The sequence below is a fragment of the Pelodiscus sinensis genome, chromosome 9 (genome assembly GCF_052426305.1).
Source record: "Pelodiscus sinensis isolate ZL-2025 chromosome 9, ASM5242630v1, whole genome shotgun sequence".
Lineage (NCBI taxonomy): Eukaryota > Metazoa > Chordata > Testudines > Trionychidae > Pelodiscus > Pelodiscus sinensis.
The window spans coordinates 54,854,941-54,927,029 of record NC_143060.1 but is presented as its reverse complement, the minus strand read 5'-3'; positions in this window follow the sequence as shown (position 1 = coordinate 54,927,029).

Sequence of the window (72,089 nt, the reverse complement as noted above, 5' to 3'; positions counted from 1 at the left end):
TTAAGAAGTTCTTGAGCTGCAGTTCTGAACTTTATTTATTTTTACTTGTAATTCACAAACTTTGACCTGGCCCATTTCCTTGAGCTAGCCAAATGATGCAGTATCTCTGATTTAGTAGAGATCAAGAAATATCAACAATGCCAAGAAACAATCTTTGTGTTAATAAATGTTATCAGACCACCGTTCTCTTTCCTTGTCTATCATACATTACTCACATGGTATTATTCTTCTTGATCACTGGTCATTGACTATCTGTCTGAAAGGAACAACTGATTGGACTAATGGCATATTTCATGTAAAAATCCCTTCAGTTGTTATATCTCTGATATAACTTTGGAGCGCCTCATGTGCTTTTCTACCATTACTGAGTTGTTTTTATTGATTTGATCAAGATAGTTTGAAGATTTCTCCGTTCTGTTGGGTTTGTCTGTGAGTGTTAAGAGCATCTTTTCTTTTCATTGTGACAGTCCATTGCAATGAATTCTAAGCTTCCCTCACAAACCTAATGAATGTATTAAAATAATTCACAAATGTTTTTCTTGGGGTTTTGATTGTTCCATTGAAGAGATAATATTTTAAAATAATTGTTCACTTTCTGTTTGAATGCAATCCAAAAGACACTGACATGAAAATAGAATAGTGTTTTTCTGTGAGTCATTAATCATGACAACTTTAGAAAACAAATTATGGCTGAATTATATCTTTGGATATGTACATTAATTAATTTAGCAAAATTTGTTAATATGAATCCTAAGTGTTCAGTGAAGTTCCAATTGTTGCCAAGTGAAATCTTCATTCCTTTATGTTAGTCTTGTTTATTATTAGATAACTTAATTATTGTTCAGTCATAAGACTATTACACAACTCATGCTCATTTGGAATAAAATATGGCTATGATTTGATTTACTTTCTAATTTACCTTTAACTGTCTTAACTAGTCATTCTTTGTCATCTGCGATGGGAGGTATAATCCCAGGAAGGCCTATAAAGAAGCTTGCAAGCCCACCTTATTGCACTTGGAGCACATGCATGTTTAGTTTAGAAAGACCCAGCTGAGTGGTTGTCGTAAGGTTCTCAGAACAACACTGAGGGTATGTCTACACTCCCACCCTAGTTCGAACTAGGGTGGTAATGTAGGCAACCGGAGTTGCAAATAAAGCCCGGGATTTGAATTTCCCAGGCTTCATTTGCATAAAGCCGGGCGCCACCATTTTTAAATGTCTACTAGTGCGGACTCCGTGCCGCGCGGCTACACGCGGTACGGACTAGGTAGTTCGGACTAGGCTTCCTAGTCCGAACTATCGTTACTCCTCGTGACGCACTAGCGGACATTTAAAAATGGCGGCGCCTGGCTTTATGCAAATGAAGCCCGGGAAATTCAAATCCCGGGCTTCATTTGCAACTCCGGTTGCCTACATTAACCACCCTAGTTCAAACTAGGGTGGTAGTGTAGACATACCCTGAGAGAAGACCCAGCTCTATGAGGGTGAAGTGGTCCTATGTTCTCCTCTGAGAAGGTCTAGGGAAGAGGCAAAATGGAAATCCTTTCCTTGCTCGAGAGTCTGAAACTCCAGACATTGGGGATGGGGGAACTAAGCCTCAAGGTTCAGCTTTAGGATGGGCTGTTATGGGGAGGCATTCAAGCTAAATAGCTATATGGATTCATGTCCTGAAGTCGAACAGAAGGCACAGGGAACTGGGAAATAGACTGAAATTTCAAACTGGTAGGGGTCTGAATGAGTTGTTGGTGGTAGTCTGTTTCCAATTATTCAAAGAGATTGGAAAGTCATGAGATCTCGTGTGTGGGGGGGAGAGACACTTGTTGTTTTGCTACATGTGTTTTAGTACTAGTGAAGGGTACTAAAAGGTATCAGTGAAGGGAATTTATGACACTGATACATGGCCCCACACTCAGGACCTTCCGAAGCCATGAAATCCCACTACTTGAGAAGGATATAAGGAGAGACGGAGGGATTTGGGTTTGTTTAGTCTGCAGAAGAGAAAAGTGAGGGGGGATTTGATAACAGGCTTCAACTTCCTGAAGGGAAGTTCCAAAGGGGATGGAGAAAGGCTGTTCTCAGTAGTGACAGATGGCAGAACAAGGAACAATGGTCTCAAGTTACAGTGGGGGAGGTCTAGGTTGGATATTAGGAAAAACTATTTCACTGGGAGGGTGGTGAAGCACTGGAATGGGTTACCTAGGGAGGTGGTGGAATCTCCATTCCTAGAGGTTTTTAAGTCTCAGCTTGACAAAGCCCTGGCTGGGTTGATTTACTTGGGATTGGTCCTGCCTTGGGCAGGGAGCTGTACTTGATGACCTCCTGAGGTCTCTTCCAGCCCTAGGATTCTATGATCTAGGACAATATGATGTAAATATCATAATTGGCTGCCCTGAGACAGTGAGGATGATTACATAAACCTTTTCTTTATTTGACAATGATATAATATCATGAGCTTTGTAATACTACCTTACACTTTTACAGTGCCTCACATCTGTTGTTCTCAAAATGTTCTATGAATTTAGACTCATAGTATTATGATACGCAAGCTTTATTAGCCCCATTTTACAGCTGGGGAAACGTTGGAACAGGGAGTCTCTCCCTACACATAACAGTGAAGACAGATTTTAGCATATGTAGGCATGTGTTAGCTTCAGTTTGTTAGCATGGGTAAAAATATCAGTGTAGATGTGGTAGCCCTTTAGCACCAGAGTGCAAGATCTCTATGGAACCTGGATACATAGTCTGGTTGCTAGCCTGTGCCACCATGTATACATGCCACACTCACCTGTGCTAGATAAATTAAGCAAACTTGTGTAATATGCCTATGCATGTAGACATATTCAAAGTGATTTGTTCAACGAACAAGAAGATTGTAGTAGAACTGGACTGGAAATAGGATCCAAAGTTCTCTATACAGTAGGAAACTAAATTATTGCTAAAAAAGTCTTCAGCAGCAGCCCCCTCTTCCCCCCCACCCCCACCCCCAAATCAGTAATAGCACAGACTGAAGGAAAACTATTTTCCATACAGTATGAGAAAACATGATGGAAACAATTCTGAGTTCGGGGGGAGCCATTCTTGATAATTAATTTTTCAGGCGTTCCCCAATTCTATTAAAAGCTCCTAAGTCTTTTGAGTCCCTCCTTGAGCCATGCTTGGAAGAAGACTCTTTTTCTCACTTTCCTTTATATCGTTCCTAGTGGCTTTGAATATTCAAGCCAAATCTTTTTTTTGTTTTTCGTCTTTGAATATATAGAAAAAAATTTACATTCTTGGCCTTTGAGTTGGAGGCTACAATCTAGAACTGGATAAAACTGTTTCCAGGGATATAGTTAATCCACTGAAAAATGTATTTATATGGCCATCAAAATTATTTGCAAATGTGGGTCCAACTAGGAGAATAGTTTAGACTGAAAAAAATAACATGGGGAGGAGGAGGAATATGTAATGTTGAAAGGAACCACTTTGACATTTTTTTAAAATGTTGATTTGAAACAATGTCTGAAACATTTCATTCCATACAAATGGTTTTTTTCTCTATTATTGTGAGGAAAAAGGAAAAAAAACCAGCCCAAAACTTTTTTCCAGTTTGGCCACCAAACTAAAAAAGTATGCCCTCGTGTCTAGTTGTACTATCTTCCTAGGGGAAACAGTTTTTCAAACTACAGTATATGGCAGTCTAAACAAAATAAACTAATAGCCACAAAATAAACTAATCAAATATTGCAGAATAGAGAGAGGAAGCTGGGTCCATGGGATGATCATTTGCTTTCAAAGTGTTTCTTGGTGGGAGTAAAAGTTGGAGACTCTTCACTCAGTTCATGGCTGTAGTCACATCGAGTTTTTTGGTGTGCCAAATACACCTGCTGTAATACACAGGCTTAATCAAACTTCCTCTCAGAATATCTTCTTTCTGAAAGAAACCCATTCATCACAGGACTCCTAATGCATTTGCACACAAGGTTGCCTAAAGAGTGCTCAGAGGATGTTACTGAACTGCCTCTCCTTATTTTTTTAACAGTGCCAGGAAAAAATGGGGATAGAAGAAAAGAGGGAGAACTTCTGTTTTACACAAGATCTCCTGGCACACCAAACCCATGTATCTTAATGCCTTCTAATTCAGCATTATAACTAGCATGTCACATCTGGTTCCTTCACTGTAATCTGTATTCTTTGCGTCTTTAAGACACAGTAATTATTTTTTAGTACACAAAGTTGAAGTTGTGTAACCTAGAGTTTCCACTTCTGAGATTTGAGATAGTTCTTGTGGGAGTGAACTCCACAATCTTGGATCAGGCATTTAGAATGCTCCATTCCCTGCTAAAGCTTTGTCCTTATTGGCGTGTCTACACAGCAGCATTATTTCAAAATAATTCTCTTTATTTTGAAATAACAAGGTGAGTGTCTACACAGCAAGCCTGTTACTTCAAAATAATTTTGAAATAATGGGTTTCTTATTCCAGAATAATAAATCCTCATTTCAAAATAGTTATTTTGAAATATGGTGTCTGTAAATAGTACAGCTGTGGTATTTTGAAACAATTGGCTTCCAGGGATTCTCACAGCTGCCCTAGTGGCCACTCTCTCCACACCTATCAGACCTCTATAATTCCCCTTCCCCAGTAGGCTTTAAAGCTGCGGCCACAGGGGAAAGGACTTGTGGCAGAAGCAAGGCCCTGCCAGCCCTATACCACACAGCACCACCCTTGAGTGCAGCAATAGCTGACCCCAGTGCTGCCACCAAGCCAGCAGACAGCTCCCAAGCCCCTGCCCAGGGGCAGAAGAGACAGTCACAATCTTAGTCTGGGGCAGAGATCCTGGATTTCATTGAGTTGGGGTTGGGGAAAAGGAGGCAAACCTCCAGGATCTCTGCACTTGGCACAGGAATGCTGATGTCTATGGCTGGATGGCTGAATGGCTGACAGCCTGAGCCAGAAGGGCCACATGTGCACACAGGAGCAGGTGTGCCTGAAAGTGAAAGAAAGAACCGAAGCAGCACGGCCAGGAAGCAGAACTCCTGCTATGTAGTTGCACCTCATGAATGTCTCTATCATGGACAGCTTCACCACATCCTTGAAGGGGATTGGTCCCTCCTCCCCCTGATGGGCTCTGGGCTGGAGACACCTATTGTCAGCCTCCCTTGGCTCTACTACTCATTCCCCAGGAAGGCTACCTGGCTGCTCTCAGGGTTGGTGGGACTTGAACCCAAGGCCGGCCCTTCCAAGGCAGATGCCCTATCCACTAGGCCACCCCCAAGCCCACCCATGATCACAGGATTTCTGGAGAGGCCTGCCTTACTCCAGACTGTATGGTGGAACACCTTCCCATCACAAGTCACCACTAAGGAGGATGGGATCATGGACACACACAGCAGTGCCACACACAGCACACCGTCATGCCCACGATCCCGAGGCAGCATCCGCTCCCAAGCAAGCACTCTAAGGCAGAGGACGCCGAGCCCCTGCCATTGGAACCTGCCAGGAAGGGGGAAGTGGAGGGGAACCCAGCAGCAATCTCCCCAGCAAGCGGCATCTGCCACTCCAACACACCTCCCCCAATACCCTCTCCCCCCCTCCAGAGGGCAGGGATCGAAGCCCTCTCTCAGTAGGACACCACCATTGCCAGAGCAGGTGTGTGCATAGCACAGAGTGAAGGTGACCCGCCCCATCACCCCACTCCTGCCTGCAAGCTCCTGGCTTGGCTGGCACCATCCCATGTCAGCTTGTCCCCGGGACGTGGGGCTCCCATGGGACATCCATGCCCCTGCAGGAAAGTGCCTGCTGTCTAGGCCACCAATGCTTGAGACCTTTCAGTGTCGGCTCAGAGATGAGAGCTAGGCTTCATGTACCGTGTCTCCTGAGATGACTGCCCTTCTCACTTTTCTTTGTAGCTGGACCAGCTACCAGTGAGGCACATCTTCCACCTCCTTTGCCATCCTCCCCATCCCACGAGACCCACAGACACCAGCAACCCTGGGAAGACCTCGAGAGGGAATACACCACCTGCCTGCATGCCTTCTGGAATAGCAGGAACAGAGGTTGGATGCTGGCCAGGAGCTGTGCCACACCACCTGGCTCTTGATCCTCCCCCCATCTCTCTGGCTTCTTCCCCTAAGCCCCTCATGGCTGCCAAGGGCCCCGCACACAAAGTAGTGGGATCACCCATGGCAGGCACCAGAGCTAGCCCCAGCCCTGAGCCCCTCCTCCCTCTTCTCTCCCTTCCAACTCCCTCCTTCCCTCTCTCAGGTTATTTCCCCAGTCCCTCCCCAGTTATATTTAGTCCAAATAAAAAAATATTCTTTCGAAACAAAAGTTGTGGTTTATTGTTTCTGTAGGGAAGTGAAGGGGGAGGGGTGTGGAAGGAAAGGCACAGAGAGGCAATGCAGAGGCCCCTTGTGGGAAGGCCCAGGGAAGTGTGTCACAAGTGTCCTTGTCTGAAGCTCCCTCGGGGCCTCCTAGATGCACCAAGCTCGCATGATGGGCCAGATGGACCAGGCGCACAGCTGATCAACTCAGCCTCTGCTTCCAACCCTGGCAGAAACGTCTACCTCTTAAGCAGATTGAGCAGAATATTCCATTCAACGTGGGTGAGGAGAAAGCAGAACCTCCCCTTCAAATGTCCAAAGGCGCCTTCCATCACGAGGGGGCCCTGCTCATTCTGCCATTGAAAAATTCCCCCGTGGGTTCCAGGTGTCCCCGTGTACAGCTTCATTAGCCGGGGAGCAAAGGGTAGGCTGAGTCCCCCTCAATGCACATCAGCATGTTCACATCCCCGACCCTGATGGTGAAGTTGGGGCAAAATGTGCCGGTGTGCATCTTCTGGAAGAGGTGGGAATTGAGGAATATGAGGGTGTCATGCGCCTTCTCCAACCCTAAAGTGTTGATATTGGTGAACTGGTCTCAATGGTACATGAGAGCCTGCAGGACTATTGAAAAGAACCCCTTCTGGTTATATAATCAGAGACCTGGTGGTTGGGGGCTCACATTGGGATGTGGGTACAATCAGTGTCCCCCTGGAGTTGGGAAAGCCCATGTCAGCAAAGCTGGCCATGATGTGGTCCACATTGCCCAGGATAATGATCCTGCACAACAGGATGGTGTTGATGGCCCTTCCACCTGAGGAAGGATACTAATGGAGAATCACAGGGGTGCCAGAGCCCTCAGGAATTCCCTGAACCCGAGTCCCGTCCCACAGCAGGAGCAAACCCCAAGTTCCCCATCCCTGGCAGAGTTTTGTGAAGTCCAGACTGGAAAACCTTCAGGGAGGGAGAGTCCACCCACCATTTCCCAAGGGTACCCCATTCCTAGGATAATCATAAGGAATTCACCACCCTCCTAGGACAATCATAAGAGAGTCAAACCTGCATGAGCACTTCCCCAATGGTCAATCGCCTCATGCCAAACTGGTTCCCAACGGAGCAGCAGTGTCCAGTGTGGCGAGCTTCCAGATGGCAATGGTGACACACTTCTGGAGGGGGATGGTGGGTCTCATGTGGTCATCCCACTGCTACACGATGATCCATTCCCACCAGTTGGAACTGGTGTCCCATTGCCAGAAGCGGTGGTGCATGGTGTGCAGGGGATGATGGGAAGGGTGCAGCATGTGGAGAGAGGTGAGGAGGTGCCCTGCAGTGAGCTGCAAGTCCTGATCCTGCAGTGCCATGTGGGCAGCCTGCAGTAATTGCACCAGGAGGTGTAGCATGAGGTCCAAGAGCTAGCAAGTGCTTTGCAACCGGTCTGGGCTCCATGGCTGGAGTGTTGTGGTGTTTGCAAGGGAAACCAGAGCACACAATGAGATGAGCTTGCTGTCCCTTGAGGTGGTAGGCAAAGGTGAAGAGCCTGAGACTCAACTGTAGAGGGTAGCTCCTTTAAGCACAAGCCTCAAGCAACTACAGGAAATAAGTGCTGTTCTGATGCCCTGCCCCTTCAAAGGGGCCTTAAAAGCGATTCGACCTCCAATCAGTGTGGATATGCGATTTCGATATAGATCTGTACTATTTCGATGGGCATTTGTAGTGTGGGCGCGCTTCTTTGAAATAGCTATTCCGGGAGTTATTATTCCAAAATAGCTTAGTTTGAAATAAGTGCATTGTGTAGGCGTACCCTAAGATACACAGTTCCGTTGTCAGAGGTTTGGAAGATGGTTCAGGGGTTTTCATTGCAATACTCCTCATGTGGCAATTAGTTATTTGGATTTAAAATGTCAAGTTTCTGTATTGAGATTTGACTTTATGAATTATTGTTTCTATGGCACAAGTAATTTAAAATAAGGAAACTGCAACAATGACTGTTTTAAAAGTTTCCAAACACTTGCAATCCATTTTTGCAGAGGGAAAGAAGGGAGGGAGGAATCTAAACAAAACAAGTTTGTCTCTGGTTCATAGTTTTGAAAACTTTTGTTCAGCTCACATATATGAGACTTGGCATGTTCCTAGAAACAATGCAGTTGTAATAGGGCACTAAAAAAGTGAGAGGAGTAGATATTTGGATAGCTGGCAGTTAATTATTTTAAGTTCAGTTAACTTTAGCACAAACCAATTGGAATGAAAAAAAATCTGTAATCCAGTTGCACTGGAGTTTAATGATAGAAAGTAATGAATTAAGCATGTGCTTCTGTAGATTATTTTGATTGCCAGACCTATTTAAAAGCACTGCAGCAAATTTCTCAAATTCTTAGTCTTTTTCACTTTTGTTTGTTGGACTAATTTTTAAAGTGAATCACTTCTTGATGTATCAGCTTAATATGATTATAGGAAAGAGTGAGTATGCTCTTGATCTGCTCCTATACTCTTCCCAATTTAGACCTGGTTAAGAAGCTATGCATGATGCCAGTTGCATGCTTCTTAATTGATTCTCCTTTGTTATTGCAGGACATGAGACATGTGTTCTTGACAGTATCACTGAATTGAAAATATCAAACATTATAGGATGTGACAGTGCTCTTGGTAAAGTTCATAACTTTATATGGCTTTTGGCCATGTCATTCCAGTTAATTTTTTTCTTCCTTATCACTTGAGGGGCATGACAGACCTATCAGTCACAGATCCTGAGTAAATCTTCAGATTGTTTTGCTTCCTGATAGTTTAAACATGATGGTCCAAATCCTCAGTTGGTGTAAATTGGCACTTCTGTGGAGCTATGTTGATTAACACCAACCAAAGAGGTGTCCCACAGACTCTTGCTCTCTTCTGCTTAAAAGCCACAGGGCATAAGAAATCCTTGAAATATTTGGACTTGACTCAAATTGCCTTTATTTCTAGGCTTCTCTGAACAACTTTTCTTGGGTTTGATTACATTCTCACTTTCAGTGCTTTAACTCCATTGACCATGGTTGAGTTGATGCTAATTTCCTAATGTCAGCATAAGTGAAATCAGTGAACAGAGAAAAAGCAATTCCCATTGACTTGAGCAAACCTTGTGCAAGTGTTGTAGATTGAAGCCCTAGAAAACAATTTACCAGATGCTACCAATTATACTTTCTCAACTGCAAAAGGTTTAGCGTCAGTTGGGAATAATTAGCTATTAACCATGCAATATGTTGTTGTTCTGAAATGAAAATCTAAACTTTAACCTTAGTATGAACAACCCAAAAAGAAAATCACAGTTGTTTAACTAGTGCAGTGCATGCTGATGTGAACTGGTTTGTGCTGCGTTCTTTTGAAAATGTGCCTATCAGTGTCACAACAGAAACTGCTGGTTGCTGAGCACATTTCAAAAGCTGACCCTTAATGTAAGCTGAGCTTTTTGAAAACCTGATCCTACTTGTGGGTGTTCAGCACCAGGAAATCTCTCCCTGAAGGACCAATGCTGCAGTTTTCTACATAGCAGCAAGGATACATTGAAGAAAATTGAGTTTTGATTGTGCAAGAGCTGTAGGATTGGGGGTCAAACAAAGTTTTCATTTCCTTGTAAATATTACCATGTTATGTAAATAAATTAATGTACTTATGAAAATTAAATGTTATGTAGTAACTAATTCATTTACAATAATTTAACAGTCATTGGATTTTACACTAATTGCCTTAGGAGATTAATGAATTTACATAGTTACTTGAGTTTCAAATTGCTTGGCAAGGCATAGTGGAAAACTTAATAAAGCCCAGCCAGAAGCTTCATTTACTATGAGATAACTGAGAAAAATGTCTGCATTGTAACAAAGAAATCCGCACAGAGAAGATGTTCAGTGAATAGCTTGTCTCAAATATAGTAAACTAGCAAAGAACTGGTAAGAAATAAAGTGGTGACTTGGGCCCTGTCCCTGCAAAGTCTTATGCATGTTCTTAATGAGTATGGCCTATATGCTTAATAGGGGTTTCAAAAGCACCTCTCTGTGTCTGTAAGTGACTGCATACCTTTCAAAAATCAGGTCCTTAGTCTCCTTTGAAATTAAGACATGGGTTCCTAAATCACTTAGACACTTTAGAAATTTTTACTTTACATCTAAATTAGGGAGATTAAATAAGGGTCAATTGGTAAAATTACTCCTATTAAGGTGAGTTAATTGAAGACAATAATATAGACATTCAAATGAACATCAATTTGATTGAGCTCCTGTGTAGTTAGACTTTGTTATTTACCTTCATATCTTTAAAGCTTCAGGGTTCAACTGAAGAGGGGTGACACATGTACACTCCATACACCTCCCTCATATGGGGGGCGGGGGTAAATGTCTAACCAATACTTCCTGCCTGACACTTTATGCCCTCTTCATTGGGCTGGGCTCCCAGGATGGACCCTCCTCTCCTGGTACCTGACACAGCACCTTCCTGGGGCAAGATGGAGACCGGCGGAATGCAGGGTCATAAGCCACCTCCTCAGATATCTGCTAGGATTCTCGCCATAAAGTGGTTGGCAGCAGTTCAGCACTGTGCAGGAAGGAAGGGATGGGGGCTGCTTCCAGCTGCAGGGTAACAGTGGCAGAGGTAGATACGTTGCAGGGCTCGGATGTGGGGGAAAAATTGACCTAGATAGATTGGAAGACTGGGCCAAAAGAAATCTGATGAGGTTCAACAAGGACAAGTGTAGAGTCCTACACTTGGGACAGAAGAATCCCAAGCATTGTTACAGGCTGGGGACCAACTGGCTAAGCAGCAGTTTGGCAGAAAAAAAGACCTGGGGATTACAGTGGATAAGAAGCTGGTTATGAGTTAAGTGTGACCTTACAGCCAAGAAGGCTATTGGCATATTGGGGTGCATAGGAGGAGCATTGACAGCAAATCTAGAAAAGTGATTTGGGTTTGTTTCAACTTGGTACTGGTGAGGCCACAGCTGGAGTACTGCGTCCAATTCTGGGCTCTCCACTACAAAAATGATATGGTTGCATTGGAGAAAGTCCAGCGAACAGCTAGTTTGGATAGGAAGCCTAATCCGAACTAGCTAGTCCGTGCCGCGTGTAGCCGCGCGGCACGGAGTCCGAACTAGCCGGCATTTAAAAATGGCGCCGGCCGGCTTCATGCAAATGAAGCCCGAGAAATTCAAATCCCGGGCTTCATTTGCAACTCCGTATGACTACATTACCCGCCCTAGTTCGAACTAGGGGGGGTAGTGTAGACATACCCTTAGGAAAAACTATTTCTCTAGGAGGGTGCTGAGGCATTGGAATGGGTTACCTAGGGAGGTGATGGAATCTCCAGCCCTAGAGGTTTTTAAGTCCAGGTTTGACAAATCCCTGGCTGGGATGATTTAGTTGGGGTTGGTCCTACTTGCGGCAGGGGGTTGAGGCCTCTTCCAGCCCTAGGATTCTGTGATTGTAAGACTGGCATCCCATCTAGAGCATATTAGAACAAATAATAGGGACTGAGGTAGTAATTGTTGTATTTCTCCTTTTCCATAATGGGGAGTGTGCTCCCTCTTTTCCCCCATGTCACCTCTGATGGGACTGGAAGCAGCTTGTCCATTTCTGCCCACGCAGTGTTAAAAAGGAGCTAAGATCTCCAGGTTGCTGCTGGCCACAAAGATAACCCAGTCACCTCCTGGCCTCTGGCGAAGGCATGTGCAGAGAGAGGTTATGCCCTAAGCATGCATTGTGCACCACAACCCAGGGCTGCAGGTGCTTCAGGGAACTCAGGCAGAGAGGTGGATCAGCAGAGGAAGGCACTTTCAGGGATGGAGCAGAACCTAGTCATAGGGGTGGGTAAAGAAGGTGCTGAGACTTTGCTCTGGGGACTGCTATGGAGTCTGTGAGTTCAGAGTGTGAACAGATTAGAAATTGCTGCCCCCATTCCTGCTACACCAGAGCTTACCAAAGGGCAAAGATTCTTCCTTGTGCCAGTGCTGTGCAGGGCTTTGCTATTCCTGGACAGTGCCCTAAACCAGAAGTTTTTGGGCTTTCCCAAGGCACTGGCCCAGCCAGAGGCAGCGGGGGAAGGGAGGAGTCTGACAGCCAGGCTGTTGGTGAGTTCAGTGCTCCACTCAGGGGCTGATTCTCCATGTAGCATTGGGAGTGGGATGTGCCCTGCCAAGGGTGGGGACTATACAGCAGCAGTAGCAGTAGCAGGGCTGGGGAGAGGGGAACATTTTCAGGGGCAAAGCAGGAAAGCAGGGAGAAGACAGTGAGAGGGGAAGCACAATGTGTTGGCAGCAGAGTGTGACGTGTAACTGGCTGCCACCTGGCACCTGTCTACACTTACCAACCACTGCAGCCAGTGTCAGCTAGAAACAGGATAGGCCCTGCTGGCTGAGAGCTGTCATGCAGCAGTGACTATGCTGATTGACCAGCAAAGCGAGCAGCTGGCCTCATGCACTGCGTTTTCACAGTAATGACTGGCTTTGCACACCAATCCCCATCACTGGCCACTGGAACTCTCCCCACTCACCCCGGTGGGCAGATGGCTGATGAGCAGGGATCCAGCCTGTAACAGGACCAATCAGTACTGATGGGTGTATACAGAAAATACGGAACAATTTTCCAATTTTTAAGAAAAAGTCAGGACACCTTTTCCTTTTCCTTTTAATTTTATATTTTTTTCACAGTTTCTTTTAGCACTGAATAAACCCTGAGGGATTTTCTCAAACTGGGTAAATGCAGTACAATATTTGTTGAATAATCCCTCCCGTATTTCCATAGTAACTCTCCCCTCCCTTCCCATTCCCACTCCCCAAGTAACTTGTCATAGTCTTCCTATGATGAGATGATGCTGAAAGAATTTTTTTAACTCTCAAAATGTCACTTCCAGTAAGTGCTTCTTTGGCAAGTAAAACATTAAACATCATCTAATTAAAGGCTATGAACGATGGCCTAAATATGTAGTATTTAGTCGCCTTTCTCCATACAATTTTGCATGCTGTTTAGGTGACTCATTCCACACTGGAAATACTTCTGTTCTTTTCTCTAGTGTTTATGAAAAGCAGCTGCTTTTCTCCTTTTTTGTATTGTTCTTGGATAGAACTGGCTGACTACTAAATTGTTTGATCTCTCTGCCATACATCCTGTTAACATTCTCCATCTCTTTAAAGAGATATTTTCATTAATTATTGACTTCCAATTTAATATTAATTTCAATACAAAGAGCTGATCAAAATCATAATAATGCAGGATTACTCATATCTCAATGCTATAGTCATATCCCCTATTGCTATGGTAACTGAAAAGAACCGAAGCTTACAGACAATTGAAAAAGTCTATACTAACTCTAGGACTTACACAATATCATGTGCATCTTTGTTTCTGTCTCTCTCCCACTCACATGGTATATTACATGCACACCACACTGGAGCACATATGTGTAATCCTTTTCATGCACAGCATGCAATGTCACTGCTTTTAACTATCCCTAGCAGTTGAAAACAACAAACACTTAAGCTGACAGTCCATAGCTGTCTGTCAGTGCACAAGCAATTTTCATTGGAAAGCCCTGCCGTGAAATCCTGCCCTGACTTCTCAAGCTAGTGACAAAACTCCTGTTGAATTCACTGGGACTGGGATTTCACCCAACGGTCTAGGACCCAGATCTTCTGACTCAGCTGTTTTTCAATCTACGGAACAGGACTGAGCAAGATGTGGGCCAGGACCTGGATCCAGCCCAACTAACACTTTTGATCCAGCCCGCGGACTGCATCTGGCCAATTTTTATCTATATCTACTGCCAGTACCAAATTTCTAGGAGGTGGCTCAGGAAACAGGACCCTATTTAAGTTATTTATGGTTCCCGATCACAGTGCTACCCTAGCAGGGACAGAGTCGTGAACCCTTTAAATGACTGCAGCAATCCCAGGCGGCTGCAAGGCAGTGCAACGGTGGCAGGGCCAGGAGCAACGGACCTTTTGCTGTGCTTTTAATTCAAAGCCTTCAGACCTAGACAACTCTGGTGGGGAGGCTAGTCCACAGTCACACCCTACCTATCGTAGGCCCCACCATTCCGGGGGTGGAGCGGCCCATAACCATGTACCAAAATTCATACAGTGCCCCCCCTGCAAAATTATTGCCCCCCCTCCCCGCTATAGATGGACAGCTGCCCTAAGACAGCTGAATTCTCCACAAGCATACAAGAATCCATGGATGAGATACGTAATGCCCTGAGGATGCATCCATGGAGGGAGGAATTGTGGCAGGGATTTGAAGTGGGGTACAAGAGCAGCATGTTCTGAGAGCAGTTGTTGAGCCCAGGATCCAGGAAGTCAATCTTGTCTCACTGGGTGTCGGGCAGAGAGTTATGTCATGCCATTAGCAAATTGGGAATCTTTTCCCCGGTAGCATGTAGCATCCACTCTGAGCATGGAAGATAATTTCTCAGGTCAAAACCAGTGTTCCCTCTAAGCTGCTGGCAGCACAGCTTCACAGGTGATTATTCAGGCCTACCCAGTCAGTCAGCTCCATGCCCTGAGCCCTGAGCCTCTGACTGGGTGGGGCTGATTAATCAATCACCTGCAAAGCTGCTCAGCTGAGAGGGAGCACTTGTCAAAAGTCTGTTACAGGCCTGTGAGGGAATATTGCTCTATTTCACCAGAATTCTGAAGAAACAGTTCACATTTGGGGAGAAGAAGGACTTTCACTAGAAGGCTGGTTGAAGTCCAAAGCTGCTAGTGTCAGAATAATTTGTGGAGAGAGGCAAAAAAGAGACACTTGTTGTTTAGATGAAAGGAAAGCCTTCTTTGTTTAAATGGCCACAGCAGTACCAAGCAGCTGCAAGGCAGTGCAGTGATGGCAGGGCACTCTGGTACATCTATCTACAAGCCTCTTTCGAAAGAGAGTGTCTAGACTACAGTCAGTATTTTCAAAACAGCGAGTCACTTTTTCGAAAGAGAGCACCCAGGCAGTCTGAATGCTCTCTTTCGAAGAAGCACACTTTGCTTTACATAGAGCCTTCTTTTGAAAGAGCACTTTCGAAAAAAGGCATTATTCCTCATAAAATGAAGTTTTCCACAGTCAAAAAAACTGCCACGTTCTTTCAATTTACTTTCAAAAGAACGTGGCAGCAGTCTAGACGCAGGGGAAGTTTATTTAAAAAAAGGCCACTTTTTTCGAAAAAACCCTGTAGTCTAGACACACCCTCTCAGTCTTCCTTTTCCTTCCCCCAGTAGTTGACTCCCCACATTCCTCACAATTGTCATTACCTTCAGAAACACACACACACACACACACACACACACACACACATATATATATATATCCTGGAATGGCTTTGCATGAAGGGCCCTCAGTCTGGTTGTCCTAATGGCATCTCTCAAAGCAGGCTGCGCTACTGTGTGCCTCATATGAGAATCCCACTTAGATTTTTATTGCTAATTTAAATTTTAAAAAAGCCATGAAATTCGTCATTAACTAAGGGTAGGATTACCAGGTGGCTTCAAAAAAAAAATACCGGACACACTTGAACTCAGATGTGGGGGCGGGGGACACTGGCCGGGAGGGGACCATGGCTGGCTGGGAGGATGGGGGGGGCGGAACCGGCTGGCAGGAAGCAGGGATGGTGGGGGAGGAGGGGTGTCAGGGGCAGCGGGGCTAGCCAGGGAAGATCGGGGGGGGAGGGGGGACTGGTCGGCGGGAAGCAGGTCTGGCCAGTAGGGGGCCGGAGGGAGCATAGCTGGCTGGGGGAGATCAGGAGGAGGAGGGGGGGAGAACCGGCTGGCGGGAAGCAGGGCTGGCTGGGGGCAGTGGGGCTGGCTGAGGGAGATTGGCTTGGGGGGGACCAGCCGACGGGAAGCAGGGCTGGCCGGGAGGGGGTCGGGGGAGCGGGGCTGGCCGGGGGGGAGGAGCAGGGGGAAAGAACTGGCTGGCAGGGAGCGGGGCAAACCTAGGCTCACACAGATCCCACGGCGCTACCTGTCCTGTGCACAGTCCTGGCAAAGCACGAGCAAGTCCGGCCCTGGGGATTCCCTCCCACCCCAGCCCCGCCCCACCCTCGCGTAGTTGTGTACTGCCTGGCTGCTAGACACTCTCATGCAGCGTGAGCGTGTCTACCAGCCAGGCAGTTCACCACTATGTACTGATACTCCTAACAATAATAAAACTTATCTAATTAGAAAATACCAGACATTTTATATGCCCGGTATTTTCTTAATTTTTTTCCTGGACAGAACCCTCAAATACCAGACTGTCTGGTTCAAAACTGAACACCTGGAAACCCTATCTAGGGGAGGGACCATAGTCTAGAGGACAGGAAATTACACTCTACTAAGGCCACTCTACACTTGGCCACTGACTTGCTGCATGACTTTAGGCAAATCACTTTACCTCTCCATCTGTTTCTCCTCTCACCCTTTATCTCTCTTGTGTACACTATAAGCTTTCCAGAGCAGGGACAGTCTCATATGTTTGTACAGCACCCAGGGCAATGGAAGATTGATCTTGGTGTGCCTTCTGAGTGTTACAATATTGCTGCTACTAACAACAAAGAATTTAGGATTTGTCTACACTGCCACCCCAGTTCGAACTAGGGTGGCTAATGTAGGCATTTGAACTTGCAAATGAAGCCCAGGATTTAAATATCCCGGGCTTCATTTGCATGTTCCCGGGCGCCACCATTTTTAAATGTCCCGTAGTTCGAACTCCCTGCCCATGGCTACACGCTGCACGGACTAGGTAGTTCTAATTAAAGCTCCTAATTTGAACTACCGTTAAACCTCCTTGCAGGAGGAATAATGGTAGTTCAAATTAGGAGCTTTAATTAGAACTACCTAGTCCGTGCCGTGGGTAGCCGCGGGCAGGTAGTTCGAACTACGGGGCATTTAAAAATGGCGGCGCCTGGGAACATGCAAATGAAGCCCAGGATATCTAAATCCCGGGCTTCATTTGCAAGTTCAAATGCCTACATTAGCCACCCTAGTTCGAACTGGGTGGCAGTGAAGACATACCCTTAGAGATTAGGTTTCTCTAGTATGTTTCGTGTTAATGTACTTCCTCAAAATCAAATGTGTCTTTGAGGATGGGGAGGGATAACTATCAGATGGAAATGAAAGGAAGTTTGTGGTGGATATGAGGAATCTGTAAAAGTATTTGCTTTGGAGAATAGTAATAGAGATCTAACCATGTTAGTCTGGTCTAGCTGAAACAAAAGACAGGACTATGCAGCATTTTAAAGACTAACAAGATGGTTTATTAGGTGATGAGTTTTTGTGGGCCAGATCCACTTCCTCAGATCAAATTGTGGAAGAAAATTGGCATGACCATATATACCAAAGGGATACAAACAAAAAAAAGTGAACACATATAAAATAGACAAATCAGATTTTAGAACAGAGGGTGAATGGGGGGGGGGGGAGGTTAATGTTTATGAGATAATGATATTAGAGGTGATAATTGGGGAAGCTATCTTTGTAATGGGTGAGATAATTAGCATCTTTGTCAAGCCCCATTCGTAAAGTGTCAAATTTAAGCATGAATGACAGTTCAGAGGCTTGGGCATTGTCTCAACGACCTTATTACCTGCATCCTGCTTCAAAGAGCCTTTAACACAAGACTTCAAAGAGAAGCCTCTGAACTGTCATTCAGTAAAAATGTATAGGTAGGGTCCTACCAAATTCGTGCTCCATTTTCATCAATTTCACCATCATAGGATTTTAAAATTTAAAAATTTCATGACTTCAGCTATTTAAACCTAACATTTCACTGTGTTGTAATTCGTAGGGGTCCTGACCCAAAGGAACTGTGTGGAGGAGTTGCCATGTTATCGTAGACTTCTGTGCTGCTGCTAGCAGCAGCATTATCTTCACAGATGCCCCACTTGGAAGTGGATGATGCTGGCAGGGAGCTCAGCTCTGAAGGCAAAGCTGCTGTCAGCAGCAGTGCAGAAGGAAAGCTGGGGTAATATGATATTGCCCCCTTACTTCTGGGCTGTTGCTTGTGGGGCACCGCTTTCAGGCCACTAGCTGCCACTCTCCAGCCACCCAGCTCTGAAAGCGCACATAAGTAAGAGTGGCCACACTACAGGCCCCCTAAAATAACCTTACAAATCCCCGGGCAATTCCTTTTTGGGTTAGGACTCCCCATTTGAGAAACACTGGTCTCCCCCATGAAGTCTGTATAGGGTAAAAGTACACAAAAGACCCGATTTTGTATTAGATGAGATTGTATTTTCATGGCTCTGAATTTGATGGGACCTTATATATAAGTAATATTAATATTTAAGGGATTTGAAGCTGTACCGACAAATTTTTTTCAGATTTGTTCCCAGATCTGTAGTCTCTCAGGCTTTGTCTACACTACAAGCTTTGCTGGAAGAGGCAATGCTAATGAAGCACGGATTAGCATTTTCTTGTGCTTCATTTGCATATTTTCTTCCAATCCATTTTTTGCACAAGGGGGTTTTGCACAAAAACAAGCAATGTGGATGTTTCCTTTTTGCTCAAAAAGCTCTTTTTGTGCAAGATCCTGACAATCTGTCTCTCTGCAGTTAGTAAGAAAGTAAGACTGTATTTTAAAATTTGAAGGCTAACCAGTGTCCCTTAAATGACTTGTCAGAAGAGGTCAGAACACTTTAATATTAGAGCTGAGTGGGTCTAATATTTATTTAAATTTTCTGTCTTTTATATAGTAATTAGATACAGGGCTCCTGTCAGCTAATTGCTCAGTTATCTGCCAAAAACCCCTACAGTTTTCCAGTACTTTAGTAGCCCTAGAAAGAGGTGATGTGTGGGTGGGTGGGTGGGGGCATGAATAGAATCAGGCCTCCCCACCCCCACAATTTGCTGCTTGGCTTTTACTGAGTATGCTCAGTAACACTGCTGAAGCCGCTATTTTCCTCATCCCCCTATGCTCTCACTCTCCCACCCTCCATAAGGTCATGCACAGGTCAGCCTGCCCTACTAAAATCTGAAATGGCACCCCTGGCTTGCAAGCAGTGCAGCTTGAAGGCATGTACCAAGGAGACTGTTGACAAAGGAAGGAGAGGGGCAGCCCTGGTAAGGGGTCCTAAGCCTACCCGACTCTACTGGGCCCGAACAGTGGTGAAGAGGTCCATCACTGGTGTATCAGGTAATCCCACCAAAACACGCCAAGCTCATTCAGTGGGAGATACCACACACACACCTTCACTGGTGGCAGGTGAATCTGTGGAGCTTTGTGGTCCTCAGGGTCCACAGTGCAAGTTGCTCCTGGGTCTCCACCAGCTTTGGAGACTCATTAATATCTCCTGGGGCCCCAGCACCCTCTGTCAAGATCTGTGGCTGGTCCACCTCTGGAGTTCCCATAGGTCTTTACTCCCTCTCCTTCTCCCCCATGAGCTGAGTTGCTTTCTTTTATAACACAGTACTTGGACCATCCCCAGGACAGCTGAGGAGGCAGGATTTCCTATGTTCTTCTGGCCCAGTGTGAGGTATGCACAAGGGTCACTAGGCACCTTACAAACTCCACTTCTACCTGAGGCAGGATTCTCTTGATGTGGTCATGGCTGTCCTTTGAGGAATTCCTGGTAAACCCTATCATACTGGGGAAATGGGGGCAGAACGGTGGGGAGCATGACTGCACCTAACAGTGCAGTTGATGTATGTCTAAGTACATGTGATAATGATTTCCCTAAAACTGCGGGCCTAACTTTAAGCATGTGAATACTCTCTGTGACTGCAGTTAGATAATTAATATGCTTAAAGTTAGATATCTGGCTGAAAAATGAAAATCCCTTCCTGGGGCATTTCAAACTAGGACACAGATGCAAATTTGGGCCCATAAAGACACCTTTTTACAGGAAAAAAAAATTGAAGATAAGCTCCATTTTGGGAGAATCACTTGTCCACTTACCAAAATGTTGGCGTGGCCCCCTCATTAAAAATTATTGCCCACCCCTGTCTATAGTCTAAACACTTCTTCTAGTCTGATTAGGAAAAAAAGGTCTTACTATAACTCAGAACATATGAATTGAGCATTCAAATGAGCTAAACATATCTAATATATGGATTTGGGATGGATGGCTTCCCTACTAGTTGGTAACTGCAACTTATTGGGCATCATTTCTCACTTAGACTGTGTCCAGACTCAGGGTTTTTTTCGAAAAAAGTAGCCTTTTTTCGAAAAAACTTCACCTGTGTCTAGACTGCAGCCATGTTCTTTCGAAATTAAATCAAAAGAACGTGGCTTTTCTTTCGATGGCGGTAAACCTAATTTCACGAGGAAGAACGCCTTTTTTCAAAAAGTGCTCTTTTGAAAAAAGGCGTTCTTGACTGCAAACAGGGCGTTTTCGAAAGAGAGCATTCAGACTGCTGGGTGCTCTCTTTCGAAAAAGCGGCTTGCTTTTTCGAAAGTTCCGCTTGCAGTCTAGACGCTCTTTTTCGAAAGAGGCTTGCAGTCTAGACATAGCCTTATTGACATCCCATATCCTTGATAGCAAAACAAGTAAAGGACAAAGTCAGTTATTGATTAGCTGTCACCTGTCTTGTGTTCCTGTGAAATGATTGAATATGCATTCAAAATGAGTTCATACTAGCCAAAGGGACTAAGGGGAATAAGAAATGCTTGCACAAATATGGTATGGGACTGTTTTTCTGTGGAAGGGGAATGCTATTAAGGAAAAGGATCTATTTAAAACATCTGAAAGCAAACTGAATCTATGGTAATTCAGAAATGATAGAATTACTGAACTATTCTCATAACTCATCCATAGAGTAATGGATACTTAAGAAGAGGAGTGTGTGTGTGTGTGTGTGTGTGTGCGCGCACACGAGAGAGAGAGAGAGAGAGAGAGACTGAGTAATAAAGTAGGAAAGGAAATAACAGTAATAAAAGGAAAAAACTGAAATATGAAAATACACAAATAACATGTTTAGATGGCATATTTCCCATCTTTGTAAGAAAAACAATATATTTTTGTAAATCAAATGCCTTCCTAACAGATTAATGTGTAGAATTTGTTGTTTGAAATACCTATTCACACTCAAATAACTATGCAATTTGGCTTAGTTGACCCTATTAATTTATTAGATTTGTGCCAAAATCAGAATTTTAAACCCAAATTCCTTTGAACTTCAAAGTTTCAAATTAAAATCTCTGAATTAAAACTCACCTCTGCAGATTTGATTCTATGCCCAATCCAAATCCAGAAGGGGCCTATTTCCAGATGCCTGTGAAGATATGGGACCAAACAAACATTCCCTAAATATATTTCCTACAAGTGAATATTCTAACTGGGTATGTCTACACTTGCCCCCTAGTTCGAACTAGGGAGGCAAATGAAGCATACCGAAGTTGCTAATGAAGAGCCGGATTTAAATACCCTGTGCTTGATTAGCATATTCGCGCCAGTTGCCATTTTAAAGAGCCGGTAGCCCGAATTAACTCGCCGCATGTAGATGCAGTAGTCTGATCCAACATCCTTCCCTTGAATTAACTGTTACTCCTCATGCAATCCGGGCTACTGGCTCATTTGTTAAATATAATGTAGCCTTTCTTTTTAAAATTTTATAGGATATCTTCACTAAAAAAATGTGGTAAATTCCACACAAATTTGCTAAATGTTTTGGATTACCCAAATCCTCATTTTTGCCTTGTCATCTTCCCATTTAAAAAAAACATTGAGAAAAAATATAGTCCAGCTGACATCTGGATATCTGAGATCTATTCTATCTCTGCTACTCCTTTGCTTTGTTAATTTGAACCATTCTCATACCCTTAGTATATTTCCAAGAGGTAACTATAACAGGACCACTTGGAAATAGTGACCATAATATAATAATATTTAACATTCCTGTGGTGGGAAGAACACCTCAGCAGCACAACACTGTGGCATTTAATTTCAAAAAGAGGAACTATGCAAAAATGAGGAGGTTAGTTAAACAGAAATTAAAAGGTACAGCGACTTAAGTAAAATTCCTGACAGCTGCATGGACACTTTTCAAAGTCACCATAATAGAGGCCCAACTTAAATGTATACCCCAAACTAAAAAACATAGTAGAAGAACTAAAAAAGAGCCACCGTGGCTTAACAACTATGTAAAAGAAGCAGTGAGAGAGAAAAAGACATCTTTTAAAAAGTGGAAGTCAAATCCTAGTGAGGTAAATAGAAAGGAGCATAAACATTGACAAATTAAGTGTAAAATTGTAATAAGAAAAGCCAAAAAGGAGTTTGAAGAACAGCTAACCAAAAACTTAAAACATAATAACAAAATGTTTTTTAAGTACATCAGAAGCAGGAAGCTGACTAAACAAGTGGGGCCTCTGGACGATCGAGATACGAAAGGAGCACTTAAAGACGATTAAGTCATTGCAGAGAAACTAAATGAATTCTTTGCTTCAGCCTTCACGGCTGAGGATGTTAGGGAGATTCCCAAACCTAACCCCTCCTTTGTAGGTGACAAATCTGAGGACTTGTCACAGATTGAAGTGTCATTAGAGGAGGCTTTGGAATTAATTGATAAACTTAACAGTAACAAGTCACAGGGACCAGATGGCATTCACCCAAGAGTTCTGAAAGAACTCAAATGTGAAATTTCAGAACTATTAACTATGGTTTGTAACCTATTCTTTAAATCAGCGTCTGTACCCAATGACTGGAAGATAGCTAATGTAACACCAATATTTAAAAAGGGCTCTAGAGGTGATCCCAGCAATTACAAACATAACGTCAGTACCGGGCAAATTAGTTGAAACAATAGTAAAGAATAAAATTGTCAGACACATAGAAGTTCATAATTTGTTGGGCAAAAGTCGACACGGTTTCTGTAAAGGGAAATCATGTCTTACTAATCAATTAGATTTCTTTGAAGGGATCAACAAATATGTGGACAAGAGGGATCCAGTAGAGATAGTGTACTTAGATTTCCAGAAAGCCTTTGACAAGGTCCCTCACCAAAGGCTCTTACGTAAATTAAGCTATCATGGGGTAAGAGGGAAGGTCCTTTCATGGACTGAGAACTGGTTAAAAGACAGGAAACAAAGGGTAGGAATAAATGGTAAATTTTCAGAATGGAGAGGGGTAACTAGTGGTGTTCCCCAATGGTCAGTCCTCGAATCAATCCTATTCAACGTATTCATAAATGATCTGGAGAAAGGGGTAAACAGTGAGGTGGCAAAGTTTGCAGATGATACTAAACTGCTCAAGGTAGTTAAGACCAAAGGAGACTGTGAGAACTTCAAAAAGATCTCACAAAATTAAGTGATTGGGCAACAAAATGGCAAATGAAATGTAATGTGGATAAATGTAAAGTTAAGGCACATTGGAAAAAATAACCCAATCCATACATATAATATGATGGGGGCTAATTTAGCTACAACTAAACAGAAAAGAGATCTTGGAGTCATCGTGGGTAGTTCTCTGAAGACGTCCACGCAGTGTGCAGCATCAGTCAAAAAAGCAAACAAGATGTTAGGAATAATTAAAAAAGGGATAGAGGATAAGACAGAGAATATCTTATTGCCCTTATTTAAATCCATGGTATGCCCACATCTTGAATACTGCCTACAGATGTGGTCTCCTCATCTCAAAAAAGATATACTGGCATTAGAAAATTTTCAGAGAAGAGCAACTAAAATGATTAGGGGTTTGGAATGGGTCCCATATGAGAAGAGATTAAAAAGACTGGGACTTTTCATCTTGGAAAAGAGGAGATTAAGGGGGGATATGATAGAGGGATATAAAATCATGAATGGTGTGGAGAAAGTGAATAAGGAAAAGTTATTTACTTGTCCCCATAACATAAGAACTAGGGGCCATCAAATGAAACTAATGGGCAGCAGGTTTAAAACAAATAAAAGGACGTTCTTCTTCACAGTGTACATAGTCAATCTGTGGAACTCCTTACCTGAGAAAGTTATGAAGGCTTGGACTGTAACTGGGTTTAAAAGAGAACTAGATAAATTCATGGAGGTTTGGTCCACAAGTGGCCATTAGCCAGTATGGGTAAGGAATGGTGTCCCTAGAATCTGTTTGTCAGAGGGTGGAGATGGATGGCAGGAGAGAGATCGCTTGATCATTACCTGTTTGATTCACTCCCTCTGGGACACCTGGCACTGGCCACTGTTGGCAGACAGGGTACTGGTCTGGATGGACCTTTGGTCTGACCCAGTATGGCCATTCTTATGTTCTCATGTTCTCATTTTACCATGTGTAAATTGTAGACATTTGCATCTACTTCACACGATAAAATTTTGTACAACACCTTATCAAATATTTTACTGGAATCTAGCTGTTACAACTATTTCAGGCCTTTTACATACCAATTCAATTACAGAAGAGAACATCTATTTTTCCTTTTAATCTTGGTCCTCAAGGGCCAAATTATTACCATTTTTAATTCTCTGTCATACCCTGTTTCATCAGTAATCATACTGATTTAATTGTGATTGTCATAGAATTAGCACTTGCTTAGTATGCATGAGAATCTGGCTCAAAAAGTGAGTGATATCCTCAGCAATTTCAAATTACTCTTTGTTTACATAACAAAAACAATGGCATTTTTACCAGGACATTTTAAAATCTGGATAAATGTGATCTTTCAAAAACATTTGTACATTTATTGCAGTCAGGGTGTGGGCTAAGCAAGTATTCTGCTTATCTGATGCAGTGAGGAAGGAAACCCGTAAAAGGATTGTTTCCATTGCAGGGAAAGGGTTATTGTTTTCCTTGGGCTAACCTTCCCCATTCATATTCATAATCCATGAAATTGGGTGTGTTTTGTAATGGGATTGCCAATATAGTGAACGGAGAGAATGGCTTTACTATCAAAATGACACCTTTTAACAGATGTGTTGCTCCTACAGCCAGAGTTGTTCAAATGACAAAATAAAAAAAAGTGTTGTCCAAAAGCACTGCAGAGATGCCATAGCTAATGGAGAGGGAGCTACATTTTCCTCCCCTTTGTATACACCTAACATAGTTGTTTCCTACATTTCAATCAAACACAGGTGTGAAGATCTGAAGAAAAGACTAGTATTGCACAAGTGTGACAGAGTTTAATTTGGGCTGTAGAATTTTTACTAGTGTTGTGCATGAGAAGGAAAGATCTCAGGCTGACTCTTGTAGTTAAGTTGAAGATTCAGGCTGTTAATGGAAGGGAACATTTTGTAAGCTGAGCACATTTCATACGGAAATCATTGAAAGGCAATCAAGGAGGAACCCTTCAAAGCTAGTTTTACAGTCTGTTTAGAGATAATAACTACACTTAGAGCTGAATCCTACTCTCACTGAGGTCAATGGGGAGCAGTTTTTGGCCTTTCAGGATGTGTCCTTGGGCCTTTATACTGGCACTCAGGCAAAAAGTCATCTTGTATATTTACATTAATTAGAAAAGACATAATGCAGGAAGATTTTTTTTTCCAGTCAGGTCTATTCATTAAGATTTTCAGGAAACTGGGAGATAACACTTTCGATGTGATTCCACTTTAATAGATTCAAACTTCATTGCTTATTCAACTATTCTCATTACGTTAAATTTTGAAAATAAGCTAAAGCTGTTAATGGATTTGGAATGGCAAGACACACAGAATCTCACAGTCTTCACTATTTCCTACTAATTACTAATTCTGTTTCCATAAGGAGGTTTAATGTTTCTGACTAAAATTAGCCATGCGTGCCTTGCAGAATTTGTATTTAAGAACTCCTGCTGGTATGTTAGAATTTTCATTTTCTGTAATTCTTGTAAACATGCAAAAATTAGCTTGAACATCTGATCCATGTAATTAAACTACTGGATTTTTCTATATAGTAAATATGATGTAAAAGGCTAAAACTGTCAGAAGTCAGTGGCAGTCGTACCACTGGATTGAATGGGCTTTAAATCAGTTTGCATGTGATGAAGGGGCATTCTGCCTCTTTACCTTTCTTAGTACTCTGTGTGCAAGCTGTGGTCACTATAGCGAAAGTTATCTGAACGATATGTGGGCAATTTGGATGCAGAGATATGGCTTGTCTAAATTGTGGGGTGGGGTAAGTGAGTGTGATTTCTAAAGTGCCCTATTTTGTCTCACATTAATTTGTCTGTACAGATCTCTTGATGTGCACTAAAAGTTCCTGCTGAACTTTAACCTATGTTGTACTACATTGAGCCGCAATAGGGAACTTTTAATAGGCATCAACAGAATCTACACAGACCAATTAATGTGCAGCATATTAGTGTACGTTATAGATCACATTCCTACAGTGAAGACTTCAAGTGTTATCTTCAAGAAATAACAGGAGGATGATAAAACAGGAGTTCCATGATAAAACAGGAGTTCCATGATAAAACACATTTCATAGCTACAGAAAAGACTCATTTTGTAGAGGGCTTGGGATGGAACAAATTTATTTTCAATTATTGTAGGTAGGGGTGTAGCCTATCAAGTTGCTTGCCTATCATGCTAATAATATGGTTGTGTTGATTTACATTAATTCATGAATATATTAATGAGTGGATTTAGTATAGAAGTAATGGTTAAGAGCTATAATGCAAGAAACCTGCTAACGGCCATTTGCAAGATCAGCAGAAGGTAAGGCTAGCAGATTTCTATGGCTGAGACAGGTCACAGCTTATTTAGAGCTTCCCTGGACTGAAAAGAGGATCTTATGTCTGGGTCCTTTTACCACATAGGAGGGTAGGGAATGTAGCCTTAGACTCAGCAGATGCATTATTATATAAAAAGTCCCAAAATAACTGGTTCAGGCTGAGCTGGAATAATCAGGACACAGGGTATGATAAATGACCACAAAGGCCCATGGTAACAAATTGACATATATGATGATAAGTTCAGAGCAAAGATATATTGACCTATAGGAAAAGGACACTTCAACACTAGAAACATCCCCCATTGAATATGCAGCAAACATGTCAGCGTCAGTGAAACATATTATAAAAGTGGGACCCCAGACTAGGGGCAATAGGGAGAAGAATATATAGTCCTTGGAAGGGCCAGCATGATGGCTCCTGGTGATGATGGGGAAGGTGAAGATAATGAGAAAGATGATTGGCTAACACCTAAGATTGTTCTAGAAGGAATGATGTAAGTATATGGTATGGAAATATGGATGTACATTCCCTGTCTTATGGAATTAGGGTGTTTGTGACTGTGCTAACTGTATTAATGAACTATACTTTTAAATATACAAGAGTTTCTGAGTGTTGCAGCTGTGCACAACAGGGTTCCCAACCATAGAATAATTGAATACTTGGCCTGATCCTGGGACAAAGAACCTGTCAACCCTAAAGGTGGTAATTAGAAATTAACATGTAATCTTAGATCAGGCAACAGGGGTTATATTGGTGCAGCAGAATTCAGACTTCAATGGTTCAGGGACCATCATTAACCAAAACAGCCACATTACTGTGACATCATTGTTTCATTTGCTGTAGTACTATATATTTGATAATTACACAATATGATGGGAAATAGTTTGGGTGCATACCTGTCTCTATACATAGAATCCTAGGACTGAAAGGAACATCTAGAAATCCTCTATTCTACCCCTCTTCACTAATAGCAGGAATAAGTATTATCTAGATCTGTGGTGTCCAACATGCTAACCACTAACCACGTATGGCTTATTTGGCCAGTTGAGTGTGGGTAGTTCACTATAGCAGTAGGCACTATAGAGGCTACTGCTTCAGAATTGGTTGGACACCACAGATCTAGACTGTCCCTGGCAGGTGTTTGTCTAACCTGCTCTGATAAATCTCCAAAGATGGAGATTCCACAACCTCCATAGGAAATTTATTACAGTGCTTAACCAGCCTGATTCAAAGGAAGGGTTTCCTAATGTCCAGCCTGAACCCACTTTGATACAATTTAAGCCCATTGTTTCTTGTTCTTTCCCCAGAGGCTCAGGAGACTAATATTTTCCTTCATCCTTGGGATGTACTTGAAAACTATTAGCATGCCCTCCCATTTTAATTTAGTGTAAAATGAACTGACTTCCTCATGTTCCCTACTTTGTTTCTTTCCCCACCCCTTTCTTCAGAAGCTCCATATGCTGTCCTTGTATAGCTTTATGCATAATTTTATGAGCTTCTTAAGGCCAGGTCTATACTAGACCCAGAAGTTTAACTTAAGGTATGAAACTCCATTATGTAAATCATGTAGCTGGAGCTGGCATACCTTAAGCCAAGCTTAGCACCGTCCCCACAGTGGGAGGTTGATGGGAGCAAAGGCTCCTGATGATACATGCTCTGACCAGGGGTGCCTTCAACATTCAGTTTAATGAGTTTTTACTAGACCCACTAAATTGAATACCAGAAGATCGATCTCCAGCATGGTAAGTGGAGACATGGCCTTAGTACTCTGCCTTCTGAGCATTACACAAGTCTTATGTTCAGAGTAGCCCACCCAGGCCCTTATGGTACTAGAATCGACAGTCTAGATCAGTTAGCCTGATTCACATTTGGCATGGAAGTTACTGAGGGCATATGCATACAGATGGATCAGACTGCAGTTCAGTCTTGTTATTAGAAGTAACGATATAAATACATATTTAAATTAACCCATGAGTGTCAAAGGATGTACTCTAACACCTTCATATTTTTCTTATTAGTGGATGTTTGACATAATAAAATTAAAGAACACAAAGTTTTAAATCTTAAAGTGAAATCAAGTCTATGTAAAAACAACAAGGAGTCCGGTGGCATAGAGCATTAGGGCATAAGCTTTTATGAGCTACAATTCACTTCCTCAAATGCTGAAGAAGAAAGGAAATAAAAAGAATACAGAGAATGCAGTGTGACATCAGTGCTAATTAAATCAGAGTGGATATGGCTCATCTCCAACAGTGATAGGAAGGTGAGTGTACCTGGCTATAATGAGAGAACCACTCTCAATGTGCCTGTTAAACCTTAGTTTAGGGTGTCATATTTGCATATGAATTATAGCTCTATGTAAAGAGGTAAGCTAGTCAAGTACTGGGGCAAGGTGTCTCTCATTGTGGGTACTGCATACATTGTGCTCAAATGAGATGCTTTTATAAATGTTGCATTCTGTTACATATGTAGCAATAAATACAATGCACTGGTAGTATAAGTGAATAACACCAGTCTTACAATGGCAGTATGAATAACCAGTCTGGAACACCAGATGGAAAATTAACTGAAATTTAATTATCTGTATTAAAACAACTTCTAGGTACAATTGACAAAGAAACAATATTAAAAGGAGAGAATTGACCATATGTGATTGCTGAAAGATAGCTCCATCTTGCTAATGAAAAATGAGTGATCCAGCACACAATGGGAATGTACTTTGCTGAGAAATGTTTTCATGATGTGATTTTAATTACACTGAGTTACCTTTTTTAATGAAGAACTTTTGCCTTTCCTGATTTGACCAGAGCTGTCCTTGTGAGTAGAGAAGGAAGGAGACACTTAAATAAATTAGCCTTATTTAACCAGAGACAATCTTCTCTTACCTGGACGACTGCCTCCTCAGGGCCTGGTCCTTTGACGAGACCTCGATCGCGGTCTCCACGACAAGACTACTTTTTGACAACCTAGGCCTGATAATCAATATCCAGAAATTGTCCCTCATCCCTCAACGGACTATAAATTTTATAGGTACTCATCTAGATTCTGTGACGGCATGTGCCTACCTTCCCGCCGCCAGACTCAGCATGATCTAAGATCTTGTTCAGATCCTTACTACCAGTCCCACAGTTCCAGTGCTCACCTGCCTGCAATTGATGGGGCATATGGCAGCCACAACTTATGTCGTTGCGCATGCACGCTTATATTTCAGATGCCTGCAACAATGGATATCAACTGTATATACACCTCACAAACGCGATGTGCACAGAATGGTTTCCATACCAAATGCAGTCAGGCTATCTCTGAAGTGGTGGACAATTCCCCACAACATGTTAACGAGTATCCCGTTCCACACACCCCAGCCTACAGTCCAGGTTGCAACAGATGCCTGCCTGCTTGGCTGGGGAGCCCAAATGCAGGACAAACAAGCACAGGGCCGTTGGGTGCCACAAAAATCGCTCTGCCACATAAATCTTCTTGAGTTATGAGCGGTATACAATGCTTGCAACCACTTTCTCCCCTGGATACGCAACCAGAGGGTACATATTGTTACAGACAATATGACAACAGTCTATTATATAAACAAACAGGATGGAGCCTGCTCCCATACTCTGTGCAGAGAAGCCATGCATCTCTGGAACTGGTGTATACGACACAACATCATAATTACCACAGCATATCTCCCGGGGAATGACAATACCACAGCAGACATGCTCAGCCAACATTTTGTACAGCAGCACAAATGGGAGCTACATCCCGAGGTTTTAGAGAACATATTCCAACTCTGGGGTGACCCAACTATGGACCTCTTCACCATGCAGTACAATGTGAAGTGCGATCACTACTGCTCCAGAGCAGGCATAGGCTGAGCATTGAAGGGTGGTGCCTTCCTTCTCCACGGGGGTCGACAACTGCTTGCCCGGCATGGTTCCCTTACCTCCTCTATATGTTGTCTCGTCCCCCATATTGCCTTCCCAGTCAGCCCAATCTTCTGACAGGAACCGGGAAAACTATTTAATCCATAACCAGATCACCTCGCCCTAGCCACTTGGTTCCTGGCACCTGCCAACAAGAAAGATTAGGGGGTTCAGCAGAAAAACCTTGACCCAAAATACTTATCTGCATAAATGGAAAAGGTTCACAGAATGGTGTGCACACAAGGGCATGGACCCTCATGGAGTGCCATTATACTCCATTATAGAATACGTTTTACACCTCAGACATAGTGCTTTTTCCCTATCATCCGTGAAGGTCCACACAGCGGCCATCACAGCCTGTAGACAGCCGGTGGAGGGCTATATCATTTTCTCACATCCAATTACAAAAAGATTCCTCAAAGGCCTAAACAACCTGTTCCCCGAGCACAAACAATCCCCAGATCCTTGGAACCTCGAATTGGTTCTAAATACACTCATGCGGCCACCTTTCGAACCATTGTCCACGTCCGATTTTAACTCTCTCACCTTGAAGGTTGTGTTCCTGCTGGCAATCACATCTCACGCAGGGTAGGCGAACTGGCAGCCTTGTTGGCATCACCTCCTTATACAGTTTTCACGGCACAGGCAGTCATCCTATGACCACAACCAACGTTCTTACCCAAGGTCAGCTCCAGCTTCCATATAAATGAACCTATCGTTTTACCCGTGTTCTACCTTAGACTGCACACATCAGAACACCATGCCGTGTTCTACCTTAGACTGCACACATCAGACTCCATTCACTAGATGTCTGTAGAGCACTAGCATTCTATATAGAAAGAACTCATAAAATACAGAAAACAAACCATATGTTCATCTCACTAGATGACCGCACCAAAGGCCGTCTGTTATCATCTCAGCAAATATCTAAGATAATTGTGTCATGCCTCACCAAATGCTACCAAATGAGAAATGTCACACTACCCCATATGATCAGGGCCCATTCCACCAGGGCAGTAGCATCCTCAACAGCCTTCCTTAAAGGGGTCCCTATGAAGGACATTTGCCGGGTGGCAACATGGTCTTCTGAACTTACGTTCATGAACCATTATGTGCTTTCCAGAGTCATCGCCTCTGACACAGCAGTAGCCAATGCTGTCCTCTCTTCGGCAGCACCACTCTGACTCCGACCCTCCTCCTTAGGTCAGCTATTGCTGCGGAATCACCCATAGTGGAGCACCCATGGGGACACTACGTGAAGAAGAAGAAGTTACTCATCTTGTTCAGTAATGATGGTTCTTCGAGGTGTGTGTTCCTGTGGGTGCTCCACGACCCGCCCTCCTCTCCTCTTCGAAGTCTCTTCTTTTGTATTGCAGACCTCGACGATTGGGAGGAACTGGCGGGGCCGGACTGCGTGACCAGAAACGGCACGAAAAGCCACAAGATGGCTGCTGCACATGCGCAGTCCAGTGAACAACAGCTAAAACATCTCCGAACTGTGATGCCGGGATGAGCCCAACACCCATGGTGGAGCATCCATGGAGACACACACCTCGAAGAACCATCGTTACTGCACAAGGTAACTTCTTTTGGGTTCAGTTAGTCATAGGTTCATAGATTTTAAGGAAGAAGGAGCCACTAAGAGTACGGCTACACTAGCTCGTTAGTTCGAGCTAGGTAGGGTAATGAGGGCAAGCCGAGTTGCAAATGAAGCCCGGGATTTAAATATCCCGGGCTTCATTTGCATGTTCCCGGGCGCCGCCATTTTTAAATCCCCCTTAGTCCAAACTCCATGCCCACGGCTACACGTGGCACGGACTAGGTAGTTCGAATTAAAGATCCTAATTCGAACTACCATTACTCCCCGGGCTTCATTTGCAACTTCACTTTCCCTCATTACCCTACCTAGCTCAAACTAATGAGCTAGTGTAGCCGTACCCTAAGTTACCTAGCGTGACCTCCAATATATCACAAGCAATTAAATTTCAGCCTGTTAGGTCAGTGTCAGAGATGCAGGAAACAGAACTGACTCCTAGTTCTCTACTCTACACAAAGCATCATCTTTCAAAAGTGTAGCCTTTCTTTTTAACCAAAGAAAATGTCTTATCTCACAGAGATTTAATAGCCTAAGGCTAGAAGGGACAACTGTGATAACCTAGGCTGGTCTCCCAGCATAATGTTTTATCAGTAATTCCTGTGCTGTAAGGAATTATATGGCACTTCTATATAAGTGAACACTATTAAGGCCAACAAATTGTGACTGAACTAAAACATAGCTTTTAAAAAGGCATCCAATCTCAGTTTAAAGACTCTGATGATGGCTATAATACTTTTCGAGATAAACTGTTCCATTGTTTAATTACTTTTGTTGTTTAAAAATTGATTTGTTTTTTCTAACATGAACGTCTAACCATTCGGTCTTATTACCAAGCTGAGCTCAGTCATGGATAAATGTGTAGATTAAAGGAACACTGAATAGAAGGCCAGTAACATACACAGCTCCTTCTTTATTAGATTGGAAAAGAGGCAAGTTTCTGATAAAAGTTATGTATGTCTCACTAACAGCCCTGAAGGCATCTCTCATAATTTTAGAAAAAAAAAATTTCCTTGTCAAGATCCATTAGCTTCTGTTGTGGGAAAGTTTACTCATGTATTTTGAGACTGACAATTCAGTAAAATGCAGATTGATGGATAACTCTATGAAAGGCTTGAAAGGACTCCAGATGACTTCCCTGTTTTCAGGTTTAGGGAAAATAGGTGAAGCTCAACAAAATTACCATCAACTTTGCAACAACAAAAAATCCACCAAAAACAAATCTTCTGTCTTTGAATAATTGTTCTTACTTTTAAAATGACTGGTAGGGATCCCAAGATTCCAGAAATACCCTCTAGCTATTCTTCTTTGGTAGGAGCACCAATAAGCTCAAAACTTTTTATACTCACTTTTGAAGTATGCACATAAAAGAGCAATCAGAATAAAGAATAAGCATCAAAAGAAGAATAGTACCCTTTGGACTGAAAGTCAGTATGCCAGGTCTCAGTCTTCTGAAAGTTTTTAGTGCACCAATTTAAAAATAAACACTGATTTGGTGTTTTATTCTCCTCTACAAAGGAAGGCCTTGTATATTCTATGATATTTTGCTCTTGTAGGGCCAGATATACAAAGGAGCTCAGAGCCAGATTTTTTAGTGCCAGCACCTCAGGCATGGCCTAGATTTTGAAAAGCACTCAGCACCCAACAGCTCCCATTGTGACACTTGTGGATGGTGCTGGGCTAAGCCTGTGCAGCTACTCCTGGGCTGTGTCTAGACTGGCCAGTTTTTCTGGAAAATCAGCTGCTTTTCCAGAAAAACTTGCCAGCTGTCTACACTGGCTGCTTGAATTTCCACAAAAGTACTGATGATCTCATGTAAGATTGTCAGTGTTCTTGCGGAAATACTATGCTGCTCCCATTTGGGCAAAAGTCCTTTTGTGCAAAACTTTTGCACAAAAGGGCCAGTGTAGACAGCTCAGATTTGTTTTCCGCAAAAAAGCCCTGATCACGAAAATGGCAATCTGGGCTTTTTTGCGGAAAAGCGTGTCTAGATTGGCACGGACGCTTTTCCGCAAAAAGTGCTTTTGCGGAAAAGCATCCGTGCCAATCTAGACGATCTGTTCCGAAAATGCTTTTAACGGAAAAGTTTTCCATTAAAAGCATTTCCGGAAAATCATGCGTGTCTAGACATAGACCTGGTGTGCCTGGCACAGATCAGCAGGACCATGGTTGTTTCTAGGTCAGGCCCAGCCTTTGCACTATGTCAGGGTCGGGTACAGCTTCACTGCCAAGTCCCTGTATTCCTCACTGCTAGAAATGTGAGGTTTTGGGGCTTTCTTAATAGCTCATCTGTCACAGACTTTTAATATGACATTGGACCCATTATTTAAAGTTTGATCTCAAGGGCAATCTTTCTACTCATCTCAAAAGCCAGCAGATAGGGGACTTAATTAGCCCGGGCCTCAGTATCTCCATCCAAAAAGCAGGGATGATGATAATGCTTGTCTGCTTCACAGGAATGTGTGTAAATTCAGTGGTTTTGGTTAGGTGTTTTGAGGTCATCCTATGAAAAGTGATTAAAAATATTTTTTTACAGCACCAAAACCTTTATGTTTCATTCATGCAGTCGGCACTCCTCCTGGATTACAGAAGAATTTCCATTTGGAGTTTATGGGATGATGACTCCTCCTCTTCCCTCTGACTCTGTGATGCCAGAAGGGGCAGGAATAGGGAGAGCAGAGCCCCACTGGCTCTGCCCCATCATCACTTTCAAAGTGAGAGGGCTAGACAAAGAGGCAGGTAGGCCAGCCAACCGTAAGCTGTGTGCGCAGTAAGTGTGCATGCTGCAGGGAGGGCGGAACCATTTCTGGCAGCAGGCACCCTATACTGTCCTGTCCTCTGGGCGAGAGCTAGCTAAGTGGGGCTGAGCAGCTGAGGTTGAGCAATAAGCTGCCAGGAGGACTGGGTCCGCCTCCACCTAGGCCAGAGCCGTTCAGAGCATTCCCACAGACAAGCAATGGCCCGAGTGAAAGGCAATTAGGTTTTTTTACTTGTTCAAATGTTGTGAAGAGCAGGGCACAGGGAGCACTTGGCTGGGGGGTAGGCAAAGAGCTGGAACCTGGCAGGAACCTGAGTGGAGAGGGATGTGGAGGGAGGGAAGGTGAGCAGAGGGAGACGAGACAGGGTGGTGGGGAGGAGAGGACTCAACTCTTACATTTGTGTGGTGGGAATATGGCTGGAGATTTGGTTTCTTAACCGTTGGGGATATTGGGTCTGTCAGTCTGGTACCTCCATGCTCTCAGTGGGACACTTTTGCCTTCTGGATTCTGTGAGCAGAATGGGTATTCTTGTTGTTAAAGTAGCAGACAGCCTTTATTTTACTACCAGAATCCATAATCCCTTAGCTCAGGGGTTCTCAAACTTTGTGATACTGCGACCCCCTAAAATGCTAAATGAATTTGTGTAACCACCCTCCCCCCACCAAAGTTTTTAAGCAAAAAAAGAAGGGGGGGGGATGGGAGAAGCCAAAGTAATTAAGCAAAAGTTGCACCACTTTGTCCAGTTTGGAACTGCATCCACCCCTCCCCCTGAGCCAGGCCCCCCAAGTCTCTCCATTCCAATGCACTCACTCCTGTCTCGGAGCTCGGCCCCCTTAGCGCCCCCCATCCCAGTGCACTCCCTCCTCCCCATGAGGCAGGCTCCCCTAGCACCTCCCATCCCAGTGCACTCCCCCTGAGGCAGGACCCCTAGTGCCCCCCATCCCAGTGCACTCCCCCTGAGGCAGGCATCCTCAGCCTCAGGAGCCTGCTCCAATCAAATCTACCCCTCCTCCTCCACACCCGCAGAGCCAGGCATGAAGGAAACTTTTACTTTTAAAGTGGCTGCTCCTGCCACCCAGCCCAGCTACCTCAGCTCACAGCTTGTAGGGGAGGCATCACATGGCCAGCTGCCAGTCTCTGTTGCTCATGTTGGCCAGAGCAGCACACACTCCGATGCCCCCCCATAGCGTGGTGCCCGGCAACTGCCCTCTCCTGCCCCCCTTCACTAGACTCTGCAGTGCTCCTCACTCCCCCGCCCCTGCCAGATGTGGCAGGGGAAAATTGTCCCCATCGGGCTTCTGTCTGGTATTTAATTTTTTTTTTAACCAGACGGAGTCCGCAGGAGATCCATTTTTTTTTCTTGAAAAAATTTGTATCCAACTGCGACCCCCCTGTAAGTTGGTCGTGACCCTCAGTTTGAAAAATGCTGCCTTATTTGTTGCCTGAATGAATGCTTACTGCTGCTGAAACAATAAACACAAACAAATCTGAGAGCTCACTGTATGAGGAAGTGAAAAGAGATGGCAGCTTTTGCATTCTGATTTGAGGTATTTTCTTCCTGTTAAGGTGCAAATGCCAACAGAGACTGAGGCCTGTCACCTTGTTTTATTTGTGAAGAAAGGGCAGGGGTATCTTACTTAGCTTTAACTGGTGTCTGCCATTGTGTTCCCCAGAACCAGCGATGGGGGATTGGGGCTCTTGAAGGCTGCCGGTATGACAGCTATCAGGGTATACAAAACACCTGTGACGGGTAACTGGCTGAAGTGGAGGGTTTTTTCCAAATATGTGCTTTGGTTCAGGGACTTGGCTAGAAGGGACAAGCATGCAGTCAACAGAGATAAGTGAGGAAGCATCAGTGGGAAAGGGACAAGGCCTGGGTAGGGGAGCTATTGCTTGCTCCAGTTGAGGCTTCACCCACGTCCCATTATGGTACAAAAGTTTAGCTGCTGTGGCAGGGTCAGTCCCACTTTTGGGCTCCTAGCCCGTGTTCAGCCCACTGTCTGACAGTCTAGGAGTCACAATATATGGCTCACTTGATTTGGTTTGAGATTTGTTGTCTCCTTGTAGTCTTTAACAAGGTTTGATGCCATTCTCTTGGCTCCTCCAATGTCTTTCTCTCTCCAAACTCCTCCTCCACTCTCCAAACGCCTTCACAGCTCTCCAAACTCCTTCTCAATTCTCTCAGCTCTCCAAACTCTGTCTCAGCTCACTCTCACAGCTCTCCAAACTCCTTCTCAGATCTCTTTTCCCTCACACACAGGGAGAGTTCTTAAATAGGCCTCCAGGCAGCCCCAATTAGTTTCACCTGGGCCTTAATTGATTTTGCAGCCCTCCTGTCTCAGCTGCCCCTAATTAGACAGGATTGCTGCCTCTTTTTGGGAGGGGGGGGGCTACTGGGGTTGTGGCAGGTAGGCTCTGGCTACGTTCTGGGCCAGGTCCCCTTCTCTCTCTCTCTCTCTCTCTCTCTCTCTCTCTCTCTGCCTGCAGGCAGCCTTTCCCCACCCCTCAGCTGGCTGCAGGAGTTGCTGGGGATGTGAGGGTGGATGGGGGGCCTTTGCTGCCCTCTTCCTGCTGGGGGGATCTGGCCCCCCATTTTCCATCTTTTTGGGGCCCGCCTGGCCCCTTTTTTCACTGTTGCAGGCCTGGACTTCACCATTCCTGCAGCTGCTACTCCCTCTGGAGTGGAGGAGGTAGGGGGGCTGCTTTACAGCAACTCCTGGGGTTCTTAATTCCCCTCCACAAGTTTGTGGGGGGGGAGTGAGTGTTTGTGAGGGGCCTCTTGCCATCTGGGCCCCTAGGTGGCAGCTGGCACAGCTTTTGTGGGGTGCTGGGACTGGGGGTGGTTCCCTCTGTTCCCTGCTGTCTCCCCTGCATTGCTGCTGCTGCTGCTCCCTCCCCAGACCCAGGTGCTGCAGGGGCCATCTCCTTCCTTGTCCCCACTGCTTGCCTCCCGCCCCTCCCTTGCTCTGGTGGGTCCTGCAGAAAGTGCAGTGAGCCTGCCACTCAGGCGCCCGTGGGCACACTAGCTTCCTCCGCCTCCTCCTCCCCCCACCGTAGTATCTTGCTGCCCTCCTACTTTCTTGAGTTGGCCCCTCCTCACAGCCTGAATTCCCCTCTCCTCTACCCGTGTGACCATGCCCCCTCTGGCATCTCGTTCGGCGCCTGAGCCTCCCCTTCTTCTTTAGTTACCCTCCCCCGACACACCGTTTCACTTCCCACACGTCTTTCAATAATTGACCCTCTCACATTCCCAGTGCAGCCAAAGGAGCCGCTCTTACCGTCCTGTGCTGGGAGCTGGGAGCTGAGCTGGGAACTCCTTCCCCTTTCCCCTTCCTGAATTGTCGCCCTCCACCCCACTTCCAGCCTAGTGGGGGGGGGGGGAGCGGTAAACCTCCTTCCTCCCCTCCCTCTCCCTCCTCCCCTCCCTCTCCCTCCTTGTTCCTTCCCCTGGTGTTTTTTGGTCCTCCCCTAATTGTTTGTTTTTTTTGTCCTTCCTTCCCACCTATAACCACAATGGAGGGCTTGTCCAGTGACACCCCTGCCAGACCTTCCCCGCACACCCCTAAAACCAACAACCCTTCTGAGGCTGCCAGGCCGCCCATCACTATGGTCGGGCGTGCGAACATGAATGAAGACCCCGGGGCATCAACTGCTTCTGCCACCTCACCTCCAGTCACCTCTAAAGAACTTCCCCTGAAACGTAGGAAGGGCCAGGGGACCAAGAAGGGCAAGAGCCCCACCCAGAAGGCAAAACCTCCTGAGGCGAGGGCTCACTCCCCTGCTGCAACCCATCTGCTGGCCACAGCCCCCCCTCCTTCCCACTCCCCTGTTCCTTCCACCAGCTCTGGGGGCAACGGTGTCCCGGGCTCCAGGGCATACGCCCAGGTAGCCGCCACCCTCCCACCTGCCGCCTCCCAATCCACCTCCAGGAATACCATCCCCGGCGGCCGCGGCCCCTTCCCCACCCTGACCAGGAGGCACGGGGTCTGCTGTCTCTTGGTGGCGGCCTCGCCCCACGTGGAAACCTACATGCGCGCTTTGGTACGTGCGGTGGGGCCCGGCGGCTGTGAAGGCAGCCTCTAGGATGTTCAGGAAGGTGGTATTCTTCCTGGCGTCCGAGGCCGCCGCCTAGGAGGCAGTGGAAAGAGGTTTGGCAGTGGGAGGGAGTCCATGTTCCCCTCGAGCCTTTGGAGGACCTGGGCGTACGGGTGGTTTTGTCCTCCATTCCTCCCTTCCTCCCCAATGCCTTCCTATTGCCTTTCCTCTCCACCCTGGGGAGGCCTCTGTCAGTCCTGAGTTCCCTTCCTCTGGGCTGCAAAGATCCTACCCTCCGCCACATCCTTTCCTTTCACTGGCAGGTAGAAATCCAACTACTGCCAGCGGGACGTGGTGGACAAGCCCTCGAAGGGTCATTTCTGGTGCCCCATCAAGGGGCCCGGTACCGGGTGTACTACACCATGGGGGAGGCCCGGTGTTTTCTCTGTCGGGCAACGGGGCATGTCCGAAGGGACTGTCCCCTGGCCCAATTTGGAGAGGCACCTGGGCCCCCCAACGCCCGAGAGGGCACTGGCCCTACCATCGCTGGTGGATCTGACGGTCCGGACCCTGGGGTTGCCCCTCCTCCAACCGTGATCGTCATCAATCCCGCTCGGGTTCCGCAGGGCTCAAAAGTGGTAAGGCTGGGCCCGTGGAGGAGAGGGCGGTGGGGTCAGTGACAGGACTCGGGCAGGACCTACCTCAGGGGGAGGCATCCCTTTCCCCTGCTGCCCAGCCCTCATCTACGCTTGCCCTCCCACCACCACCTTTGTCCCCTGGCTCTTTCTTCAATCAGGCCCAGCCCTCTTCCTCCGAGGGATGGGAGCTTGCAACAGGGAGGTGCAGAAAGCGTGCTCGGTGTTCCACCCTGCCCATTCACAGGGAGGACAACCTCCCTGCACCTATGGGGATGGACGCTGGAACCGTCCCACCCTCTGAGCCCTCGAACGATTCACAGTACCACGAAGCGGTTGAGGTGACCATGGAGGTTGCGGGAGAGGTGAACACCTCACTCCCGGGGTCCCTGCATAAGGGGGCATCCATGGAGGATGCTCCCACTATTCCCACCTCCGCTGAGGGGACGGCCGCTGACCTTGCCACTGACAAAGATCACCATCTGGTGGAGGGCAGCGGGCTCACCTTCCTCTCTCAGGAGGTGGAGGCTTTGGGGCTGACCCTGACTGCCTCATAGGGGGATCATCAGGTCCTGGAGGGATAACAACCGACCTCTCCTTCCCCTTCCGACCCGCCGCTATCCCTTCTCCCTGCCTCTGAGTTGCCCCAGGGTGCGACCATCTGCCTGGCCATCGGCAGAACTTCGGCTGCGGCCACCGAAACCCTTGAGGCTCTCAGCGGGTGGGAGCTCCCATTAATATCCATCATCCCCGGTGCTGAGGCCTCTGGTGCTGCACTCTCTGTGGCACTGAGCCAAGCACTGGGGAGATTATTACTACCCCTACCGTTGCCACCGATTCTTTTCCCTGAGAGGAGGCACCACATCCCGGTGCCTCCTCTGCTGGGGCTTCTTGCCCTGTTCCTTCTCCTGCTCCTTGTTCAAACCCCCTCCCAATTGAGCTTCCACCCCTCTTCCTCCTCCCCCCCCATCCTTGTCTTTTCCCCAATCCCTCACCTCTTCTTCCCCCTACTCCCCTTCCTTGTCTCCCTCCTTTTCCTGATTCCCCTCCCTGAACTCTTTTCCTCCCCTTACTCTGTTACTGCTGCCCCTGGGGTTGCCACGTTTTGCCCAGACGTTGGCCCCCGGGACGCGGTTTTTGTTTCTCCTGCTCCCAGCACATCTGGGGCTGGTCTCCCTCCGCCACTGTCCTCCCATTTTCACTGACATTCACTGTGTTAGGTATCCAGTTGCCACCTACCTACTTGGTAAAACCAAAACAAAGCAATCATTAAAGACCTCTGCCATTTCACATTTTCTGACCAGAATGAGCCTTATGATTTGAAACAAAGCTTTTAAGGCCAGGTCAATAAACTAGAACAAAATGTTTCAGTTTTAGGGATATCAAACCAAAATACATTGCGATTTTACAATTCTGCAAATAATTTTAGGTTTTCATCCCATTTTAACATAAGAACAAGTGTGGATATTTCAGAATTTCCCATGGGATGGAAATTCCAAATTTCATTTTGTTCTAATGCTGAACATCATACCATAATGCTGAGTTTTCCACCTAATCTTTCTTACTAAAAAGCTTTTCCCTTCTGTCTGGTTGCTGCTCATAGATTATAGCCATACAAATAAATAACCCAGCTTCTCCAGGGCTGCAGATGGCATCAGCTGATGCTAGGGAGTCTAACACATCAGCTGTAGATAGGTAGGTAGGATAGGTCCCAATGCCTGTGCCCAGGGATTGTGGGTTCAAGCCCCATCCTCACACCCCTGTAGCAGGTGGGCAGCCAGCACCAGCTCCCCCAGGCCTGGAGGTTACATTGAATGTTAGTATCATCATTCTGTATTATCAAAATAAATGTTTAATTCATTTATTTCTCCTCCCAGAATTGTGAATTCCTTGAAATAAAAACAATAAAGGGTCAAATTGACATTTTTAAAATTGAAAATTGTTTCTAAACTATCAAAGTATCTGACATTTTCTTTAAAAAAAAAGCTGAATCTTTTTAGTACAAAATGACTTTCACTTCTATTTAATGTGTAAAAAAAGAAAAAAAGATTGAAATTTAAACAAATACTTTTAATAATCAAAGCTAGTTGTTTTGAGATCTAAAGTGTTCAATTTTGAAAAATGAAAGATTTCAAATTTCCATCCTACTTTGGAATAGGGGAAAAACATGTCTCGGGAATACTATTTGGTTAGAAAAGCGGTTCTCAAACTTTTTGGGCTCTGGAGCCCTTTACATGTGTAAAAATTTATGCGGAGCCCCAGCGGTCCACTGATTGTATGTGTTGTTCCTATCGATGTTTCCAGTTTGTCAACCTCACAGAGCCCCTGTAGATGTCTTGTAGAGACCTAGGGCTCCACAGAGCACAGTTTGAGAAACACTGGGTTAGAAAAAGGGTTGTACACCTAGATCCAACTCTGGCTTCAAATATACATTGTGAGAATGTTCCATAGTTGTGTGCTCTGTAAATAAATTATTTTATTGGGTTAAACCTGATGCCTTTCCATTTCACAAAATGCCCCCAGAGATGTATTTTTGAGTTGGCATATCCTTGTTGAGAACAACACCATTTAACTATTATTAGGGAAGCTATACCAAGAAAACTCTCATGGAAGCTGATTCCAGTGAGGCAGCATTGCTGATTGCCTGTGCTAGCAAGCCCCGTTTAGGGACATGCGTATCTTCAAATGGTTTCACACAGGGCTGTTCAGAGTGATACCTGTTGGTGAGGGAGAAAATGCGGCATATGTCAATGCATATTAGCTGGACATACTTTGAAGTAGGAATAAGAGCCTCCGGAAAAGGGCGCTTTTTCTGGAGGATCGGGGCCAGTGTAGACGCTCTTTTCCGGCTTTTCTAAAAGCCGGAAAAAAACGGCGGACATTTTTATTTAAATGCCGCGGGGGATATTTAAATCCCCCGCGCATTTCCCTACTACGATGGCTGAAATTAACATGCCCCTTCCGGAAAAGGGGCCAGTGTAGACGTAGACAATATCTGTATCTCCTCCTCACCTCCCCGCCCCATATGCCTTTCCCTAAGAAACCTCTCCTCGTTTGGTTATAGAAACCTGATGCTAATTGAAGTAGAATTACTACTACGATAACTGAAATTAACATGCCCCTTCCAGAAAAGGGGCCAGTGTAGACGTAGCCCAGGTGTGGCAGCAGGACAGGGGCTCCTACAGTGACCTTATGTTCAGTGCCCCCCATCTGTCAGGAGAATGCACTTTCCCTTCCTGCAGGACGCAATAAGGCAGACTTCCCCAGAAACCTTGTGAGAGAGATTGAAGAGCTCCTCTAGGAGACCTTTAGGGAGATGTGCAGAGAAGCTGTTCCAGTGGGGTCCTGCTGTAAGGGCACAGTGACTGCCGTAGACCACATCCACAGATCACATCCTTCTCACAAGTGTTCTGGAGATGCCTTCCATATTCCGGCCCAGCAGTAAGCTGACCTGGGAGGACGGGATTGTCTCCAAAGTTATTAAAGGTCCTAGGTGTCGGTGACACTGGTTGTCCCAGTTGCCTGCTGACCATTCTCATCCTCCTCCACACTAAGCTGCTTCCCTGACAGAGGAGTGTCTTGAGAGGAATCCATGAACTGACTAGGGAAGCTAGTTGGGTTTCCCCCTAGGATCCCATGCAACTGCTCATAGAAGTGGCATGTTTGCAGCAATGATCTCAACCATCCATTTCCCTCCTTTGTTTTCTGGTACGTCTGCCTGAGTTCCATTATTTTCATGCAGCAATGCCTCTATGCCTTTTTGATCTTGACATATATATATATATGCATTTCTTTTGCTGGTTCATAGAGAGAATAATTCCTCTCCCCACACTGAAGTGAGATCCAAGATCTCCTGCATGTACATTGCTGGTGCTCGTTTGCAACCCAGGACATTCATGATCCAGTGTACTGCTGTGGTCAGGTCCGCTTGCTATGCTGGCCACACAGAAAATGAAATTCAAATTTTTGCAGGGGTTTTCCTATGCACCTGGAGAGCAGCACACTTGAAAGTCCTAGCCAGAGGGATCACAGCAGGGCTCTGTGGGACACCTTCTAGAGGCCAAGAACTTCAAATTTCACAGTGCTTCATCTGCACGATGTTAAAATCGACCATTCAATGGGAATTTAGCATAACTCCTCCTGAAAAGCAAGAGTTCCAAAATCAACATTAATGACCCTTAAATGTGATGGAATGGGCTTGGTGGTTTGGACTCATTGTTTAGAACAGGGCTTCTCAACACGCGGCCCATGGGCTGCATATGGCCTGTGGTGCAGTTTGCGTTTACGTGGGGCTCAACACGTGGCCTGTGGGTGGGATCCTCTGAACATGGCCTCCACAGGGAATGAAAATAACACAGAATGAAAATAAACAACACCGAAGGCACGTGGAGACAGGCACTCCGAACAATACCTATACCCAGCCTGCTGTAGCCGTATAATGTCCAGGGCTTTTCAGTTGTATGCTTATTGTTATGCCCAACACCGAGGTTTTTTTTTTTTGGGGGGGGGGGAATCAGGGGTTATAGAGCAAGTCCTTAAAAGCCCAAGTATTTGCCATGTGTATGAAGCGTAGAGAGGCAGGGAAATTGACAGAGCAAACAATTAAAATCCAGGAAAGAGCTAATTTTACAGTTTAGCTTTTGACAATTCTGTTTTCTTTTCACAGTCCATAGCAGTGAGGTGTCTCCCAGGCAGGGTGAGCGCTGAAAAATACAAGTGGATGGGCTGGCTCGAACAGACGAGTACAGGGTGTCAGTGTTTCTAGCCCCCAGGGAGGAGGTACCAGAAGCTCTGGGGCATTTTGGGAAGTGCTGGCTGCTTAGCCTTATGGGTAGAGTCTGTGTGGTGCTGACTGGCTCGCACTGGCCATGTTTGGGTTCGGCACTGCGGTTTAAGGCTTAATCTTTGTATTCATGCCTGTCAGTGTGAAAGAAGCTATTTGCATATATTTGCATGTATATGCAACCACACTTAAGTTGCAGCCCTTGGCATGTGCTGTGAGTATCACTGTGGCCCCCAGGGCTTTCAAAGTTGAATAGCCCTGGTTTAGAAAATCAACCTAATGAGGCTAACTTTGACCTAAATTCCCAGTGTAGACCAACCCTGGGAGCAGATATGAGAAGAGCTTTCCCATACCCTAGAATTTTAAAATGATTAAAATCCTACTCTAGAAGAAGAAACATAGTTGTGTTATCTTTAAAATAAAAAATTTTCAATACCAAATGCTGAACCATGAAGAAGAAAGCTATTAAGAATGAGCCTCATCTATAACAGTCAGTCCTTGAATTTCTTCTTGTTTATAAAACAATCTCATCTGAGAGGTTTCAGAATTTGGGGATTCAAAATTAATATCACACCAAGAAACAAAGACAAAGAGTTTGTGGATGGGGCTAAAAAGAAAGACTGATCTAAACTACTCTTTGTTTATTTATATCTGGTACAACTTTTAGTTCAGCAAAGACTTTTTTATTTTACATGGGAACATATTAGAGCATGCAGATACTATGTAATAGGCACCAACATAAGAATGTGGAAAAATGGGTATTTCTTAGCTTGTTGGCATGGGTTTTTAAAAAATCTATGAACCCAAATCAAAGACCTTTTTATACTCAGTTTATTTTTTCCCTCACATATGAGAAGTTTTGAATTCCATGAGTATCTGTCTCTCTGGCTGTGAGAGAGAGGGTATGTCTACACTACAGCACTAATTCGAACTAACTTAATTCGAATTAGTTAATTAAAACTAAGCTAATTCGAATTAGTGTATCTAGACCTAAAAACTAATTCGAATTAGCATTTTGCTAATTTGAAATAGCATGTCCACATTGAGTGGACCCTGAACCGAAGTTAAGGCTGGCCGGAACCAGTGCTGGCAGGGCATCAGGTTAGGACTTAGAGCGTGGAGCTGCTGCCTCAGACTAGCTGAGGGTTGTGCTTAAAGGGACCCAACCCCCACCCCGGACAGACAGTTCTCAGCGGTCCCCGCTTGCTTTTCTACCTCGATGAGGGACAGCAAAGCAGTCCTGGCTTGGAGTGCCCTGAGTGCCCACCCTCGGCACATCACAGCACTCGGCCATCAGCCCAGCTGCACTTGCCGCAGGCTGCCATCCAGAGGAGTCAATCGGGAGGCTGTCAGGATCCGGGAGGCCCTGCAGGAGAGCTTTCACCCGGAGGAGCCCTCAGAGCCACCCCAGTCCTCTTCTTCGGGGGCTCGTACCCCATTCCTCCCTCAACTCCTTCCACTTACCCCTCTCTAGCCCTTCTTCCTGATGTAAAAAATAAAGAACACGTGTGTTCAAAAATAGAAACTCTCTTTATTTAACAAAACTGGGGGGGGGGATTAACCTCTGGGGAGATTGGGAAAAGCAGGTGGGAGAGGGGAAGAGAGAGGGTGTAAGAGGGGAGGGGGAAACCTGGGAGGAAGGAGCTGGAAGGGGGAAGCCAAGGGAAGAAGGAGGAGGGGAAGTATAAAACTATGTGTAACCCCCTTTTTTCCTCCCCGGTTACTGGGGAGCAGGTCACACTCACAGGTGTGTCTGGTGTTTTAACCCAAAAGAGATCCTGAGCATCCCAGTGGTGATGGTGTCTAGCTGGGGAAAGCCCTATCCACCCCCTTGCTGCAGTCCCTTGCTGGCAATGAATGTAAAGTGGTGGTGCCTCCACCTGGCTGGCCTTGTACACACACTGGTGCCTTGAGAGCCTCCAGGAATATACTCATTGCAACATAAATCTGGATCTAAATCCAGACCAACTACAAATCACATACATCTAATAGGACACTTTAAAATAAACAATCTTTACTTAATTTAAATAAACAGGGATTAACAGATTAGCAAAGAATAGCATTAGCAAAACACATAATAATAACTGATGCTTATATAGCTAGACAACAGTGACCCCACCCCAGAGTGTGCACACCCCTAGACCCAGTCCCAGACACTTGCTTGTGTTGGCGCGCTGATGTTGCAGCACTTTTCCAACGAGGCCCAAAACTTACTTCCTCATGCTGTGCCTAGAGGAAGCAGCCTGCGACCTCCCAGTTCCAACAGGCATCTAGTAGCTGCACTCCAACTGGGTCAATGTCCTTGGCAGCAGCCTGGCTCCCCCTCTGGTTCCAAACTCCAAGGCAGAGTCCCAGACTGCTAAGCCTCTTTCTTCAAGCACATGGAGAGAGAGCAGTCCTCTCTCACACAAGAGTCCTTCCTTCCTGTTTTTTTCCAAGGGCTCATGGGAATTGTAGTCTGGATTGTAGTACACAGGGTCTTTTCAGAATAAAACAGAGGCCCCTTTAGTAAGGGGACTACATATGGTACGCCATATCTTCGGTACTGTGTACAGATGTGGTCTCCTCACCTCAGAAAAGATATTTTGGCCTTGGAAAGGGTTCAGAAAAGGGCAACTACAATGATGAGGGGTTTGGAACAGGTCCCATATGAAGAGAGGCCAAAGAGACTGGGACTTTTCAGCTTAGAAAAGAGGAGACTGAGGGGGGATATGATAGAGGTCTATAAAATCATGAGTGGTGTGGAGAGGGTGAATAAAGAAAAGTTCTTCATTAGTTCTCATAATAGAAGGACTAAAGGACACCAAATGAAATTAATGGGCAGCAGGTTTAAAACTAATAAGTGAAAGTTCTTCTTCACACCGCACATAGTCAACCTGTGGAACTCCTTGCCACAGGAGGCTGTGAAGGCTAGAACTATAACAGAGTTTAAAGAGAAGTTAGATAAATTCATGGAGGTTGGGTCCATGGAGTGCTATTAGCCAGGGGATAGGAACGGTGTCCCTGGCCTCTATTTGTGGAAGGCTGGAGATGGATGGCACGAGACAAATCACTTGGTCATTGTCTTCAGTCCATCCCCTCTGTAGTAAGTTGGGGTCAGTAACATGGAGTCAGCAGGCCTAAATAGAGATCTGTAACATGAAAACAGCAACAGGCCTGCAATCTAGTGAGCAAGACTTTGGTTCAGTAACAGGAGCCAAGAAAGAGGCCCTATTGATAACTGTGCGATTGTGTAAGTTAGGTCGAGCATGGAAGGACACAGGGAGGTACTGGGTACAGACTGTGAGCCAAAGGGGAGTAATGGAACATCTTAATAAGAAATGTCTTGGTACAAAAACTCCCTAAAAACTAATGCACATACCGACCTACGTTCAGGACTGGGTCGAAATTGACAGCATGAAGGATAGTAAGTAAGCCCCCCTTCCGTAAGGTGAGGGGTGGTAACTAGGCAACAGAGGGTGGTAACCTGGTACGTAAAGAAATGATGTAAGTTGTTTGTACCTGTCTATAAAAGGACACCTCAGAGGGTGCTCTCCGGCCGACCTTGGGGGGGGCGCACTAGGCGCCTGAACGGCAGGAGTCATTGCCTAAACTTACAGAGTGCACAGTAGCTTAACTTTGACTAACTGCTGTTAATATCTGATATATGGCAATAGGCCTGCCCAGTGTTGGTACCTTGTCAACGCGGGCCATAGTGCCCAGTGGTGTAACATTGTACTGATCTCTGTTAGCAACTGGTAGAGCTTCGCATTTGACAATAAACCTGCTCGATTGATTTCAAACCTTGCCTGCATCTGTCGTTTCCGGGGCCTCTCAGAGATCTCCTGTGTTGACCCAAGTGCACAGGGTCTAACACTCTAGATAAAGGGAGCACCGATTGTTACGCACGCAGCTGAAAGTTTAACAACGGAGTAGAGGTCCTGTCAGGAGCGCGCCAGGACAACCCTGACCAGACGACGCTGACACTGACAGTCCAGACCACCAAAGGTACCGAGGTACAAGAACACCGAGGTACGACACCCTCCAGGGTACCTGGTGATGGCCGCTGTCGGCAGACAGGCTACTGGGCTAGATGGACCTTTGGTCTGACCCAGTTTGGCCGTTCTTATGTTCTTATGTTCTAAGCTCAGGGTTGGGGGTCTCACTAGACCAACTTGATTTTCATGCCCTTTAAGGGCTCCGGGCTGGGAGAGGGGCAGAAGAGTTTCCATGGTTGTGCCCAGAGTGGCAACCAGGGCAAGCTGGAAAGGGTTAGCCTACAACTAGTTCGAATTAAGTGGCTACACACCCCTTAATTCGAACTACTTAATTCGAACTAGGCGTTACTCCTCATAGAATGAGGTTTACCTAGTTTGAATTAAGTGCTCCGATTGTATGTATAGACACTATTAAAGTTAATTCAAACTAATGGCTGTTAGTTCGAATTAACTTAGAGATGAAGTTTAATAGTATTGTGTATGTATATGTAAATACAATAAAGCCTGCGCTATCCGAAACTTAAGCACCTGGAAAACTGTAGAAACCGGCAAATTTCTGATGTCAGGAAAAGCAAAACAAAACAAAAGGAAAAAAGGAAACTGGACCTTTAAGTGCCAGGCTGCTCCTCAGAGGAGCATGAAGCACATATCTGGGGAAGGGGTGAACAGCAGTTGGAAGCAAGCATCAAGCATCTTGGCTCCCCTCGCCGCTCCTGGTGCCCCTGACAGGCCAGCTGCCCTGCAGCTCCTGCTCCCCCACCCTAGGAGGCCATCCCTGCCATCTCTGCTTCCCTCTCCCGGGCTTCTACCCCTACCATCAGGCCACATATCCCCTGTAGCTCATGCCCCCCCCCCCCCCAGCAGGCCACATACCAGCCCCTATGCAGTTCCCGTGCCCCACTCCCGTAGCCCTCCATGGCTCCCGCCCCGCCTTCCTCAGATAACCAGAATTTTTGGGCTACTGGCACACCCTAATCCCCGGATGAGCTGGATAACACAGGTTTTACTGTATATCTCCTATATCACACCTACAAGGACCACTAAAACCACTTTATTTGTAAGTTATTTATTTCTCTCAGGGTACGTCTACACTACACCGTTAATTCAAGTTTACTTAATTCGAAATAGTTAATTTGAATTAAGATAATTTGAATTAATGCATCTACACCCAAAACCTATTTCAAAATAGCGTTTTACTTTTTCAAAATAGCGTGTCCACACTGAGTGGACCCTAAGGGGAAGTTAAAGCTGGCCAGAACCAGTGCCGGCAGGGAATCAGGTTAGGACTTAGTGTGTGGGGCTGCTTCCTGAGGCTAATTGAGCTCTGTGCTTACAGGGACCCTACCCCCACCCCAGACAGACAGTTCTCAGGGATCCCCGCTTGCTTGTCTACCTCGATGAGGGACAGCAAAGCAGTCCTGTCTTGGAGTGCCCTGAGTGCCCACACTTGGCACATCACAGCACTCGGCCACATGGAGTCAGAGCTGCCCCTAAGCACGCTGGTGCATCTTGTGGGGGTCGTTGCCATCAGCCCGGCTGCACTTGCTGCAGGCTGCCATCTGGAGGGGGGGGTCCATTGGGAGACTGTCAGGATCCAGGAGGCCCTGCAGGAGAGCATCCATCCCAAGGAGCCCTCAGAGCTACCCCGGTCCTCTGCCCCGGGGGCTCATGCCCCATTCCTCCCTCGTGCTTACACTTACCCCTCCCTAGCCCCCCTTCCTGATGTCAAAACAAAAGACACATATGTTCAAAAATAGAAACTGGGATTATTGAACAAAAGTGTGTGTGTGGGGGGGGGTAATGAACCGTGCCCAGTATAGATGCGCTTTTGTGCAAGAAAGCTCCAATGGCCGTTTTAGCCATCAGGCTTTCTTAAGCAAAAAATTAAGGTGCCTGTCTACACTGGCCCTCTTGCGCAAGTATTCTTGCGCAAGAGGGCTTATCCCTGAGTGGGAGCATCAAAGTATTTGCGCAAGAAGCACTGAATTCTTACATTAGAACGTCAGTGCTCTTACGCAAATTCAAGTGGCCAGTGTAGACAGCTGGCAAGTTTTTGCGCAAAATCTTGCCAGTCTAGACGCACCCCTCATGTTTTATGAAAATTGGCTTATGAATATGCATAATTCGATGCTTTAGGCAAAGTGCATCACATGACATGTCGTTTTAAAGTTACAATCTGCTGAATTGGTATATTCTATTTCTGTGCATGTGTCATTCTTGTATGTGAAGTTAGAAATATGAAATATGAACCTGTTTATAAATCTAGATGTGCTAATGAGAACCTTGATGCTCCAGAAACATAATGGCTTGGTAGTCAAACTAATGACCTGGGAACAGTCTTGTTTTTCCTGTAAGCTTGGATTGTGATGGGTCCTGCCAGGACATGTGGCCAGGCCACCTGATGCTGGAACACATTTTGAATCTTCCATTCAAGGTTAGAAGTTTTTAAAAGAACACAAAGAATTCCCACCTAGGACAAAAGGGATAGGGAGGCAGGAAATCAAACAAAAGGGGTGGTTGCCAGACACCATGAGACCCCCCACTCAATACCCAAGATGCCTGCTAGAAACATCTAAGACTGAAGAAGGGGAAGGAGGCTGTCTACCTCATGGATGAAATTATTAGAACTACTATTAGGATAAGAATTTGAAGTCTCTAAGACTATGTCTAGACAATGGCGCTATTTCGGGATACCAGAAGTATCCAAAAATAGCTATTTTGCATCTTTTGAGTTCAAAATAGATTTCAAAATAACAGGCATGCTATTCTGGCATCCCTGTAACTCTTGTTCCATGATGGTTAAGGGAATAGTGCTTTGTTTTGAAATTTGGCACTGTATACCTCAAAATAAGCTATGCAATTTGCATAGTGCAAATTGTGTAGCTTATTTCATGGTAAGGGTGCAGTGTAGATGCGCCCTAAATATTTTGTTTATTTTGACTTAGTAACTCACTTTGATCTGTCTGTTTTCACTTGCAGTCACTTGAATCCTACTTTTTATTCTTAGTAAAACATTTTTTGTAGATAATTGTTATGGGGTAGAGGTGAGCAACCACTGTGCATCTCTCTCACTCATTGATAATGAGGGTAAACTTATGAGCTTTCTCTGTGTAAAACTTTTATACAGAGTAAGACAGATTTATCTGGTTTTGGTCCTTTTTGATGGCTCTGTTCCTGAGTTCTGTTGACTACTATAGCTAAACCCTTGCAGAACTGAGCTGGTATAGCATTAGTATTGCTCTGTTCAGGAGCTGTTACCCCAAATCTGTGCCTTTCCTAGTGGAGACCAGAGTTTCTGGACAGTGCGGTGGGGTGCTCCAAAAGATAAGTAGGCAGACTAAGTGGTATATGATTGACACACTGTGTGATAGTCCCAAGGCTCTGTGATCCAACTCTTAATTATCTTAATTGGGATTAATTATCCCAAATCATGATAATACTTTAGAAATAATTCAATGGATCCAAAAAATACTTAAACTTAATTCAATAAAGTCACCCAAAGATATACAGGAAATAGGGTTGTATCTGTCATACAGAGAGTCGATAAAGAATTGGAGCTCTATAGCATGTCAATGACACTTACTTCAATTTTTAATTCTATACTTCTTTGTTTCTGAGAGATATCTATCCTCTCCCTAACCTTCTTCTCTCTCTCTCTCTCTCTCTCTCTCTCTCTCTCTCTCTCTCTCACACACACACACACACACACATATAAGGGAACAACCAACCACCAAAACCTATTTTACATTGTTTAATGTCATTAATAGATTGTAAAAGAGACTTCAGAAGTTTTATGTCTTAGATGAATATTATCCTTCTCACGCCATTTTTTAATCCTACTTAATATTATATCAGTCATAATACTTAATCAGTAAAATTATCCCATGGCTAGTGGAGGATGGTTTTTGTACATGATCAAGTGGGCAAGAATGTGGATTGTTATTTGAACAAAAATATACTGGAGTCTTAGCTGCTATAAATTCATAAGACTCTCCTGAAGACAATGGAGTTATGTTGATTTACAGGAACTGAAGACCTGTCCCAGATATATTTATTCAGGTAGAGAAACAAAGAAAAATTAATTACAAAGTAAATGAGTTGAGCTTGGCTCACTGAATTGGTGTGATTATAGAAAGTTATCCTCTGTGCAATCCAAGATCTAACTCCTAGCCCCGTTTCTGAAATAAGGATGAGAATCATGCAGAGTTATAAAGGAATAAGTACTTATTTGCACTGAAGGAATTTTGCTCCTTTCTATGTGTGATCTCAAAGGATTATTTGTCTCACCCCGTTTCCTATATAATGAAACATGCAGATTCTATTATGGTATGTGATTTGCATATGCATATATTGAAAGTTATTTCTTCCACCTGAGTGAATTTCCATAAAACACGAAAGAACAAATTAATTGCTTTTGTATTTATAGCCCCACATTTTTCTTATCCTTTAATGATTCACCAATCCTTCAGGCAAATGTGTGGAATTTTTTACAACTATCCCAGACAGAACTTTTTCAGACAAATTGTTTCCTCTGAGAATTACCCAGAGGCTTTATTTTTGCATTTAACTAGTCATTCTCCCTGCCTTGTGTAGCAGTGGCGTCTTTTTGAAAGTTCAAAAGACAGATTTTTTGGCACATCCTGGAAGATTCATCTATTCATCTATTGTTAAATGTTTGAGTGATGGAAAGAGCACTTTCAATCCCTTTGAAAACAGAAGAAAAAAAATGCAAAGAAAAATACCCTTATACTGTAATCAATCAATTTTACTCATCTCATGATCATTTGAATTTTAAGACCTATGCTTCACCTCTTTGTATTTAACGCACAGGCAAATCTACACTACATGCTGTAGCACTTGATGTAGATATTTCCTACATAGGTGAAAGGGATTTTTCTGTTCATATATCTGAGTACCAGTAAGTTGATGGAAGCATCTACAGTGGGATAAGGTCAACCTAACTACATCTCACTGGGCACACCACACACTTTTTTTATAACACTGGGCAATGCAGCTAGGTTCAGCTAATTTTAAAATGGACCAAGCCTGAAGGTGAGAGCCAGGGAAAGGAATTGATTGAAGGAACAGTCACAGTGGAGAGTTTCAGTAAGCATGGCAAGAAGCTCTATATCTTTTTCAAGCATCAGCTATGTAATAGCTTTATGTGACTGAATGCTTTAAAGGCCAAATCCGTGACCTTTACAGTCATTAAAAATCTCTGAGGGTATGTCTACACAGCAAAGTTATTTTGAAATAACAGCCGTTATTTCAAAATAACTTTCCTAGCATCTACACAGCCAAACTGCTATTTCAAAATTAATTCGAAATAGCGGAGGGCTTATCTCAAATTTGGTAAACCTCATTCCATGAGGAATAAAGCCAAATCATAGAAATAGCTAAATCGAAATAAGGTCTGTGTTGATGCTTATTTTGAAATAGGGGGCCACCAGCCCTTCCCAGGGTGCCCTAGTGGCCACTCTGGGCACAACCAGGGAAACTATTCTGCAACCCCTCCTTGCCCCAGAGCCCTTAAAGGGCCATGGTCTGGCTACGGTGCTTGTGCCGACAAACAGCTGATCGGCAGAGCGGGGCAGCCATTTAAATTTAAATGAAGCCGTGATTATTTTAATCGCGGCTTCATTCCCCTCTGCTGATCTGTCTAATCTACATGCCTCCGTCGACGGAGGCATGTAGTTTAGACACATCCTGACAGTTCAGACTACCGAAGGTACCAAGGTACAAAGACACTGAGGTACAACACCAACTAGGGGCTGACCCAGACACCTGCTCCTATTTCAGTACCCTGGACTGCATCCTGTGGGGCGGGATTAGCTTTGCCCCCAGGTGATCGTCAACCCTGCAGCAGAGGGCCCTGACCAGGGCATTGGGGAGGAGGAGGAGGAGAGCCAGGAGCCACAGCAGACCAGGCAGAGGGTTCTGAGCAGCCAGGGCCCCCAAGGCACCCTAGCAAGCCTGTCGCTGGTGTCATCCAAGACCAGGGAGGCAACAACATATGAGTGCCATCACTGTCCCCTTATGCGAGGTGAGGCGGGGGACAGAAACCAGGGATTGTGCATGTGGGCCTTGCTGCCCACGGATCACGCAGTAACCCATGCATGTGTGAGCATGTGCCGCACTACCCATGGGCATGTGGCCCCAGCTGGCTACCCCACAGGGGCCTTACCCTGTTAGCCACACACATGTGTGAAGAGACATGACATTCTCCTGACTCTGAGGTGGGACACAGCAGGACACCCTCCCTCTACAAGGCCACTCTACACAGAGGCAGGAGACATCTCCTCCCACCCCACACACACTATATATAGCACAGGGGCATGGGTGTGGTCTTGAGATAGCTCCCACTCCCGCGGATAGCAGGACATTCCAAACATGGCCTCTGTCCAAGCACATCGGCTCTGATGGTGTAGGGCATGGTCATCCTCGCCTTACAGAGGGAAGCTGGGCTTCACCCACTGTGTCCCCAGGGAGAAACGACCACTTCTCTTGTTTCTCCACAGCCATACCAGCTGCACGTTCAGGGTGAACCACTCCACCCGGGACATGCTCCCACACCCGAGGGCTCTGCAGGACCACCTGTGCAGTGGAGGGGTACCAGCAGCAGCTCTTGGGGGCACTTCAAGTCCTGCACTGCACCCTCCAGCACTGGGTGCAAGACCTTCAGCTCCGATGGGAGCAGCTTGCCCAGGGCCATGCCATATGCCAGCACCTGCAGACCTCGGTGCAGAGCGTGATGCCTCCTGCCACTCCAGCGCCTACTGCCTCCTCAGCTACCACTCCTCCTCCCACTCCTTCTCCCCCTCCCGCTTCTCCCTCCACCTCCTTCACACCCTCCCCCCCCCCTTCCTGACCCTCCATCCCCTCCCTATCCCCTGGGCATGCTGAGGCTCCCGCACCCGTGGTTCTGGGAGACAGTTGGCCCGGTGAGACCCTTGACCCTGAGCCCCGAACTTCTCCTCCCCATTCTTCCCCTTGCTTCCCCCTTCCAGCTCCCTCCTCCCAGGTTTTCCCCTCCCTTCTCCCACCCTGTCTCCTCCCTTCTCCCACCTCCTTTCCCCAGTTTCACCAGTTTCATTCCCCTCCCACCCCGTTTTGTTAAATAAAGAGAGTTTGTATTTATGACAATATGTGCATTTTATTTTACACCAGGAAGGGGGTTAGGGAGGGGTAAGTGGAAGGATGTGATGGAGGAATGAGGCACAAGCCCCCAGTGGGGCACACCAAGGAGACTGTTAGTGCTCCTCAGGGTGGCAGCTCTCCCGCGGGGCCTCCTGGATACTGACAGCTCCACGATGGACCTCCCAGATGGCAGCCTGCAGCAAGTGCAGCCAGGCTTGCAGCAACGAGTCCACGAGAAGCACCAGCGTGCCCAGGGGCAGCTCTGGTTCCATGTTGCAGAGTGCTGTGATGTCCCAAGTGAGGGCAACCAGAGCATGCCAAGACAAAAATGCTTTGCTGTCCTTCAGCGAGGTAGGCAAGCAAGCAGGGAAACCTGAGAACTGGCTGTCCAGGGGTGGGGGACCCTTTAAGCACAGACCTCAGTTAGCCTTAGGCAGCAGTCCCGAACAGTAAGTCCTGACCTGGTGCCCTGCCGGAACTGGTTCCGGCCAGCCTTAAATGCTATTCAACTTCCACTCAGTGTGGACGTGCTATTTCAAAATAGCAATATGCTATTTTGAAATGCATTTTGTGTGTAGACCCTATAAGCTATTTTGCACAAGCTATTTCAAATTAACTATTTTGAAATTAGATATTTCGAAATAACGCTGTAGTGTAGACATACCCTGACTTAACAGGGTTTGGATTAAGTTCAAACAGCTTCTCTGGGTTTTTTTGGTGTTTTTTTTTTCCTTTTTAAAAATAAAACTCTCTGGCTACGTCTAGACTGGCATGATTTTCCGGAAATGCTCTTAACGGAAAAGTTTTCCGTTAAAAGCATTTTCGGAACAGAGCGTCTAGATTGGCACGGACGCTTTTCCGCAAAAGCACCATTTTTGCGATCGGGACTTTTTTGCGGAAAACAAATCTCAGCTGTCTATACTGGCCCTTTTGCACAAAAGGGAGCAGCATAGTATTTCCGCAAAAAGCACTGATTTCTTACAGTAAGAAGTCAGTGCTTTTGCGGAAATTCAAGCGGCCAGTGTAGACAGCTGGCAAGTTTTTCCGGAAAAGCGGATGATTTTCCAGAAAAACTGGCCAGTCTAGACACAGCCTCTCTGTTTCCATGTTTCTAGCCTTTCCTTTTTGCTCAGACCTTTTGCTCTAGAATAATGCAAGAGATTCAAAACAAAATACAAAATGACCAAAAATCCCAAAGATTTTGTTAACATGTTTTTTCTCCCAAACTCTAACAGCAGTGATGCTGAAGAGCAAAGTACATGTGGATTAAGTTCTGTAATGCTGTGGTAGGCTGTATGCAGTGCAGATGAATAAAAGAGAGTGTTTTGTGGACTTCTCAGTCCATTTCACACACAGCCCCTCATAAGCATGAAATATACTGCTGAGATGTGAAGGTGCACTGTGCAATGGTTCATATATGTTTTCTAATGTGTTCTTCTTTTCCTTAAGAATTAAATGGCCACTTACATCGGAGCATGAAAACAGCTTTTGTGAAGTCAATCAGTACAGAATCATATTTAGTTATCCCTACCAAAACTGTACTCCTGAAATAAAAGGCAATGATTACACTCTTGAACAGTAGAAACCATATGGAATAAAGTCATCATTTAATCTGCGCAAAACAAAATATTTCATAATAGTTTGTTACAAAACTGCAGACTCTCTCCCAGGGAACTTTTATCTTTACACAATTGTCATTCCTCCTTCAGCAAAGCTAGGCCGCTATTGTATAGTGAGATGAGGACAAAGTTGAGTTTGGTAGTGTCCACAAAGCATTTCTTAATTTATATCAGCAAGAAAAGATAATGGAGTAGTCATTCTGGACCCATAATTGTCCTGCACTGAAAGGAATTACTAATAGTACCACTATGTTGCTGTACTTCCTTTGTCTTAACTCTGACAGTAATTTAAATGTCCTAGCTTGGCCTTAATTCATAGTGTTGGACTTAGGAATTCAAGACAACATACAAGAGATTGTATTGGTTTGGAAAGGGTTATGATGATAATAATGATCATAGTAATAGAAAGGGGGTTATCATCATCATAATCACAAATATAATGGAAACTACACTAACAGTTCGTATTCATGGCACACGCATACAAATTAGCTACTTTGTTTGGAATAAAGCCGTAAGAAACATTTGGACCTTGCTCAAAAGTGAATTCTTGACATGCTGATCATCTCTTAGTATTTAAATTATTCTTTGCATAATACATATGGATTTAAAAACTAAAATAATAGATTTCCAAGGTGTAATGCTGACAAATTTTGCAGATTCTCATTTCTTTATAAAAAATTGCAATACAACAGAACTCTTTTTTGTGTATTCAGCTGGCTTCATGCAGTAAGCAGGGGTGGCCGCTCATTGACCGAGAAGGGGAAGAAACCCTCTCTGAGCCCTGGAGGGCCTAGCCTGCCCTGCCCCTTTAACTCCCTGGAAGCTAAGGGGTGGGGCGAGCTGTATAAAAACCCAGGCCAGGATCTCAGTGGAGCCCCATGTGGCTGAGGAAGCAGAGGCCTACCCTGAGCTCCTGAACTGGGAGGCTACTGAGGACTCCACAGAGGCCAAGGACTGGACTGGAACACCGGCATACCAGACTGACTAGGAAACCCAATTGGCTGTGCCTGATGATCCAGACCCCAATGACAACCGTATTTGAGTGAGTCAGCGTGTTGCAGGCCAGATCCCCGCTGACCCCAGTGGCAGACAGTCCTTCCACTGCCAGGGCCCTGGGCTGGGACATAATGTAGTAGGAAGGGTCCACATCCCCCGCTACACCCTTTGTGGCAGTCTCTCCCTCTCCTGCAAGTGAACTCCTGTTTGTTTACCTGCCCCACCCTGCACCAGGGTCTGGGCCTATCTAAACTGTTGAACAGCGCTTGTTTGCTTGCCCTGCCCTTTACACAGGATTGGGCTTGAAAGGGACCATTGGGGTTTATTTACTGGCCTGAGCACAGGCCCAAGCCCCAGTATTAAGCCATCTGGCTTACACCTTACTAAGATACATATGCCTGCAGTTAAACATAATGGGTATGTCTACACTACCCCGCTAGTTCGAACTAGCAGGGTAATGTAGGCATACCGCACTTGCAAATGAAGCCCGGGATTTGAATTTCCCGGGCTTCATTTGCATAAACGGAGAGCCGCCATTTTTAAATCCCCGCTTGTTCGAACCCCGTGTAGCGCGACTACACAGGGCTCGAACTAGGTAGTTCGGACTAGGATTCCTATTCCGAACTACCTAGTTCGAGCCCCGTGTAGCCGCGCTACATGGGGTTCGAACAAGCGGGGATTTAAAAATGGCGGCTCCCCGCTTATGCAAATGAAGCCCAGGAAATTCAAATCCTGGGCTTCATTTGCAAGTGCGGTATGCCTACATTACCCTCCGAGTTCGAACTAGGAGGGTAGTGTAGACAAACCCAATGAAAGGAAAGCAAATGAGGATGCCTTTATTATCTATAAACTTAAAAACCAACAAATGGTCTGGTAAGACTTTATAGACTAACAAAACATGTAGATGGTATCATGAGCTTTCATAGGCTCAGCCCACTTTTTCAGATGACCAGAGTGTTGTATGTCCAGAACCATACAACATAGAACCCTATGTTGTTTTGTGATGGCAGGTGGGTTATTTAAATGACATAAACTTCACTCTTAGGAAATGTACTTGACTGACAGGACCAACATTTCTAAAGATATAGTACGGGCAAAAATTGCCCGGTTTTAAGGACAATATTCCTGCCTCCCCAGGTCTGTGAAAGTGAAGGATCATGCTGTGCACACCACTGTACCACAACACACTTTTTTGGGGATGCCAACTGGCCTCTCCTTCCCCTTCATGCTGCTTTTCCCATTGCTCATCAGGACATCTGCTCGTCTCATTGCATTGACCATGTGCTATTTTTCTTGCATTTAAGTTCATGGGTATGCTACAGCCATTAACTTAAGCTATCTCAATGACATCAATGTAGCTTTAAATCTGAAGGTTAAAAGCTAAGAGTTGGGGACCATAGTTTACCCTGAAAAATCCCATGTGTGTGTGGGGTGGATCACATGCATTTGTTTAATTCCATTCAGCTGTGATTTACTCTGTTTGCTAGGCCTCTGCTCCTGCATAATATGATGAGAGGGAATCTGCTTCAGGTCATGGCTAGGATGTCAGTTCCAAGGAACAGAAACAAGTAATGCCATTCTTGGTTGGTGAATTTCATATGGCTGCATTTTAAGGGTGCTTTATGCATATACAAGTTGAACCTCTCTAGTCCGACAGACTTGGGACCTGAATAGTGCTGAATCAGAGAATTTGTTGAATTACGGGAGGTCAATATTGTCTAGCAGCTTTACCAACACTTCCACTGCTTACTCGACTCCTAGAAGAAATTTAGGGTATGTCTACACTACATGGCATAATGGGGTAGTCGACAAAGGCATAATGGGGTGGTCGACCGCCAAGCATCTAGACTACTGCGCTGTGCCGATAAACAGCTGATTGGCACAGTGCGGCAGCCATTTTGATGTAAATGAAGCAGCGATTATTTAAATTGCCGCTTCATTTTGCTATGTCTACAAAGTTCATCTACATGGCTCCGTCGACGGAGCCAAGTAGTGTAGACATACCCTTAGGGGTAAAATAGAGCTAAATAACAGCACAGAACACTGAGAGTCAAGACAGGTTAACAAACTTTATGGGACCACAGGAAACTTGGCCACACCCATAAGTGGAATCTTGACGGGCTAAGGAGAGTCATATTATAATTTGTAAAGTCTAATGGAGTGCTTCATAAGAAATAATGCTATGTGCATAATGAAAAAAAATATAGAAGGTTTTCCTACAAATGTGTATCACTTAAACGAATGAAAAACTTGGAGAGGAATGAGGGACAAAATTGTGTCATAAATTGAAGTAAATGGTGTTGTACTGGCTTACCCTCAAGGAGTTCTACAACTATTCTGTGGAGTTCACAAAAGTTTAGAACGCTCTTTTTTCCACATACAATTTAAACCCATATTTAGAGAAAAAGGTAGTTGGAGGGAAACTTGTGATATAAATTTAGAAAGATAACTGCAGTTACACATCTAAAATTAAATAGCCACAAGAGGATGGCTTATGTATGGCAGAGATATTATGTAAAATGTTTAGTTTGTTGTTCTCTTCTCCTTCCCTGCCTTTTTCCACTCATCCTACTTGTTGTTTTTCCATTGTTTTAGACCAGGCCCTAAAAGCAAAATTGTTTACCTCTCATTTCTGTAGAAGTATCCACTGACTGAATAGCTCTTGAATACAAATTTGCTGGGTAATTTTCATTGCCAATTTGCACATACTTCAAATTCTTCAGGGCAATATTGCACTGATGAAATAATATTTGACATTGAAAATGTAATAAGATCCACTTGTTTTTGTTTGTTTTCCAGGGGAGACCATTGATTTAGCAAAAGATATTTGGATTTCACCTCCTTCTTGTGTTGCAGATAAGAGCTTAGGAAACACATGAGAAAAGCATATAAACTTCCTTAGCAGGTAACAAGTGTAGAAGTAATCTCTTTATGTGCCTGGTGAGGTTATAGGAATACTTGCTAATCTTGTTTCCTCTGTTATACATTCGTAGGAGTATGTGTAAATTTGAATTTCATGTCTTTATGTGCAGAAAAATATGACCTACAGAGATGTTATGAGTAGGCTTATATCTAGTTCCTCCCCCCCCCCCTTATTTTATTTGGAAATTTTAATATGAATTCTTCTTGAACCAAAACACTTTGCTCCATATCAGAAACATAACATTAACTATTTCCTAGTATGTCAATATATTCTTTGGAGAGGCTTTCAATTTCTGAAAAACTAGCATGAGTGGTTGTATACTGTTGATAATTTTCAGTGAGATTGGCATATTCCAGAGATAGCAGAAAAGAGAATCACTTCTGTAGCCAAATTCTCTGAAGGTGTAAATGGACACAATTCTATTCATTTCAGTGTAACTGTGACTTCCTAGATCACCAGAGAATTTAGCTCCTGAAGTCTGCTATGGCCTTTTCAGGGAAACTTAATGCACCTAGGAAGCACTCAAACCATGTGGTGATGGATAAGTTAGTAAAAAGTTAAGGAAAATAATGAGGTCAGTTGGAAATGCCAAACACCACTGCTGTTTTGGGAGTTTGGTTGTTCTCAATCAGCAATGTCATGCTATGAGCAAACCAGTAAGAGATGTTCTCATATTTCATTAGATTCAGAATTTATTTTAATCTTGGAAGATTACAATAAAGCTGACAATGCTCTGTCTGAAATGCCTCAATCAGATTCATAGTATATTAAATGTTATCTGAAAAGGTTTCTCATCAGTTTGGAAGTTATTGTAACATTAGCCACTGAAGTGCACCTGGATTTTTGGGAGAAATAATCTAGATTTTTGCCCATTCCTCTTATCTATAAAACTCTAATAAAGCTTCTTCAATTTCGGTTTCATAAGAATGGTAGTAAATTCAGTTGGAGAAAAATATGCACTAAAAGAATTCAGAGAAGACACCTTAAAATGTGCCAGCCAGCTGTACTTTTTTTGCTACTCTTCTGCATGAAAACTTTTCAATTTATTCATTTGTGAGGTGTTCAGGAGCACTGCCCATTTCTGCATTCTCTGTGTAAAAGTTAGGCCAACTGCTTTTTGAGGCGGGAGGAGGAAAGATGATGTAGCAGGAACAGGCGTGTGATCAAATGATTGAAGCATTATACCACCACTCAGCAGGGCTGGGCTCAATTTCTTGCTCTCATCATCCACATTAGTTGCATGACTTTGGTTAACGTGTTTCAAAAGTATCAAAACAATTTAAGAATCTCTGTTACACTTTCAAAATTGACTTAAGTACCTAAGGGTATGTCTACACTACCACCCTAGTTCGAACTAGGGTGGTTAATGTAGGCAACCAAAGCTGCAAATGAAGCCCGGGATTTAAATATCCCGGGCTTCATTTGCATCTTACCTGGCGCCGCCATTTTTAAAGCCCTGGTAATTCGGACTCCGTGCCCGCTGCTACACGCGGCACGGAGTAGGTAGTTCGGATTAGGCTCTCTAATCCGAACTACTGGTACACCTCGTTCCACGAGGAGTAATAGTAGTTCGGATTAGAGAGCCTAATCCGAACTACCTACTCTGTGCCGCGTGTAGCCGCGGACACGGAGTCCGAACTACCGGGGCTTTAAAAATGGCAGCGCCCGGTAAGATGCAAATGAAGCCCGGGATATTTAAATCCCGGGCTTCATTTGCAACTTTGGTTGCCTACATTAACCACCCTAGTTCGAACTAGGGTGGTAGTGTAGACATACCCTAAGATCTTAAGTCCCAATGATTTTCAATGAGAGTTAAACTCACTTTGGAAAATGGAGCTTTGTCTTCTCAATCATATAGGGGTTATCTACATGGGGACAGACAGAAAAAATAAATGGTAATTAACCAAAGGTACGAATCTGAAGTGGATTAGTTAAACCAAAATAAACCTTCTTGAAAATTAAAGTAAGTAAAACTGGTTTAACTTAATTCACTTTCAAAGTCAATTAAATTAAATCAAATTAAGGTCACTTTATTTCCAAGTAGCAGACTCCACACAGGGATTTCACACCTTTAGTTAATTAGGATTATTTCTTCTTGATGTCTCCTTAGACACACCTGAATATTTTATTTCTCATGTGCCTCACTTCATGATTGGTTTGTTTGTTTGTTTGTTTGTTTGTTTTTAAGGGGCAGCAGGTAATAATACTCCTGTGCATTGTCTGATAAATACATTAATGATAGTGAGGCACTCAGATAATATGATGACTGGGCTATATTATATAGAGTGAACTTTACTTCTGCCTTAGTGCCCCAAAGCATAGAATCCTAGGGCTGGAAGAGACCTCAGGAGGTCATCAAGTCCAGCCCCCTGCCCAAAGCAGGACCAGTACCAACTAAAACAACCCAGTCAGGGCTTTGTGAAGCCGAGACTTAAAAACCTCTAGGGATGGAGATTCCACCAACTCCCTAGGTAACCCATTCCAGTACTTCACTATCCTTCTAGTGAAATAGTTTTTCCTAATAGCCAACCTAGACTTCCCCTTCGTAACTTAAGACCATTGCTCCTTGTTCTGCCATCCGTCACTACTCAGAACAGCCTCTCTCCATCCTCTTTGGAACTTCCCTCCAGAAAGTTGAAGGCCCCCCTCATTCTTCTCTTCTGCAGATTGAATAAGCCCAAATCCCTCTGGGTATGTTTACACTTGCAGCCTATTTTGGAATAGGGCTGCAAATGTAGGCATTCGGAATTGCAAATCAAGCCCGGGATTTAAATATTCTGCGTTTGATTTGCATCTTCCCGACCGGGCACCACTTTTTGAAATTTACAAGCCCAGAATAACTGCCAGTGTCTACACATGGCAGTGAAACAGGCATTCAAAATAAAGCCCTATTTCGAACTACCTGTCATTCCCCCTGCAATGAGGTTTAACAGGTAGTCCGAAATAGGGCTTTTTTTCGAATGCCCGTTTCACTGCCCCATGTAGACGCGGGCAATGATTCCGAGCTTGTAAATTTAAAAAATGGCGCCCAGCCGGAAAGATGCAAATCAAGTGCGGGATATTTAAATCCCGGGCTTGATTTGCAATTCTGAATGCCTACATTTGCAGCCCTATTCCGAAATAGGCTGCAAGTGTAGACATACTCTTAGCCTGTCCTCATAGGTCATGTGCTCCACCCCTAATAATTTTGGTTGCCCTCCGCTGGACCCTCTATAATGCATCCACATCCTTTCTATACTGGGGGGCCCAGAACTGGATGCAATACTCCAGATGGGGCCTCACCAGAGCATGTTGGGAAGTGATGGAACTATGGCTGAGTATGCCTCCATTTACTGGATCATATAGTTGTTAGAAAACCACATCCACAAAGCTATATATTCAATAGGACCCTCAGCTGTGTGTGTGCTTTATATGTGTTGCATATCGTTGGTTGGGGCAGGGCCTCTGGATGGGAAGGGACATTTTACCCCCCATACGCCATTTGAAAGGACTCCTAAACCAAATAGTGGTGCAACCCAATGAACTGAGTCATAGAATCATAGAAAAATAGGCTTAGAAGAGACCTCAGGAGCGCAAAGAAGGACAAACCCAAACTCATAGACTCATAGACTTTAAGGTCAAAAGGGACCACTATGATCATCTAGTCTGACCCCCTGCACAGCGCAGGCCACAGAATCTCACCCACCCCCCTAGAATAATCCTCTCACCTATATCTCAGATATTGAAGCCTTCAAATACTTTTGAAGGCCCCAAGATGCAGAGAATCCTCCAGCTGTGATCTGTACCCCATGCTACAGAGGAAGGCGAAAAACCTCCAGGGCCTCTGCCAACCTACCCTGGAGAAAAATTCCTTCCCGACCCCAAATATGGTGATCAGCTAAACCCTGAGCATGTGGGCAAGACTCACCAGCCAGAAACTCAGAAAGTTCACTATAGTAACTCCTATCCTCCCTCCATTGACCTATTTACCACTGATAATGAATAGTCAATTAGTTACCAAGATCATGTTATCTCATCAAACCATCCCCTTCATAAACCCATCTAGTATAATCTTGAAGCCAGCTAGATCTTTTGCTCCCACTACTTCCCTTGGAAGGCCGTTCCAGAACCTCACTCCTCTAATGGTTAGAAACCTTAATCTAATCTCAAGTCTAAACTTCCTACTAGCCAGCTTATATTCATTTGTTCTTGTGTCCACATTGGTATTAAGCTTAAATAATTCCTCTCCCTCCCTGGTATTTATCCCTCTAATAAATTTAAAGAATGCAATCATGTCCCCCCTCATCCTTCTTTTGGTTAAGGTAAACAAGCCCAGCTCCCTGAGTCTCCTTTCATAAGACAGGTTTTCCATTCCTCGGATCATCCTAGTGGCCCTTCTTTGTACCTGTTCCAGTTTGAAATCATCCTTCTTAAACATGGGAGACCAAAACTGCACACAGTATTCCAAATGGGGTCTCACCAATGCCTTGTATAATGGTACTAACATCTCCTTATCCCTACTGGAAATACCTCGCCTAATACATCCCAAGACCGTATTAGCCTTTTTCATGGCCATGTCACAATGGTGGCTCATAGTCATTCTATAATCAACCAGGACTCCGAGGTCCTTCTCCTCCTCAGTTACTTCCAACTGATGTGTCCCCAGCTTATAACTAAAATTCTCGTTAGTAATCCCTAAATGCATAACCTTACACTTCTCACTATTAAATTTCATCCTATTGCTGTCACTCCAATTTACAAGGTCATCCAGATCTTCCTGTATGATATCCCGATCCTTTTCTGAATTGGCAATACCTCCCAACTTTGTGTCATCTGCAAATTTTATCAGGACACTTCCACTTTTGGTGCCAAGGTCAGCAATAAAAAGATTAAATAAAATTGGCCCCAAAACTGATCCCTGAGGAACTCCGCTAGTAACCTTCCTTCAACCAGACAGTTCACCTTTCAGTATGACCCACTGTAGTCTCCCCTTTAACCAGTTGCTTATCCACCTCTCAACTTTCATATTAATCCCTATCTTTTCCAATTTAACCAATAATTTCCTATGTGGTACTGTATCAAATGCCTTACTAAAGTTGAGGTAGATTAGATCCACTGCATTTCCTTTATCTAAAAAAATCTATTACTTTCTCAAAAAAGGAGGTCGGGTTGGTTTGGCACGAGCTACCTTTTGTAAAACCATGTTGTAATTTGTCCCAATTGCCATTAGCCTCAATGTCTCCAACTACTTTCTCCTTCAAATTTTTTTCCAAGATCTTGCATACTACAGATGTCAAATTAACAGGCCTATAATTACCCGGGTCACGTTTTTTCCCTTTCTTAAAAATAGGAACTATATTAGCAATTCTCCAGTAAAATGGTACAACCCCTTAGTTTAAAGATTTATTAAAAATGTTTGCTAATGGACTTGCAATTTCATATGCCAGTTACTTTAATATTCTTGGATGAAGATTATCTGCCCCCCCCCCCAATTTACTCCCATTAAACTGTTCAAGTTTGGCTTTTACCTCGGATATGGTAATATCTACCTCAATATCCTTAGTCCCATTTGTTATGTTACCATTATCCCTAAGCTCTTCATTAGCCTCATTAAATACTGAAGCAAAGTATTTGTTTAGATATTGGGCCATTCTTAGATTATCCTTAACCTCCACTCCATCCTTAGTAATTAGTGGTCCTACTTCTTCTTTTTTTTGTTTTTTTCCTATTCATATGGCTATAAAACCATCCTGAGAGAACAGTCCTCTGTCCATAAATGCCTCCCGGTGACCATACATCCCAAAGCCCTCCTTATAACATCACTGCCTAAGCCATCTATTGATCATCATAATCCTGTCACATCTTAGTTGCCCTTCTCTAGGTCCTTTTATAGTGAACTGCCACTAGTCAGTTCCCAATCTATAGCCATGCATGGGATTTTTGCAATTGCCCTTATGAACCTCTTCAGATTTCTTTTGGCCTAATCCTCCAATTTTTGTAGGACCCTATTCCAACCCTGCAGTATATCTACCTCTCCCCATAGCTCAGTATCATCCATGAACTTGTTGGGGGAACATTCCATTTCATTGTCCAGAACATTAATTGAGATCTTGAACAAAATTAGACCCAGCACTGACACCTACAGTGCTCTACTTGATAAACGCTGCCAACTAGACCTTGAGCTATTTATTGATCATCACTTATGGAGCCTGACAATTTAGCCAGATTTCTGCCACCTATAGTTCATTTAGCCAAGCCATACGTCTTTAACTTACTGGCAAGAATGCTGTAGGAGACCATAACAAAAACTTTGCTAATGTCAAGGTATATCATGTTCACCATTTTCCCCATATCCATGAAGACAGTCATGTCCTCAGAGAAAGAAACTTGCCCTTGGTGAGCCCATGATTACCTTCCTCTTTTCCAATTGTTTCAAAATGGTCACACACCACTCACTGGTATTTCACTCAGCTGGGACAAACCTGAGTTGGACCATGCTAAGTTAAGGAGGGTATGTCTACACTAGCCACCCTAGTTTTGACTAGGGTGGCTAATGTAGTCATTCGAACTTGAAAATGAAGCCTGGGATTTAAATATACCAGGTTCCATCTGCATGTTTCCGGGCGCCGCCATTTTTAAATGCCCGGTAGTTCAAACCACCTGCCCACAGCAACACATGGCACGGGCTAGGTAGTTTGAACTAAAGCTCCTAATTCGAACTACTGTTACTCCTCATTTAAAAATGGCGGCGCCCAGAAACATGCAATGAAGCCCGTGATATTTAAATCCCGGGCTTCATTTGCAAGTTTGAATGACTACATTAGCTACCTTAGTCCGAACTAGGGTGGCTAGTGTGGACATACCTGGAAAGAACAACTGAGGTGAGCATACCATGTGAAAAATTTCTGGGGTAAGTAGTAGAGGGCATGTGTGAATGCTAAAATACTAGGAGTTACTGTCTTGGGTACAATTTGATGCCACTCTATCCTTTATAGTGTTGCTGATATTGTGAACTAGTTAGGCATGTGTTTATACCTATTCCTGTTCATCAAAGCATTTAAGTATGTGTCCTAGTGGAAGCCTTAACATCTTGAGTATACAGAAGCAAATTATCTCCAACTCCTTGTAGGCTTTGCCTGAGGATAAAGACATTGTTTCCCCTTCCTTATGAAAACTGATTTTCATTGTCACTGAAAAGGTTAAAAAAGACACAAGTTGAAGGAAAACTTTACATAAAACTATCAATTTTTTTACCCATGCATTAGTCACACGTTATTTTAATCTTTGTCTATTGATGTTTGGTACGCAGTGGTACAAAGAAGACATCTTAGTAAAATTATTTCAAATGAAGTACAGTCTAGTGTGACATATAAACATACTCTTTAACATCTTCCTTTTTCAATAGCAAAATTGAAATGAATCATGCTTACTTACTGTCAAAACATTTGTCTATCTTGTGTTCCCTTGTTAGCAGAAAGATAGAAAGGAAAATGGTATAGTGTTTGCTGTAGCTCTACTTTTGTTGTTGGCTTTTTTAACAGCCCTGGTTGGTTTGTTTTAAAGAAAAAAACAAGTCATCAAAGAGAGAGAGGATGGGGGATTTTTGGGGGGAGGGAGTCAAAACTGAAAAGTGATGCGTAATTGAACATGCACAAAATTACAGGATATCTAGCTAACAATTAGAATGGGCAATACATAAAGCAAAGGCCTAGATTCTTGGGTCCTGCTGAACTATTTTTAATGCTGAACTCATCTCTTGCTAATTTACATCCCAGTTTGTTCTTCTGAATTTGGAGAACTTTCAATAAAGCAAATAATAAGGATCTCTCCGTTCAGAAGAGCAAACTGGGCTATAACACTAGCAAGAGATATGACCCAGGCCAAGCCCTTAGAACAGTTCAGCGGAACCAGAGAATCTAGGTCTGCTATTCTATGGGCCACTCTTTCAAATCTTTGCTTAAGATTAAGATGGTCAAAAATGTTCCTTTTGGAGAAGTTTGTGACCATCAAAAAATTTCCACAGTAAGAGGATGCTTTCCTCGCACGTGTACACATATATTGTCAAAACCCATTTTTCCAATTAAAATTAAAGTTTCAAGAGAAATTTTTCAACCAGCCCTACTTAATCTGACTTTTTTATGGGCAGTTTTTGTATATTGGCTTCACAAATAACATATTTACATTTTCTTCCTCTGTACTCTATTATTGTTTGCCATATTTGTTTCATTAAATATTCTAGAAGTGAGAATGGAAATTTATATGTATCTATATACTATGGCGTGCTAGAGTTTTGGTTAGAGAAATCAAAACAGATGGGGAATTGTGTTAATTATAGTCCAGTGTACATTTTTCATCCTCACATTTACTTAAGAACAAATAAACAAAAATCCATGGGAAAGCAACTCTTCTTCTTTCAGAAATAAATCTTTTTCTTTAGTATAGTGGCCTTGCTTCTCACAGTACCATGCAACAGATTATTTAAGTGTTATTTACAACTGAAATTGAGATGGTTTGACCTCCTACTGTTCATTGTCAGTGTCTTATCCAAGAACAGTGGGAGGAAATCTGCCTGCCACTAATATTCAATTTGTATTGCTTTGTATCTTTATTTCAGCAGGGAAACCTGCTAGATGAGCTTCAGAAAACAGATGTACATTACCAGGTGAAAAATAGGTGTATCACTTTCAATTTCTCTAGGCATCTGGCATCATACCATTTAAGTGTTTCATAACATTATCCACATAACATAAAACTGATTCACTACTGAATGACAAGTCACCAGCTCCCCCTGGCAAATGTAAAGGTACTTTATGTACTTCACTTTTCAGTATACAAACTCTCTAGATTCATTGATTGGATTTTAAAGTGGAATGAAGATACAAAGAAGTAGGGCAGGAACCATATGAACCATGATGTGTCCTTATATCTACATAATGAAAACAGTAATTTAAGTGGTGAATTAGCCAACCTCTCTGAAATAAAACAACCCATTTACAGATATACCTTTTCCTGGATTACTTTGAAATGCAGAGGTGCATTCCTTGAAGGCTATTTGTATTAGAATAAAGTTGGATATCTTGCATAAAATAATGTTACACTCATTTTTATTATTCTTCCTCAGGCATATTTGCAAAGTAAAAGTTATATAAAAAACTTTCAATGCATCTATACTAGAAAATAATATAGAAATATTAAATAATAGAATCATAGGGCTGGAAGAAATGTGAGGAAGTCATCGAGTTCAGCCCTCTGCCCAAAGCAGGACCAACCCCAATGAAAACATGCCAGCCAGGTCTTTGTCAAACTAAGACTTAAAAACCTCTAGGGATGGAGATTCCACCACCTCCCTAGATAACCCATTCCAATGCTTCACTACCCTCCCAGTGAAATAGTTTTTCCTAATATCCAACTTAGACTGTAATTTGAGACCATTGCTCCTCGTTCTGCCATCTGTCACTACTGAGAACAACCTCTCTCCATCTTCTTTGGAACCTCCCTTCAGGAAACTGAAGGTTGCTACCAAATCCTCCCTCACTCTTCTCTTCTGAAGACTAAATAAACCCAAATCCCTCAGCCTCTCCTCATAGGTCATGTGCTCCAGCATCTAAACATTTTGGTTGGCCTCTGCTGGACCCACTCCAATGCATCCACATCCTTTCTATAGTGGGAGGCCCAGAACTGGACCCACTACCCCAGATGTGGCATCACCAGTGCTGAATAAAGGGGAATAATCACTTCTCTAGATTTGCTGGAAATGCTCCTCTTAATGCAGCCTAATATGCAATTAGCCTTCTTGGCTACCAGGGAACACTGTTGACTCATATCTAGGTTCTCATCCACTGTAATCCCCAGGTCCTTTTCTGCCAAACTGCTGCTGTAGCAATGCTTGGGATTCTTCCATCTCAAAATGCAGGACTCTGCACTTGTCCTTGTTGAACCTTATCAGATGTCTTTTGGCCCAATCCTCCAATTTGACTATATCACTCTGGATCCTATCCCTACCCTCCAATGCACCTACCTCTCCCCCTAGCTTAGTATCATATACAAACTTGCTGAGGGTGCAATTTATCCCTTCATCCAGGTCATTAATAAACATGCTGTACAAAACTGGCCCCAGAAACAACCCTTTGGGAACTCCACTTGAAACCGACCGCCAACCAGACATGGAGCCATTGATCACAACCCGTTGGGCCTGAGAATCTAGCCAGCTCTCTATCCACCTTACAGTCATTTATCCAATCCATACTTCCTTAACTTGCTGGCAAGAATACTGTGGGAGACTTTATCAAAAGCTTTGCTTAAGTCAAGGTATATCATATCCACTGATTTCCCCATGTCCACAGAGCCAGTTACCTCATCATAAAAGTTAATCAGATTGGTCAGGCATGGCTTGCCCTTGGTGAATCCATGTTGACTATTTCTGATCACTTTCCCCTTTTCCAAGTGCTTCAAAATGGATTCCTTGAGGATCCATGATTTTTCTGGGGACTCAAGTAAGGGTGCCCATATCCTTCCTATACTGTGTTGCCTAGAGTAGTAGTCTGGGAGCTGACTTTGTCTGTGAAGACAAAGGCAAAGAAAGCATTGAGTACTTCTGCTTTTCCCACATCATCTGTCACTAGGTTACCTCCCTCATCCAGCAAGGACCCCTCACCCTCTCTGATCACCCTCTTATTGCTAACATGGCTGTAGAAACCTTTCTTGTTCCCCTTGCTAACTTCAATTCCAATTGCGCTTTCGCCTTCCTGATTACTCCCCTGCATTCTCGAGCAATATATTTATACTCCTGCTTGTCATCAGTCCAAGTTTTCACTACTTATAAGCTTCCTTTTCGTGTTTAAGCTCACCAAGGATTTCCCTGGTTAGCCAATCTGGTCACCTACCAGA